We start from the raw sequence: 72,089 nt of genomic DNA on the forward strand, positions 1-72,089 counted from the left end.
GGGGGAACTTTTAGCTTTATAGCTAAATTTCTGATGACAGATTCACTTTAATTTTGGCGTTTGGATTTTTTTGCCGCTACGCCGTTTACCGATCAGATTACAATGGTACCTCCGTTACAATTTATTACAGTTTGTCTTCTAAAGTTGTATTCCAATAAATATATCTTATGTTCTATCCAAATATCTTGATTATTGTATCATAAAAATTATTAAATGTCTGATGTTCACATACACATGTTCATGTATTACAATAAATTTTTCACCTAACTATAAGCAATATATGTCGGAGTCGGTGCAAGAGAAATTGAGGAGTCGGAATCGAAGGTTTGGTTTACCGACTCCACAGCCCTGCTCCGGGCTGAGTTCTGGGGACTGCAGTGCTCGTGCAGGCAGCCACATTTTCCTAGCTGCTGGCCCTTTAATCCACACTGGCACACAGCGTTCACTGATAAGCGCTGCTTGCACCTGCATTGAAGTTCATCTGTGGTTGGAGCGCATGGTGTGCTCCAGTTCCACAGATGAAGAGGAGCCGCAGCGCCAGCCAGCGTAGCCCCAGCACAGCCAATCCCCTCTCACGCTAAATGGCCCCCATCCACCTGAACTGTATGTTCCACCACCCCCTCCTGATCTGTATGGGCCCCCCCGAGCTGTATGGGCCCTCATCCTGAGCTGTGAGTGCCCCCCCCCCCCCAGAGATGTATAGGCACCCCAGAGATGTATGGGCTGCCCCCCAGATTCATATGTGCAGCCCCTCAGATTCATATATGCGACCCCTCAGATTCATATGTGCAGCCTTTCAGAACTGTATGGGCCCCCCAGAGCTGTATTTCCGGGCTTCCCAGAGCTCTATGCCACCCACCCCAGTAATGTGTATGCCCCCCAGAGCTGTATCTGTGGCCCCCCAGATTCGTATGTGCGGACCCCAGAGCTGTATGTCCAGCACCCCAGAAACTGTATGGGCCCATCAGAGCTGTATGTGCGGCCCCCTAGAGCTGTAAGTGCATTCCCCCAGAACTCTATTGCACCCACCACAATAATGTGTATGCTATAATCAGATATAAACAATGTAAGATATTACACCATTAGTATTAATTCACAAGTTATCACCACTTATACTAATGCATAGGGTTAGGCTGGGGCCACACGGGGGACTACTGCGATCCTCGCATAACACTCGGCTCACTCTGGCAGCACAGCAGAGCCGAGTGTCATTGCGACTGAAGTGCGATCGGACCACAGCTGCGGAGGGCGGGCCAGCGCTGAGGAGGGGAGGGCCGGCGCTGAGGAGGGGAGGGCCGGCGCTGTGGAGGATAGGGAGGGATTTATCTCCCTCTCTCCTCCGTTGCCGGCTATTGCCATTCTCGCCCTGCACTCACATTACACCGGTATAACGCCAGTGCAGTGCGATATTTTTCTCGCCCCATAGACTTGAATGGGTGCGAGAGAAACAAGGATCGCATTGCACCCACAGCATGCTGCGATTGTTTTCTCGGTGCGAATAGGGCTGAGAAAATAATCGCTTATGGGTGCTGGGACATAGGCTAATATTGGTCCGAGTGGAATGAAATGTTTTATCGCGTTCCACTCGCTCCAATTTTCATGCCGTGTGTCTTAGGCCTTAAGGCTGCTTTACACGCAGCGACATCACTAGTGATGCCGCTAGCGATCGCACCCGCCCCCGTCGTTTGTGCGTCACGGGCAAATCGCTGCCCATGGCGAACAATATCGCCGGTACGCGTCACATACTAACCTTCCCAGCGACGTCGCTGTGGGCGTCGAACAACCTCTTTTTTAAGGGGTAGGTTTGTGCGCCGTCACAGCGACGTCTCACGGCAGGCGTCCAATAGTAGCGGAGGGGCGGAGACCAGCTGCATTAACGACACGCCCACCTCATTGCTGGAAGACGCAGGAATGCTGTTGTTCGTCGTTCCCGGGGTGTCACACGTAGCGATGTGTGCTGCCTCAGGAACGACGAACAACCTGCGTCCAAAATGAGCAACAATATTTGGGAAAGGAACGACGTGTCAACGATCGGCGATTAGGTGAGTATTTTTTAACGTTAGCGGTCGCTCGTAGATGTCACATGCAACAACGTCGCTAACGAGGCTGGATGTGCGTCACGAATTCCGTGACCCCAGCAATATCTCGTTAGCGATGTCGTTGCGTGTAAAGCGGCCTTTACACTAAGAAACAATGTTAATGAGAAAGTGGAATTCTTTACGCACACTAGGTTAGGTTTCTGATTCAAGTACTCACTAAATACACACTATGTCCCAAGGTTGTTGTAGGGAATGAAAAAATCCAGCATGGGAAGGGAGCATTTTAACATAGCATGTGGGTAAGCAATACGGAGGGAATTAGCTTGATAGTAGCCCAAAAGATTCTTAAGCAATCAGTAATGTATGGAAAAAACCCCACATGGAATGTTAATATTATTAAGATATTTCCTAATCCTGGCATCGCTGCATCAGTCGCAATGGTTACCGAGTCCACATACCTGCGGACTACAAGAACCAGGGAAAAGGTTGCCGAGTGAAAGGGGGATAGGTGTGCAAAATGTGTGTGTGTGTTTGTGTGTGTATGTGTGTGTGTGTGTGTGTGTTTGTGCGTGTTTGTGCGTGTGTCGAATGGCACAATAGGGGACCAGGATGGGACATTGCTACAAGTTGTGGAATGAATTGGCTGAGTTTCAATTATTTCCTATAGGAATTTTGATTTGCTAGATGAGTAACATGGTTTACAAGCACACTCACAGAACCGATTGTTGTCGTAAACCAAGGTTCCACTGTATTCTTTTTTTATTATTATTTTTAATAATTTTATTACAAGAAAAAAAATCTTTTACTCTCCCTTTAGAATACAGGACATAGAGATGCTGCTCTGTACAATGGATCTCTATGTCCTGTGTAATCTGCTATGAAGTCATTAATTTATATAAAATCCTCTCTCTGATGTCAGCAGAGCCTGACAGCTAGGGCTGTTATGATATGTTTGGAAGCTGCTAGTTTGATCCCAAGGGGGGAGTGAAAAAGCACATTGTAGTTTGTTTTTTTCATTTCTGTATAGTAGTTTTATAGGAATGAAATACTCTAACTTCTTCCTTTACCAACATAGAGATGCAGTATATAGCTATCTATATGTTTATGTAGCTGAGGCTATCTATATGTTTATGTAGCTGAGTAAGTGCTTCTTGTTTCTCTGCCTGCAATACAGGTCAAGATTACCAAATCCTCATCTGTCTCATGGTGTAGGCAGTCACAAATCACTCACCACAAGCTCATGCGTTCCAGTCTCTTCCCGGGAAACCAGAGCAGAAGAGGATTTCATTTATGCACTGCTTGTTTTGAGTTACTTTATTCACTGAACTGAGAGGAGGAGTTGGGACAAGAGCAGGGAACTGCAGGAGTGAGCTCTCAAATCGGGACAGTCACGCTGAATCCGGGACGGCTGGAAGGTATGAAATTGACCCTTTACCGAACCCTACCACCTAATTTAGAATGAGAAGCCAAATCATATAGCCCATTTGCAGACGTGTGTTTCTGGATGAGGTTTATTTTAAAGCCCTTTTAATTCTAGAGTGCTATACAAATAACAATGTATGCAATTTTCTAGACAATATTGTCTATCAGTTCCTCACTGTTTTAAAAATCTGTGCTTGAATCACTACATGGAAACATACATTGTATTCAAAGGTTGGGAAACTGTCATGATCATAAGCAGAAACTCAGCTGTGTTCTGTAGATCAGGGGCCTCAAACACAATGGTAAGCTTTTCTCCCCCCATTCACCTTTTGTGTCTCCCCCTTTTTCCTCATAGAATGTAAGCTTACGAGCAGGACCCTCACTCCTCCTGGTATCTTAATTTTGTTATTTTGTATTGTCTCATATTGTCTGTACATGTCCCCTCTTAATTGTAAATCGCTGCGGAATATGTTGGCGCTATAGAAATAAAACTTATTATTATTATTAATGCAGTCCCTGTGGCTGCTTCATGTAGCCCACAGGTTCCGTAGATCCCTTGGCAATCATTCTCTGGTCCAGAGGGTTTCTGACATCAGAGCTTTATTTCAGTTCAGTTGAAATGTATTGCTGACATCAGCTGCTGGCCTTTGACTGGCCGGCGGCTGCCATTGGTATAGTTGTGCAGAGAGCGTGTCTCTATGAGGCACCAGCAATACATTTCAATTGAATTTGCATCAACTGAAATAAAGCTTTGATGGTGGGGACCCCCCCTGGACCAGGCCGCAATCATCAAGGGATCTAGGGTTTCTACAGGCTGCATGTGCAGAAAAGAGGATGCCTAGGGAACCAAGGATAGGTGAGAATTCTGTTGTTTTTCATGTGTATGAGAAGAACAGTACAATCAGGAACATTACTACAGGATGGGCAAATTACTATAAGATGCGGACATTACTACAAAAGGGGACCAGGATGGGGCATTACTACAAGATAAGGACCAGGAAGGGACATTACTACCAGATGGGGACCAGGATGGGGATATTACTACAAGAAGAGAACCAGGATGTGTACAATACTATAACATGAGGACCAGGATGGGGACATTAATACAAGATGGGGACAAGGATGTGCACATTACTACATGAAGGGGACAATGATAAGTATATTACTACAAGAAAGGGACAAAGATGGGCACATTAATACAAGAAATATTTTGGAGAACAGGAGAAGTCTCATAAGATTGGAGAAGGACAAATGTTGATATCTTCAAAACAGGTAAGAAGTTGGAGCCAGAAAATTACAGGCCAGTGAGCCTTACTTCTATTCCAGGAAAGATCTTTGAGCAAATTATTAAACAGCATGTAGGTAAGTACTTGGATAAGAATATGGTAATTAACAAGAGCCAGCATGGGTTTGTAGCAAACAAGTCATGCCAGACTAATCTAATTTTCTTCTATGATGGAATCACTGAGTGCATAAATCGGGAAAATGGGGTAGATATAGTGTATCGTGACTTAAGCAGCCATGGAACATGACGCCCACTGTGAAGTTCAGGCAGAGACTGAGTGAGCCGCACAATCAGTGGTGGCGTCACTCAGGTGATTTACAATTCCAGCTGAGGTTCCCACGGTCCTCCACCTATGACTGCAAATAACCTGAATAATGTCACCACTGATTACGGAGCTTACTCAGTCTCTGAAAACTCAAGATGAAAATAATATGGACGTATACCCTGCTGTAACTAAATAAAAGCATAGTGCATATGAATTAACATAGGGTACTTAGTAAACACTATTTTTGGTCAAAAAAGTGTAAATCCAGCCCACTGTGACAAGGTGTACCCAAATTGGGACAGTACCTAACACTCAATAATATATACAGTTAGGTCCAGAAATATTTGGACAGTGACACAATTTTCGCGAGTTGGGCTCTGCATGCCACCACATTGGATTTGAAATGAAACCTCTACAACAGAATTCAAGTGCAGATTGTAACGTTTAATTTGAAGGTTTGAACAAAAATATCTGATAGAAATTGTAGGAATTGTACACATTTCTTTACAAACACTCCACATTTTAGGAGGTCAAAAGTAATTGGACAAATAAACCAAACCCAAAAAAAAATGTTTAGTTTCAATATTTTGTTGCGAATCCTTTGGAGGCAATCACTGCCTTAAGTCTGGAACCCATGGACATCACCAAACGCTGGGTTTCCTCCTTCTTAATGCTTTGCCAGGCCTTTACAGCTGCAGCCTTCAGGTCTTGCTTGTTTGTGGGTCTTTCCGTCTTAAGTCTGGATTTGAGCAAGTGAAATGCATGCTCAATTGGGTTAAGATCTGGTGATTGACTTGGCCATTGCAGAATGTTCCACTTTTTTGCACTCATGAACTCCTGGGTAGCTTTGGCTGTATGCTTGGGGTCATTGTCCATCTGTACTATGAAGCGCCGTCCGATCAACTTTGCGGCATTTGGCTGAATCTGGGCTGAAAGTATATCCCGGTACACTTCAGAATTCATCTGGCTACTCTTGTCTGCTGTTATGTCATCAATAAACACAAGTGACCCAGTGCCATTGAAAGCCATGCATGCCCATGCCATCACGTTGCCTCCACCATGTTTTACAGAGGATGTGGTGTGCCTTGGATCATGTGCCATTCCCTTTCTTCTCCAAACTTTTTTCTTCCCATCATTCTGGTACAGGTTGATCTTGGTCTCATCTGTCCATAGAATACTTTTCCAGAACTGAGCTGGCTTCATGAGGTGTTTTTCAGCAAATTTAACTCTGGCCTGTCTATTTTTGGAATTGATGAATGGTTTGCATCTAGATGTGAACCCTTTGTATTTACTTTCATGGAGTCTTCTTTTTACTGTTGACTTAGAGACAGATACACCTACTTCACTGAGAGTGTTCTGGACTTCAGTTGATGTTGTGAACGGGTTCTTCTTCACCAAAGAAAGTATGCGGCGATCATCCACCACTGTTGTCATCCTTGGACGCCCAGGCCTTTTTGAGTTCCCAAGCTCACCAGTCAATTCCTTTTTTCTTCAGCGCTCTATTGGGAGACCCAGACGATTGGGGTGTATAGCACTGCCTCCGGAGGCCACACAAAGCAATTACACTAAAAAGTGTAAGGCCCCTCCCCTTCTGGCTATACACCCCCAGTGGGATCACTGGCTCACCAGTTTTCTGCTTTGTGCGAAGGAGGTCAGACATCCACGCATAGCTCCACTGTTTGTAGTCAGCAGTAGCTGCTGGCTATATCGGATGGAAGAAAAGAGGGCCCATATGGGACCCCCAGCATGCTCCCTTCTCACCCGCGGTGGTGCTTGTAAGGTTGAGGTACCTATTGCTGGTACAGAGGCTGGAGCCCACATGCTGTTTTCCTTCCACATCCCCTGGAGGGCTCTGTGGAAGTGGGATCTTACCGGCCTCCAAGCCCTGAGGCCGGGCTCCATCCACAGACCCAGAGAACCTGCTGGATTTGGAGCGGGAGTGCCGTTCAGGGACAAGGCCCTGCAACTTTCAGGTACTCTGTGTCCCCGGCAGGCACGGACACTCTCAAGGCTTGCTGAGCGTTATAGTGCGCCGGGGACAGTAGCGCTGTGCGCTGGGGTTAGGTCACTGCAGCTTTGCTGAGTGACGTTACATGTTGGGAACTACTGCGCCGACCGCTACTGGAGCGGCGGCGCAGCTGCGACTTGTGGTGCGCCGGGGACTTTGCGCCGACCGCGCTTTTACGGCGGCGGCGCTTCTAACTTTAGCCCCCGGCTTCTGCGGCCTAGCGCCGCTTCGTTCCCGCCCCCACCCTGTCAATCAGGGTAGGGGAGAGACGCTGCTCAATTGGCAGCGCCGAGGGCTGGAGCTTATTTACATGCTCCAGCCCTCTCACTAGGCACAGTGGGAAGCAGGCTTCCCGCTCTTCGTCTGTATACGCCCAGGGCCCGCCCCCCCTCTCCACAAGGACGCCGGCAGCCATTACACATGCGGTCTGGCTGGGGAAAGGCAGCAGGCTCTGGGAGACCCAGACTAAAGGGATTTCGGCGACCACACACCCGCTCCTAAGCGGGCGGTAAGCTGCACTTTAGTGCTGGCCCCACTAGTGCCTCAGTGTTATATTAGTGTACTTTTTTCTTAGTACCATATATATATATAGTTGCACTGTAAGGTCGCTTCTTGGCTGGACACCCTGTACTGCTCTGAGGAGGCAGCAACATGTCATCCGCAAAACGCAAGGGTGCCAAGGCACAGGCTGTGTACACTGTTTGTACTGCATGTGGGGCTGATCTACCGGCAGGCTCCAAAGACTCACATTGTGTGCAATGTTCAGTCCCAGTGGCACTTCGTCAGCCAGAGCCTAATGTGGTGGTAGCCCAGGCAGAGACGCCTGTGAACCCTGCCCCGGTGACGGGGACAGACTTTGCAGTTTTTGCTGATAAAATGTCTGTGACTATGTCAAAAATCCTGGAGACCTTGCAGTCCAGGCCAGTTACTCAGACCATGGACACTGCTGTGTCTATGCTCCCCGGTCCCCCTCAGTTGGAACTAATCCGTACTTCAAGGGGGTCTCAAGCATCACAGGCTGAAGTCTCTGACTCAGATGACAGTCCCAGGCAGCCTAAGCGAGCTCGCTGGGAAAGACCCTCCACGTCATCACACTGCTCAGGGTCTCAGCGAGAAGAGTCTCTCTGTGATGAGACTGAGGACGGTGATCAGGATTCTAATCCTGAGGCTCCTTTCAATCTGGATGCCCCTGATGGTGACGCCATGGTTAATGACCTTATATCGGCAATTAATAGACTGTTGGATATTCCTCCCCCAGCCCCTTCTGCAGAGGAGGCAGCGGCACAGCAGGAGAAGTTCCATTTCCTGTATCCCAAGCGTAAATTAAGTGCTTTTTTGGACCACTCTGACTTCAGAGAATCGATCCAGAAACACGACGCTCATCCAGACAAGCGTTTCTCTAAACGTTCTAAGGATACCCGTTATCCTTTTCCCTCTGAGGTGGCCAAACGCTGGACCCAGTGTCCAAAGGTGGATCCCCCAATTTCCAAGCTTGCGGCTAGATCCATAGTCGCAGTAGAGGATGGCGCTTCACTTAAAGATGCCAACGACAGACAGATGGACCTTTGGTTGAAATCTGTCTATGAAGCTATCGGCGCGTCGTTTGCTCCAGCATTCGCGGCCGTGTGGGCACTCCAAGCTATTTCAGCTGGTTTAGCACAGGTGGATGCTATCATACATCCAGCAGTGCCGCAGGTGGCGTCCCTAACTTCGCAAATGTCTGCGTTTGCGACCTATGCTATCAATGCTGTCCTAGAATCTACGAGCCGTACCGCTATGGCGTCCGCCAATTCTGTGGTTTTGCGCAGAGCCTTGTGGTTAAAGGACTGGAAAGCAGATGCTGGTTCCAAAAAATGCTTAACCAGCTTGCCATTATCTAGAGACAGACTGTTTGGTGAGCCATTGGCTGAAATCATAAAACAGTCCAAGGGTAAGGACTCTTCCTTACCACAGCCCAGAGCAAGTAAACCTCAACAGAAAAAGTGGCAGTCGAGGTTTCGGTCCTTTCGAGGCTCGGGCAAGGCCCAATTCTCCTCGTCCAAAAGGACTCAGAAAGAACAAGGGAGCTCAGATTCCTGGCGGGCTCACTCACGCCCCAGGAAAGCAAATGGAGGAACCGCTTCCAAAGCGGCTACCTCATGACTTTCGGCCTCCTCCCTCCGCATCCTCGGTCGGTGGCAGGCTCTCCCGCTTTTGCGACATTTGGCTGTCACAGGTCAAGGACCGGTGGGTAACAGACATTTTGTCTCGCGGGTACAGAATCGAGTTCAGTTCTCGACCTCCACTTCGGTTCTTCAGAACCTCCCCACACCCCAACCGAGCAGATGCCCTGCTGCAGGCGGTGGACTCTCTAAGAGCAGAAGGAGTCGTGATCCCTGTCCCCCCTCAGGAACGGGGGCGAGGATTTTACTCCAATCTCTTTGTGGTTCCAAAAAAGGACGGCTCCTTCCGTCCTGTTCTGGACCTAAAACTGCTCAACAAGCATGTGAACGCCAGGCGGTTCCGGATGGAATCCCTCCGCTCAGTCATTGCCTCAATGTCTCAAGGAGATTTCATAGCATCAATAGACATCAAAGATGCTTATCTCCACGTGCCGATTGCTACAGAGCACCAACGCTTTCTACGCTTCGTGATAGGAGACGACCATCTTCAGTTCGTAGCTTTGCCATTTGGTCTGGCGACAGCCCCTCGGGTGTTCACCAAGATCATGGCGGCAGTGGTAGCAGTCTTGCACTCTCACGGACACTCTGTGATCCCTTACTTGGACGATCTACTGGTCAAGGCACCCTCTCAAGAGGCATGCCAACTCAGCCTGAATGTTGCACTGGAGACTCTCCAGGCGTTCGGGTGGATCATCAACTTCCCAAAGTCAAATCTGTCACCGACCCAATCACTAACGTATCTTGGCATGGAGTTTCATACTCTCTCAGCGATAGTGAAGCTTCCGCTGGACAAGCAGCGGTCTCTACAGACTGGGGTGCAGGCTCTCCTTCAAAGTCAGTCGCACTCCTTAAGACGCCTCATGCACTTCCTCGGGAAGATGGTGGCGGCAATAGAGGCGGTTCCGTTTGCGCAGTTTCATCTGCGTCCACTTCAATGGGACATTCTCCGCCAATGGGACGGGAAGTCAACATCCCTGGACAGGAAAGTCTCCCTTTCGCAGACGGCCAAAGACTCTCTGCAGTGGTGGCTTCTTCCCACCTCATTATCACAGGGAAGATCCTTCCTACCACCGTCTTGGGCGGTGGTCACGACAGACGCGAGTCTGTCAGGGTGGGGAGCAGTTTTTCTCCACCACAGGGCTCAGGGTACGTGGACTCGGCAGGAGTCCACCCTTCAGATCAATGTTCTGGAAATCAGAGCAGTGTATCTTGCCCTACTAGCCTTCCAGCAGTGGCTGGAAGGAAGGCAGATCCGAATTCAGTCGGACAACTCCACAGCGGTGGCATACATCAACCACCAAGGGGGGACACGCAGTCGGCAAGCCTTCCAGGAAGTCCGGCGGATTCTGATGTGGGTGGAAGCCACAGCCTCCACCATATCCGCAGTTCACATCCCCGGCGTAGAAAACTGGGAAGCAGACTTCCTCAGTCGCCAGGGCATGGACGCAGGGGAATGGTCCCTTCACCCAGACGTGTTTCAGGAAATCTGTCGCCGCTGGGGGGTGCCGGACGTCGACCTAATGGCGTCACGGCACAACAACAAGGTCCCAACCTTCATGGCACGGTCTCGCGATCAAAGAGCGCTGGCGGCAGACGCCCTAGTGCAAGATTGGTCGCAGTTCCGGCTCCCTTATGTGTTTCCACCTCTGGCACTCTTGCCCAGAGTGCTACGCAAGATCAGATCCGATTGCAGCCGCGTCATACTTGTCGCCCCAGACTGGCCGAGGAGGGCGTGGTATCCGGATCTGTGGCAGCTCACGGTCGGCCAACCGTGGGCACTCCCAGACCGACCAGACTTACTGTCCCAAGGGCCGTTTTTCCATCGGAATTCTGCGGCCCTGAACCTGACTGTGTGGCCATTGAGTCCTGGATCCTAGCGTCTTCAGGATTGTCCCAAGGGGTCGTTGCCACCATGAGACAGGCTAGGAAGCCCACGTCCGCTAAGATCTACCACAGAACGTGGAGGATATTCTTATCCTGGTCCTCTGCTCAGGGAGTGTCTCCCTGTCCATTTGCATTGCCTACCTTTCTTTCTTTCCTGCAATCTGGGTTAGAAAAAGGTTTGTCGCTCAGCTCCCTTAAAGGTCAGGTCTCGGCGCTATCCGTCTTTTTTCAGAGGCGTTTGGCACGCCTTCCTAAGGTGCGCACGTTCCTACAGGGGGTTTGCCATATCGTACCCCCGTACAAGCGGCCGTTAGATCCATGGGATCTGAACAGGGTACTAGTTGCCCTCCAGAAGCCGCCCTTCGAGCCTCTGAGGGAGGTTTCACTTTCTAGACTATCACAGAAAGTGGCTTTTCCAGTAGCGATCACATCTCTTCGGAGAGTGTCTGAGCTGGCAGCACTATCATCCAAGGCTCCCTTCCTGGTCTTCCACCAGGACAAGGTTGTGCTGCGCCCCATTCAGGAGTTTCTCCCGAAGGTGGTATCCTCTTTTCATCTTAATCAGGATATCTCTTTGCCTTCGTTTTGTCCTCATGCAGTTCATCGGTATGAGAAAGATTTACATTTGTTAGATCTGGTGAGAGCACTCAGAATCTACATTTCCCGCACGGCGCCCTTGCACCGTTCGGATGCACTCTTTGTCCTTGTCGCTGGTCAGCGCAAAGGGTCGCAGGCTTCTAAGGCCACCCTGGCTCGATGGATCAAAGAACCAATTCTTGAAGCCTACCGTTCTGCTGGGCTTCCGGTTCCATCAGGGCTGAAGGCCCATTCTACCAGAGCCGTGGGTGCATCCTGGGCATTACGACACCAGGCTACGGCTCAACAGGTGTGCCAGGCAGCTACCTGGTCGAGTCTGCACACTTTCACCAAACATTATCAGGTGCATACCTATGCTTCGGCGGACGCCAGCCTAGGTAGAAGAGTCCTGCAGGCGGCAATTGCCTCCCCGTAGGGGAGGGCTGTCTTGCAGCTCTAACATGAGGTATTTCTTTACCCACCCAGGGACAGCTTTTGGACGTCCCAATCGTCTGGGTCTCCCAATAGAGCGCTGAAGAAGAAGGGAATTTTGTTACTTACCGTAAATTCCTTTTCTTCTAGCTCTTATTGGGAGACCCAGCACCCGCCCTGTTGTCCTTCGGGATTTTTGGTTTGTTTGCGGGTACACATGTTGTTCATGTTGAACGGTTTTCAGTTCTCCGATGTTACTCGGAGAGAATTTGTTTAAACCAGTTATTGGCTTTCTTCTTCTTGCTTTTGCACTAAAACTGGTGAGCCAGTGATCCCACTGGGGGTGTATAGCCAGAAGGGGAGGGGCCTTACACTTTTTAGTGTAATTGCTTTGTGTGGCCTCCGGAGGCAGTGCTATACACCCCAATCGTCTGGGTCTCCCAATAAGAGCTAGAAGAAAAGGAATTTACGGTAAGTAACAAAATTCCCTTCTTCTCAGAATGTACCCGACTGTTGATTTTGCTACTCCAAGCATGTCTGCTATCTCTCTGATGGATTTTTTCTTTTTTTCAGCCTCAGGATGTTCTGCTTCACCTCAATTGAGAGTTCCTTAGACCGCATGTTGTCTGGTCACAGCAACAGCTTCCAAATGCAAAACCACACACCTGTTATCAACCCCAGACCTTTTAACTACTTCATTGATTACAGGTTAACGAGGGAGACGCCTTCAGAGTTAATTGCAGCCCTTAGAGTCCCTTGTCCAATTACTTTTGGTCCCTTGAAAAAGAGGAGGCTATGCATTACAGAGCTATGATTCCTAAACCCTTTCTCCGATTTGGATGTGAAAACTCTCATATTGCAGCTGGGAGTGTGCACTTTCAGCCCATATTATATATATAATTGTATTTCTGAACATGTTTTTGTAAACAGCTAAAATAACAAAACTTGTGTCACTGTCCAAATATTTCTGGACCTAACTGTATATCTATAGCTGTAGTATCCGGGCGTTGCCCGGGATAGTAACAGTCTCTCTGTCTCTCTCCCAGTCTCTGTCTGTGTGTCGCTGTCTGTCAGTTTCGCTGTCTGTCTTTTTCCTTGTCTGTCTGTTTCTATCTCTGTCTGTATGTGCATCAGTCTATCTGTCTCAATCTCTGTATCTGTCTGTCTCTCTCTGTCTCTTTGCCCGGCTGTCTCTTTGCCCGGCTGTCTCTTTGCCCGGCTGTCTCTTTGCCCGGCTGTCTCTTTGCCCGGCTGTCTCTTTGCCCGGCTGTCTTTTTGCCCGGCTGTCTTTTTGCCCGGCTGTCTTTTTGCCCGGCTGTCTCTTTCCCGGTTTGTCTCTTTGCCCGCTCTGTCTCTTTGCCCGTCTGTCTTTTTGCCCGTCTGTCTCTATCTTTCTCTATACGTCTCACCACCGACATCTTTTTACCTCACATATAAGCTTCGTATACTAACCGTTTATTTTGTTCCAATAGCAACCACTGACAGTTGCTATTTATAGCCTGGAGCTCCCAGCTCCATTCAGTTTAATAGCTGCAGGATTTTTGTAGAGTAACTGGAAAGGACGGGGTTAAATTTTTTCTTTCGTCACGACAGCACCCACGAGAGAGGGATCCGCCCCCTTCAGGACAGGAAACCTACAGATAAAAAGGGGCGGTCCCCCTCCCTCATCAGTTGGTTTCCTGTCCTGCAGGGATCAGAACCTACAGTCCTGGGTCCAGTTGAGTCCGTGCGGTCTCCAAGGGAACGGCGGAGCTCAGGATCCGGAAGCACGGTCGGTGGAGCTCCCCTCGTGGACTCCGTCCTCCGGTGCAACTCGTCCTCTTTCTCCTGGTCCGGCTTTGCCTCCAGGGATATGACGCCTGCAGCAGAGCGTGCTTCTACTGGAACGTGTGCACGGCGGGGGGGGGCCCTGCCGCGTCGGCGCACGCTCCCTGCTGCAGTGACCCGGAAGTATACAGGAGCGCTTCCAGGGGAGCGGCCGGGAAGGTTCCGGGTGAAGCCCGTGGTCCCCTCCATCCTGGCCGGACGCTGCGGTGATGGTGAGTTGATATGGCGGTCGGGCCGGAGCCTCTCCCTGACGCGTGCCTGCGTCTTCACAGCTGCACGGCGTGTGCACGCGGGAGGGGGTGTCTTGGACCTGCCGCGTCCGCGTTCTGTCTCTACGGCGGTGGCCTGGCAGTGCTCCTGCTTCTGCGGATCGGGGGGGCTCGGCTGTGGATCTCTGCCAGCCCTTCCCCCTGCCCTCCTGTCCGGGGTCGGTCCCCTTCTGGGACGGTCCCTCTGCCGTCAGCGTCCCACATGCTGTGGCTTCCTGGCCGCCTCTTTTCTCTGTGGACGGCTTCCTGGTGATGTCTGCACTGGGGGGTGCGCTGGGGTGCCCTCTTGGTCTGTGCTCAGTGGCCTCTGTGCCCTCCTGGCCTCTGTGAGCTCCTGGGCCCCTGTGGACTCCTGGCCCCTGTGGACTCCTGGCCCCTGTGGACTCCTGGCCCCTGTGACCTCCTGGCCTCGGTGGACTCCTGGCCTCGGTGGACTCCTGGCCCCTGTGGCCTCCTGGCCTCTGTGGCCTCCTGGCCCCTGTGGCCTCCTGGCCTCTGTGGACTCCTATGGCCTCTGGGCCTCTGTGGCCTCCGGGCCCCTGTGGACTCCGGCCCCCTGTAGACTCCTGGCACCTGTGGACTCCTGGCACCTGTGGACTCCTGGCCCTTGTGGACTCCTGGCCCTTGTGGACTCCTGGCCTCTGTGGCCTCCTGGCCCCTGTGGCATCCTGCCCTCTGTGGTCTCCTGGCCTCTGTGTCCTCCTGCCCTCCGTATCCTCCTGGCTTCCGGGCCGCCTGCCTTCTGTGGTCTCCGGGCCTCTTGGCTTCTGTGGCCTCCGGGCCTCTTGGCTTCTGTGGCCTCCGGGACTCTTGGCTTCTGTGGCCTCTGGACCTCTGGGCTTCTGTGGCCTCTGGGCCTCCTGGCTTCTGGGGCCTCTTGGCTTCTGTGGCCTCCGGGCCTCTTGGCTTCTGTGGCCTCCGGGCCTCTTTGCTTCTGTGGCCTCTGGACCTCTGGGCTTCTGTGGCATCTGGGCCTCCTGGCTTCTGTGGCCTCCGGACCCCCTGGCTTCTGTGGCCTCCTGGCTTCTGTGGTCTCTGGGCTTCTGTGGCCTCTGGCCTCCTGGCTTCTGTGGCCTCCTGGCTTCTGTGGCCTCTGGGCCTCTGGGCTTCTGTGGCCTCTGGCCTCCTGGCTTCTGTGGCCTCCTGGCCTCCTGGCTTCTGTGGCCTCTGGGCCTCCTGGCATTTGTGGCCTCTGGGCCTCCTGGCTTCTGTGGCCTCTGGGCCTTCTGGCTTCTGTGGCCTCCTGGCTTCTGTGGTCTCTGGGCTTCTGTGGCCTCTGGGCTTCTGTGGCCTCCTGGCCTCCTGGCTTCTGTGGTCTCTGGGCCTCTGGGCTTCTGTGGCCTCTGGCCTCCTGGCTTCTGTGGCCTCCTGGCCTCCTGGCTTCTGTGGCCTCTGGGCCTCCTGGAATTTGTGGCCTCTGGGCCTCCTGGCTTCTGTGGCCTCTGGGCCTCCTGGCTTCTGTGGCCTCTGTGCCTGTTAGCCTCTGTGTCTGTTGACCTCGGTGCCTGTTGGCCTCTGTGCCTGTCGGCCTCTGTGCCTGTCGGCCTCTGTGCCTCTTGGCCTCTGTGCTTCGGGGCCTCGGTCCTCTGTGCCTCTTGGCCTCGTGCTTCTTGGCCTCGTGCTTCTTGGCCTCGCGCTTCCTGGTCTCGTGCTCCGGGCCTCGTGATTCCTGGCCTTGTACTTCCTGGCCTCGTGCCTCTGTCCCTCTGTGCCTCCTGGCCTGGGGCCTCTGTGCCTCCTGGCCTGGGGCCTCTGTGCCTCCTGGCCTTGGGCCTCTGTGCCTCCTGGCCTTGGGCCTCTGTGCCTCCTGGCCTTGGGCCTCTGTGCCTCGGGACTCTGTGCCTCCTGGCCTCGAGCCTCTGTGCCTCCTGGCCTCGGGCCTCTGTGCCCTCTGGCCTTGGGCCTCTGTGCCTCCTGGCCTCGGGCCTCTGTGCCTCCTGGCCTCGGGCCTCTGTGCCTCCTGGCCTCGGGCCTCTGTGCCTCCTGGCCTCGGGCCTCTCTGCCTCCTGGCCTCGGGCCTCTCTGCTAGGTGCCTCCTGGCCTCGGGCCTCTGTGCTTTGTGCTTCCTGGCCGCATGCCTCTGTTGCCTCCTGGTCTCGTATCTCCGACCTCTGTGATTCCAGGTCTTGTGCTTCCTTGCCTCCTGGCCTCCGGCCTTCCTGGTCTCTGGGCCTCCTGGCCTTTGTGGCCTCTGTGGCTTCTTGACCTCTGTGGCTTCCTGGCCTCTGGCCCTCCCGGCCTTGGGCCTCCGGGCCCTGTGCCTCCTGGCCTCCTGCTTCTGTATCTCCTGGCCTCGGGCTTCTGTGCCTCCTGCCCTCTGTGTTTCCTGGCCTCCTGCCCTCTGTGCCGTCTGCCCTCTGTGCCTCTTGGCCTCTGTGTCTCCTGGCCTCTGTGCTTCTGGGCCTCTGTGTCTCCTGCCTCTGGGCCTCTTGGCCTCTTGTCCTCTGGCCGTCTGGGCCTCTGGGTTTCTGTGCCTCTGGGCTTCTGTGCCTCTGGGCTTCTGTGCTTCTGTGCCTCTGGGCTTCTGTGCCTCTGGCCCTCTGTGCCTCTGGCCCTCTGTGCGTCTGGCCCTCTGTGCGTCTGGCCCTCTGTGCGTCTGGCGCTCTGTGCGTCTGGCGCTCTGTGCGTCTGTGCCTCTTGGCCCCTGGGCCTCTTGGCCTCTGGGCCTCTTGGCCTCTGTGCCTCTTGGCCTTTGAACCGCGGGGGCCTGTGTTCTGGTCTTCCGCCTCTGCCGCCTTGCGCCTCCCTGGCCTTGCGCCGGGCCTGGCGCCTCGGGCTTCATGCTTCGCTTCTGGTGTTCCTTGCTGCTCCCTTCTGGCCCTGCCGTCCCTGGTTCTCTCTACTGGGTGCCGTGCTTGTTTGGGCGCCCCTAGGTTCTTCCGTCCCGGCCGGCCCTCCTGTCACGGAGTCCCTTCCTTCCCCCCGCGTCACGGACCTCCCCTTGTCGGTGTGTTTTTTGTCGGGGCGTTGCTGCCTTCCCGTCCTTGCTGTGCTGTAGGCCACTAGTCCGCACCCAACCTTGTGGTCGGCTGTGGATGCTCTTCCTGCCCTCCCTTCCTACCTCCTCATCTGCTGTATTCCGTTGTCCTCTGTTCTGCCGTTCTCCTGTCGGGAAAGGTTGTGGGTCTCTTGGTCGGTCCCCTCCGGGTGCCTGTTTCTGCCCTGGGCGCCCTGTTTAAATCCCGTCTTGCGGGTTCTGAGGGGTTGTGCGCTTCCTTCCGGCTGGGGGCCGCTGCCAGCCGGTCCGTATACCGGCTCTCCTCCCTGGGGTCTTGCTCTAGGGTTGGGCGCCCTACCCTTTGCGCCCTTCGAGCCCCTCTCTGTCGTGTGCTCTTTCTCCCTTCCTTCCTTTCGCGTCCTTGATTGGGGGGGGGGGGGCGCTGTCCCCCCCCCCCTGGGTCGCTCGGCGGCCCCTTGGCGGCTGGATGGGTCTTTTGTTTTTTGTCTTTCAGGGTTCCGGCTGTGCTCCGCTGGTGTCATGCCGTCCCTTGCCCCGATGGCTGTGGGCTGCTGTTTCCCTCGTGTCTGTGGTGCAGCCTGTTCTCCTGTCCTCCTCGGTGACGGATCGTTCTCCTGGGAAGTGGCCTCCTACTTGGTGGCTGTGACGGATGTCTCCTCGACGGTTTTGTGAGGCTGTGCCTGGTCTAGTCCTTCCACTTTTCCGGGCTCTGCCGGCTGGCCTTTGGTTCTTCCACTGACCTTCCATTTGTCAGCTTGGCTCTTCACGTGGTTATCCCGCCCTTGGTGTGTCTTCTCTCTAAGTCTCTCGTGGGTGCTGTCGTGACGAAAGGAAAAGACTATATTACGTACCGGTAATGGGATTTTCCTGAGTCTACGACAGCACCCTTTACACCCCTGCCCTTTCTTTGTTTGTTTGTTTTTTCTCACACTTCGGTGTCCTGGGCTTGGTCTGTGTTCTTTACTAATTCTTTGGCGGTTCCTCTCCCGGTCTCTGCAACCAACTAATGAGGGAGGGGGACCGCCCCTTTTTATCTGTAGGTTTCCTGTCCTGAAGGGGGCGGATCCCTCTCTCGTGGGTGCTGTCGTGGACTCAGGAAAATCCCATTACCGGTACGTAATATAGTCTTTCCCACCCAAACATAGTCTTTGACGTTCTCTGAGTCACATGGAGTGTCTGTGCTAAATTTCGTGATTGTACATGCGACGGTGCGGATTCCTTTAGCGGACATACACACATACACTGAGCTTTATATTTTATATATATATATATATATATATATACATACACACATATACATACTGTGTCTTGCGAAAGTATTCGGCCCCCTTGAATTTTTCAACCTTTTCCCACATTTTAGGCTTCAGACATAAAGTTAAAAATGTTAATGTTATGGTAAAGAATCAACAACAACTGGGACACAATTGTGAAGTTGAATGAAATTTATTGCTTTTTTTAAACTTTTATAAAAAAAAAATACACTGAAAATTGGGGCGTGCAATATTATTCAGCCCCCTTACGTTCAGTGCAGCAAACTCACTCTAGAAGTTCATTGAGGATCTGTGAATGATCCAATGTTGTCCTAAATGACTGATGATGATAAATATAATTCACCTATGTGTAATCAAGTCTCCTTATAAATGCACCTGCTCTGTGAAAGTCTGTGTTCTGTGTAAAGCTGAGGTGGGAGAGTCTGTCCATAGGACAACAATCAGTCGTACACTGCACAAATATGGTTTTTATGGAAGAGTGGCAAAAAGAAAGCCATTTCTCAAAGATATCCATAAAAAAGTGTAGTTTAAAGTTTGTCACAAGCCACCTGGGAGACACACCAAACATGTGGAAGAAGGTGCTCTGGTCAGATGAAACCAAAATCAAACGTTTTGGGCACAATGCCAAACAATATTTTTGGCGTAAAAGCAACACAGCTCATCACCCTGAACACACCATCCCCACTGTCAAACATGGTGGTGGCAGCCTCATGGTTTGGGCCTGTTTTTCTTCAGCAGGGACAGGGAGGATGTTTCAAATTGATGGGAAGATGGATGGAGCCAAATACGGGACCATTCGTGAAGAAAACCTGTTGGAGTCTGCAAAAGACCTGAGACTGGGATGGAGATTTATCTTTCAACAAGACAATGATCCAAAACATAAAGCAGAATCTACAATGGAATAGTTCACAAATAAACGTATCCAGGTGTTAGAATGGCCAAGTCAAAGTCCAGACCTGAATGCAATCGAGAATCTGTGGAAAGAGCTGAAGACTGCTGTTCACAAACGCTCTCCATCCAACCTCACTCAGCTTGAGCTGTTTGCAAAGGAAGAATGGGCAAGAATTTCAGTCTCTCGATGTGCAAAACTGATAGAGACATACCCCAAGAGACTTACAGCTGTAATCGCAGCAAAAGGTGGCGCTACAAAGTATTAACTTAAAGGGGCCAAATAATATTGCACGCCCCAATTTTCAGTTTATTATTTTTTATAAAAGTTTAAAATAAGCAATAAATTTTGTTTGACTTCACAATTGTGTCCCACTTATTGTTGATTCTTCACCATAACATTAACATTTTTATCTTTGTTTGAAGCCTGAAATGTGGGAAAAGGTTGAAAAATTCAAAGGGGCCGAATACTTTCGCAAGGCACTGTTTATGTATGTACAGTACAGACTAAAAGTTTGGACACACCTTCTCATCTCTAGAACCACTATTAAGAGGAGACTTTGTGCAGCAGGCCTTCATGGTAAAATAGCTGCTAGGAAACCACTGCTAAGGACAGGCAACAAGCAGAAGAGACTTGTTTGTGCTAAACAACACAAGGAATGGACATTAGACCAGTGGAAATCTGTGCTTTGGTCTGATGAGTCCAAATTTGAGATCTTTGGATCCAACCACCGTGTCTTTGTAGAAAAGGTGAACGGATGGACTCTACATGCCTGGTTCCCACCATGAAGCATGGAGGAGGAGGTGTGATGGTGTGGGGGTGCTTTGCTGGTGACACTGTTGGGGATTTATTCAAAATTGAAGGCATACTAAAACAGCATGGCTACCACAGCATCTTGCAGCGACATGCTATTCCATCCGGTTTGCGTTTAGTTGGACCATCATTTATTTTTCAATAGGACAATGACCCCAAACACACATCCAGGCTGTGTAAGGGCTATTTGACTAAGAAAGAGAGTGATGGGGTGCTACGCCAGATGACCTGGTCTCCACAGTCACCAGACCTGAACCCAATCGAGATGGTTTGGGTGTGAACTGGACCGCAGAGTGAAGGCATAAGGGCCAACAAGTGCTAAGCATCTCTGGGAACTCCTTCAAGACTGTTGGAAGACCATTTCCGGTGACTATCTCTTGAAGGTCATCAAGAGAATGCCAAGAGTGTGCAAAGCAGTAATCAAAGCAAAAGGTGGCTACTTTGAAGAACCTAGAATATAAGACATATTCTCAGTTGTTTCACACTTTTTTTAAGTATTTCATTCCACATGTTTTAATTAATAGTTTTGAGGTTTTCAATGTGAATCTACAATTTTTAGAGTCATGAAAATAAAGAAAAATCTTTGAATGAGGTGTGTCCAAACTTTTGGTCTGTAATATATATATATATATATATATATATATATATATATATATATATATATATATATATATATATATATAATATTTTGTCAATCAGTCAGTAAATGTAATCAGCGGTTACAAATACTCCTTGAAAAGAAAAGTCCCCCTACAGTTACATTTAAACTAAAATGAACAAGGTAAGTGTTTTGTAAAAGCAGGGAGAAATGTCTGTAGCACTGAGGGATTAACAAATGGATTTACAGCAGTAAAAGTGAGACTATTCTGTACATTTGGGCACATTTGTTAGTTACCACCTGCAAACACGGTACAGAGGGGGGTTTATCAGGTATATGTTATCCTATCCTGATAATTATGTGCCCTTTTATTTGGCAGGTCTCTAAAATCAGCACAAACCCAATGAACTCAATGCATCAAAGAAAAGACCATGAGTGGGAAGGAAGTCGTCTTGCAGTGTATGGAGAAGTAATGTCACCTGGCATCTGAGCCTTCACCTAAAGTGGATGGTATATGGACAGATTAGGTCACCGTCAACCACTTTATATTCTATTCTATATGGAGATAAGGTATGCACACCAGTGACTATGTAAGGGGAATACATGTAATAGCAGAAACTGCTGTGTGAATACTGACATGAAAAATCCAATAGCTATATGTAAGAATGAAAATGTGAAAATGGAATCTGCATTACTGCCATGAACATATGAATCAAGAGAAATTTAGCTACTGAATTGATCAATGCAACAGAGCCCCAACACTACGCCAAAGTATTTCTCTACGTTTATATTCTATTGATCGGGCCTGATAGTACGTTCCAACCTCATGCAATCTCTATGGCTGCATTTATAATTCTGCTCTTTTTTAATTACATCTTTAGCAGCTCTGAATGTAAATATAGAGTGGAGAACTTGGAAGGTCCTAGGCTTCAAATAATGGGATCATGAAATATTGCTATAAAATGTGGACACCCCCACCCTTCACTGCCCTAGGCAGCCAGGGAAAGTGATGTACCTATTTGTAACATTTAACTATCAGGCCTGATGACATTATCCATCAGTATACAACACCACCGGGGATAATGACATTAAAATGAGAATGAAAATTAGAATTAAAATTAGAATGGATGATAACTTGCTGATTGGTTAGGTCACCCACCTATCCAGAGTATAGGGCTCTGAAATGTCCTCTGGGCGACCACCACTCCATTCTCTATGGGACTACCAGTGATAGGAGTGCAGATCTTTTGATATCTCCATCTCCATCCCATCCCATAGAAAATAGAGGAGTTGTTGCACATGTGTACCCACCAATCCCTTCCTAATCCCCTAGTCATAATTGATGGGGGTCCCAACTTTAAGACCCCACTGATCTGCAAGCTATCAGCACCAGGGAAGCATGCAGTAACATTGACATTACCAGGGGTTCTGATGTTTACTCTCAAAATAAACCAGGTCAACAAAAGAGTAACAATAATGAAGAGGGGAGCTCTATCCTGGCTGAGGGTCACTGGCTTTTCTGCTTCATTCCATGTGTGTGCTTATTTTGTGCTCCCGATGCAGTGTGTGACGCTTACAATGATGTCCAATGTTATATCCATCTACGCTGCTGATCCTTGTCATAGATGACGAGGATCATTGACACACACAAGTCATTGACACACACAAGTCTCTTTATGAAACAACTCAGGAACAGGTTAATTGTAGTTCATCAGTTCTTTACTTCAGACAGAGAGCCCCTCTCATGCTGACGCCGCTCTCTCGGGCATTTCTAACTTGCTTGCACTCGCTCTGGGCTTCTGCCTTCCAGCAGCCTAGTCCAATACCTGCTTCTTCCTCGTAATCTTTCCTATCAGCTTCCGTGTCTCACTCAGGCCCTCAGATGACTTACTAGTTCCTGACCAGTTCAGGGTTCTGCTGACGGTCTCCATACCCCAACGTCCCACCGATTTTAAGGATGCTCTACAGCCCGTCTGCAGGGTGAGGTCTCGACACATGGGACAATTCCTTCCGTCCCAGATAGGCTCTCCCTTCTGGCCCTGTCCGCTCACTTGGACCTCTGCAGCTTCACTCACTGACTCACTTTCCTGCCTTCCTCATATTCCTATACTCACTCCTGCCTCTCTGTCTCCCTGGTTACAACTATTTGCACCTGTTCCTGTTCTATCCTAACAAGCTCAATAAGCGCGCGTTCTAAGAAGTGACCTGTCACTTCTTTCCTGCGCTTTGCCTGCATGCGTCGCTCTGTCTATGGGAGGGGCTGCAGTCAGAGCGCATGGAATCGGCTTTTTTTTTTTCATTACGGACTGTTTCTGCAGCGATTTGAAGCGCACGTATGCTGTTCAAATCGCTGCAGAAATTTCTGCAGGGACAGTACGCAACGTGCGCACATAGCCTAACTACCACCTACACCCTAGTCCTGCACAGGGGCGGATTAAGGGAAACCAGGGCCCCGGGCTGTTCAGGACCTGTGGGCCCCTCCATCCCTACACACGGGTCATGTGACGGGTCAATCATCATACACCTGAAACATCATTTCTGAAAAATAGTTGGCGAAACTATAACCTAAAAAGCATCCACTTATCTAATAAATATCCCCTTCAGCTAAAAAAAAAAAAACACTAAGGCATAGTATTGAACAGTCCAACTTTAATCTGTAAATAAGACTATTGCCAAAAAAAAATGAAAAAAAACTGAGCAAAAACACCCTGTGTGAACATAGTTTAACAAATACTGAAGTAAAAAAACTCATCAAATTCTCAGCGTGTACACGAGGCCTTACAAATACTGAGGTAAAATCTGAGCAAAAGCTGCAGCTTGTTATTAGCATGTATTAACATTAAACCAAATAAAAAAAACCACAAAGAAAAAAAACTGCAAAAACGCCCTATGTGAACATACCTTAAATACTAAGGTAACAAAAACTCTAATACTGAACGTGTGCACAAGGCCTTGGACCATGTGCACACACTGAGTATTTGGTGAGTTTTTTACCTCATTATTTGTAATGCATTGTCTGCACGTTCAGCATTTGATGAGTTTTTTTACCTCCGTATCTGTAAAAAAATACTGAGGTAAAAAAACCTCACCAAATACTCAATGTGTGCACATGGCCTTATTGTAGTAGTTAAAATATATGGGTTTGGGATTGGTGTGGGCAAATGTCCCTGCCCTTTAGGGCTGCTTCTCACTTGCGAGTTTCTCGCAGTAGAGCAATGCGGGAAAATCTCGCATTGGAATCGGACACATGTTAGTGAATGATTTAGCTCTCATCTGCGATTTTTTTTCTCAGTCCAAATCGGACTGAGAAAAAAATCGCAGCATGCTGCTTTTTTGCGAGTCTCTACTGCGAGTCTCTCCAATGCAAGTCTATGGGAGCGTGTAAAAAATCGGATGTCACGGGATGGCACTCACACCATCCTAGTGACATCCGATTTTCTAAATACATTTCTCGCATGTTTCCTAAAACACTGGAAAGGAGTGATGTCTCCCAATGTCTGTCAATCACTATTCTCTGTCAGTCGGTCTCTCCCTCTCGGTCTCTATTCTCTCTCTGTCGGTCCGTCACTATCTCTGTCCCTCTCTCACAGTCTGTCGGTCAGTTTCCCCCCCTCTCTCATACTCACCGATCCGCGGCGCGGCACTGCACGGCATTCACACTGCTGCGGCGGCTTTTACTATTTTGAAAAAGCCAGCCGCTCATTAAACAATCTCGTATTCCCTGCTTTCCCCGCCCACAGGCGCCTATTATTGGTTGCAGTGAGACACGCCCCCACGCTGAGTGACAGGTGTCTCACTGCAACCAATCACAACAGCCGGTGGGCGGGTCTATACTGTGCAGTGAAATAAATAAATTAATTTAAAAAAATGGCGTGCGGTCCCCCCCAATTTTAATACCAGCCAGATAAAGCCATACGGCTGAAGGCTGGTATTCTCAGGATGGGGAGCCCCACGTTATGGGGAGCCCCCCAGCCTAACAATATCAGCCAGCAGCCGCCCAGAATTGCCGCATACATTAGATGCGACAGTTTTGGGACTGTACCCGGCTCTTCCCGATTTACCCTGGTGCGTTGGCAAATCGGAGTAATAAGGAGGTAATGGCAGCCCATAGCTGCCACTAAATCCTTGATTAATCATGTCAGGCGTCTATGAGACACCCCTAATGATTAATCTGTAAATTACAGTAAATAAACACACACACACATGAAAAAATCATTTATTAGAAATAAAAAACACAAATTCCCTCATTACCAATTTATTAACCCCGACAAACCCTCCATGTCCGGCGTAATCCACGGACCTCCAGCGTCGCTTCCAGCATGAAGGTGACAGGAGCTGCAGCAGACACCGCCGCTCCGGTCACCTCCATGCAGCAACTGAGGTGAGTAGCGCGATCTGCTGAGCTGTCACTGAGGTTAATCGCGGCCACCGCTGGATCCAGTGACAGCGGGTAACCTCAGTGACAGCTCAGCTGATCGCGATACTCATCTCAGTTGCTGCGTGGAGGTGACCGGAGCGGCGGTGTCTTCTGCAGCTCCTGTCACCTTCATGCTGGAAGCGACGCTGGAGGTCCGTGGATTACGCCGGACATGGAGGGTTTGTCGGGGTTAATAAATTGGTAATGAGGGAATTTGTTTGTGATTTTTATTTCCAATAAATGATTTTTTCATGTGTGTGTGTGTTTATTTACTGTAACTCACAGATTAATCATGGAGGGTGTCTCATAGACGCCTGACATGATTATTCTAGGATTTAGTGGCAGCTATGGGCTGCCATTAACTCCTTATTACCCCGATTTGCCAACGCACCAGGGTAAATCGGGAAGAGCCGGGTACAGCCCCAGAACTGTCGCATCTAATGTATGCAGCAATTCTGGGCGGCTGCTGACTGATATTGTTAGGCTGGGGGGCTCCCCATAACGTGGGGCTCCCCATCCTGAGAATACCAGCCTTCAGCCGTATGGCTTTATCTGGCTGGTATAAAAATTTGGGGGGGACCGCACGCCATTTTTTTAAATTAATTTATTTATTTCACTGCACAGTATAGACACGCCCACCGGCTGCTGTGATTGGGTGCAGTGAGACACCTGTCACTCAGCGTGGGGGCGTGTCTCACTGCAACCAATCATAGGCGCCTGTGGGCGGGGAAAGCAGGGAATACGAGATTGTTTAATGAGCGGCCGGCTTTTTCAAAATAGTAAAAGCCGCCACAGCAGTGTGAATGCCGTGCAGCGCCGCGCCGGGGATCGGTGAGTATATGACATGAGAGAGGGCTGCTAACTTCAGTCACTCAGGGGATTAGCGGTCACCGGTGAGTCCTTCACTGGTGACCGCTAATCAGGACGCGGCACAGACAGAGCCGCAGCATGACAATGAAGTCGGGTGAAGTTCACCCGAGTTCATTCTGATTGTGCGGCTCTGTCTGTGTCTGCTGTCATCTGCCATTAAGCTCTGCTGCATGGCTGTCTGTGTCTGCTGTCAGCGGCCATGTAGCAGCGCTGAATGGCAGATGACATAGTAAAAAATACGCATTACACACGCTAGTAAAATCATTAATTTATTCAGAAAAAGCATCTCACTTGCATTGCACTCGCACCTAACGTGAACTAAAATCAGCCGAGTATTTTTCAGCCCAGTCGGACCGATTTTACTCGCATAGATGTGTTTCCAGCCTTACACTGTGTGCGCCCCTCCATTATATCCACTACATACATCATGATACATGCAGAATATCCTGATGGAGGGGCAGGGCCGCCATCAGTGCATTACTACTGTGCCTGGTGTAGGGGGCCTGGTGAAGAAAAGGGGCCCGGACAGGCCCAGGGTAATTACTTAGCTTTATTAAGCCCTCGGCAGGACAGGCCCCTCCTCTTCACCAGGCCCCAGTCACAGCCGCAGCAGAGGGGACCCGCAGTGTCGCTTCACTTCCTTACATGACTAATTTGCATGCGACGGGGCGGAGCATGCAAATTAGCCATGTGGTGGAGTGGAGGCAGGGTCATTGGAGCAGGGCGCCGGCGCGTCATCGCTGTGCCTTGCAGCAGTGTGGCAGTGTGGTGATATGATCACCCTGCGACCTCATTACACTCCTGCAAATAACAGTGGCAGAAGTGGCGAGGACGAGGCAGCCAGCGGGACAGGTAAGCGCTGTGAGCTGAACACAATTGCCGGGAGAAGGGGGGGTTCGCTCAGGGGGGGACCACTGATCTCAGACCGAGGGGGGGGCGCTGATCTCAGACCGGGGGGGGGGGGGGCGCTGATCTCAGACCGGAAAGGGGGCGCTAATCTCAGCCCGGGGGGTTAGGGGGCCCACTGATCTCAGATGGGGGGGGGGCGCTGATCTCAGACCGGAGTGGCGGGGGGCGCTGATCTCAGACTGGGGGGGCCTGCCGACCCCAGCCCCGGTCTTGCCTCAGCTAGATGCGCGGTAGGGCGCTGAAATGCATCACGGGCAGGTGAGTATAATGTGTTATGTGCTGTCTGTAGGTGTTGTGTGCTGTCTGGATGTGTTATGTATAAGATGTGTGTGGCCTGTATAGTGTGCAATATGTAGCTGTCTGTCTGTCTATGTATACTATCTGTGTATTCTATTAATCAAAAAATACCTCAAAAAGGAATAGGTGCCTCTTTTTCACATTAAAAAATAATTTTTTATTCAGAAATTTTGGTTAAAATTACATCAAATGCATATTTATAAATACTAATAAAAGGACTGGATCAAATGCCCATAATACAGCAGCAGCGGTTAAACCAAAAATTACAACCTTTTAATTATTAGACCAACCAATATGTAATATAATTCTGATGTTTTTCAAGAAATAAAGCTTAAAGTGCAAAGTGCTTTTTCATTATAAAAAACACCAAACAATTGTATAAAGGAAGGCATTTAAGTAAAAAACCATTATAATGCAAGTGCCAATAGACCGCAATGAATATTGCTAAGTACAAAATACCTTAGGGATGGTCAGGGTTGTTAGGTATGCCGCAATATATCCCGACGCGCGTTTCAGCGTACTTTCTTGATCCCCTGAAGAAAGTACGCTGAAACGCGCGTCGGGATATATTGCGGCATACCTAACAACCCTGACCATCCCTAAGGTATTTTGTACTTAGCAATATTCATTGCGGTCTATTGGCACTTGCATTATAATGGTTTTTTACTTAAATGCCTTCCTTTATACAATTGTTTGGTGTTTTTTATAATGAAAAAGCACTTTGCACTTTAAGCTTTATTTCTTGAAAAACATCAGAATTATATTACATATTGGTTGGTCTAATAATTAAAAGGTTGTAATTTTTGGTTTAACCGCTGCTGCTGTATTATGGGCATTTGATCCAGTCCTTTTATTAGTATTTATAAATATGCATTTGATGTAATTTTAACCAAAATTTCTGAATAAAAAATTATTTTTTAATGTGAAAAAGAGGCACCTATTCCTTTTTGAGGTATTTTTTGATTAATATTATAATTTAAGGTGTTGTATACGAAATTTTTGATTATTTTTTTTTTTTTTTTATCTGTGTATTCTGTCTGTCTGTGTATTCTGTCTGTATATACTGTTTGTCTGTGTATACTGTCTTTCTGTGTATACTATCTGTATGTATATACTATCTGTCTAACTGTGTATACAGTCTGTATACTATCTGTCTGTGTATACTGGCTGTGTATACGATCTGTCTGTGTGTATACTGTCTGTGCGTATACTGTCTGTGTATACTATCTGTCTGTGTTTTTGCCAAAAATCTCAAAAAAAATTTTATAATAAGTACAGTTTGGAATGTTTAGTGCTGAAGTGCACATTTGGTGCTGGCTTTTTGTTTTTTCTTCACTGAATTGGTCGGTGGTTGACCTCCACCTTGCTATGCACCCCAATTTGGGATGTATTCCATCTGTCTAGATTTTGGCGGTTGGTGACTGTTCACATTAAGTCATCAGGCTTTGTCCACAGGCTATTGACTTCATGCAGCATTTGCTTGGACCTGTCCCGCCCACAGCCATGACTCAGTCATGGGTACGGGATTGAAATAGACCAGGTGAGTGCTGCTAGGAGCAGTTCTACTATTCATATGTGAGGCCGTATGGCACATTTTATAAAAATATTTTAGTGTAGGACTGCCTCTAATGAGATTTGCCGTGACGTGGCGAGGCAGCTCAAGAAATTGCAATTTTTTGCCAAAAATCTCAAAATTTTTTTTATAATAAGTACAGTTTGGAATGTTTAGTGCTGAAGTGCACATTTGGTGCTGGCTTTTTGTTTTTTCTGTCTGTGTATACAGTCTGTCTGTGTAAACAGTCTGTGTGTATACTGTCTGTGTGTATACTGTCTGTGTATACAGTCTGTCTGTGTATACAGTCAGTCTGTGTATACAGTCTGTCTGTACTGTCTATACTGTTTGTCTGTATACTGTCCGTCTATCTGTGTATACTGGCTGTGTATACTATCTGTCTGTGTATACTATCTGTCTGTGTATACAGTCTGTGTGTATACTGTTTGTGTATACTGTTTGTATACTGTCCGTCTATCTGTGTATACTGTCTGTGTATACTATATGTCTGTGTAAACAGTCTGTCTGTATACAGTCTGTGTGTATACTGTCTGTGTGTATACTGTTTGTCTGTATACTGTCCGTCTATCTGTGTATACTGGCTGTGTATACTATCTGTCTGTGTATACTATCTGTCTGTGTATACAGTCTGTGTGTATACTGTTTGTGTATACTGTTTGTATACTGTCCGTCTATCTGTGTATACTGTCTGTGTATACTATATGTCTGTGTAAACAGTCTGTGTGTATACAGTCTGTGTGTATACTGTTTGTCTGTATACTGTCCGTCTATCTGTGTATACTGGCTGTGTATACTATCTGTGTATACTATCTGTCTGTGTATACTGTCTGTGTGTATATTGTCTGTGTGTATACTGTTTGTGTATACTGTTTGTATACTGTCCGTCTATCTGTGTATACTGGCTGAGTATACTATCTGTGTATACTGTCTTTCTGTGTATGCTATCTGTATGTATATACAGTCTGTATACAGTCTGTGTAAACTATCCTTCTATCTGAGTATACTGTCTGTTTATACTGTCTGTGTGTATACTGTCTGTGTGTGTACTGTCTGTGTGTGTATACTGTCTGTCTGTGTGTATACTGTCTGTCTGTGTATACTATCTGTGTATAAAATCTGTCTGTCTGTGTATACTGTCTATGTATACTGTCTGTGTATACTGTCTCTGTGTATACTGTCTCTGTGTATACTGTCTCTGTGTATACTGTCTGTGTGTGTGTATACTGTCTGTGTGTATACTGTCTGTGTGTATACTGTCTGTGTGTATACTGTCTGTGTGTATACTGTCTTTCTGTGTATATTGTCTGACTGTATATATAGTCTGTCTGTGTATACAGTGTGTCTGTGTATACAGTCTGTCTGTGTGTATACACTTCTGTGTGTATAGTCTGGGTGTATACTGTCTGTCTGTGTATACTACTATCTGTGTATACTGCCTGTGTGTACTGTTTGTGTATACTGTCTGTCTGTGTATACTGTCCGTCTATCTGTGTATACTGTCTGTGTATACTATCTGTCTGTCTATAGAAAACATAGGGCAGTATATATGGACTTCATCAAAGATAAAAGGCAACAACTTCAAAAAGCATATATATGAAAACGGAGACAGAAGTCTTTAAATTTGCCTGATGAACACTATACCCCATAATCACATAGTCACCAATCAACAGCGCTAGTGCACATTAAAAAAAAAAAAGTTTTTTTATTTTTAATTGGTCAGACACAAAGTATAACAGGGGTATAGACAATAACAGTGTTTTAGAGCAGGTTAAGACAGAGAGAGGCGATTAAATCCCCATGTGAAGCCGCATGTTGCAAAGGTACATGTCGCAGTTCCAAGGGGCTGGGATGTGCACCATACTGATGCTGCACATCCCAGCCCCTTGGAACTGTGACAGGTGCCGCAAATCCTATGGTATTAAGGCAGGTATATAAAGCCCACTTTCCCCTGGTTGTCCACGGTCCCCCGAGGAAGTCATTTGCACGAAACACATGTTGGGACTGCTCCCCATGTGTCCCCGCATGTGCCCTTACTTACTCTGGTAAGCCCCACTCTGGTTTTTGCGCTGTGGTGATGTTACATGTAATTGCTGGCTTAATATGTATTGACATTTACTTTTGTGATCCTGTCCTGTATATTATCCTTCTGGAAGTCAGCTGGCTATTCTGAATGTTTTCACTTGATGACCCAGCGCTCACCACTGTGGGGAATTAAGTGTACCACCTATATCATTGTACAGTGGTACCTTGCTTAACGAGAACAATCCGTTCTGGGACTGTGCTTGTTAATCAAGGTACTCGTTCAGCAGAGCAAGATTTCCAATAGGAAATCATTGCAATGCTGACGATCCGTTCCACAACTTCTAAAATGTCCCATCCTGGTCCCCTATTCTATTATTCCACACATGCACAAACACACACACACACACACACAAACTCACACAAACACACATGCACGCACGCACATATTATATGCTCACCTTACCTTCCGTTCCATCGCCGGTCTGCTGGGACTTGCTGTTCTCTGGTACGGGGCCGGGCTGTGTAACGCGTTACCATAACGACGAGGCAGGAAGTTCCCGGCCAGAGCGCTGACGTCAAAGGCAGAGCCACTTGCCTCTGATTGGCCAGCGCTCTGCCTTTCATTAGCAATGACAGGAAGTTCCTCCCTCGTCGCTATGGATGCCGATGTGCAGCCTGGAGTGGAGCGGAGCGGCGCACTACAGCACCCAGGAGGCCGGTGATGAAACGAAAGGTAAACATATTATGTTATATTATATGCTCACCTTACCTTCCGTTCCATTGCAAGCCTCCTGGGTCTTGTAGTTCACCGCGAGGACGTCGCAATGTACCCGGGAACTACAAGAACCATGAGGCTGGCGGTGGAACGGAAGGTAAGGTGAGCATAATACTGTATGTATGTGCGTGCGTGTGTGTTTATGTGTACATGTGTGTGTTTGTGTGGACTGCAAGTGCGGGTTAGAGCGCGGTGGATGGACGAAACCGGAAGTGTGAGCGGTGAGGATTTTGTTCGCACAGCAAAGCTTTCTCGTAAACCGGGTTACAAATTTACAGAAAGCTTTGCTTGTTAAGCGTAATTCTCGTTAAGAGGGTTACTCGTTATGCGAGGTTCCACTGTATGTACCTTTGCAACATGGGGCTTCACATGGGGATTTAATCGCCTCTCTCTGTCTTAACCTGCTCTTAAAACACTGTTATTGTCTATACCCTTGTTATACTTAGTGTCTGACCAATTAAAAATAAAAAACTTTTTTTTAATGTGCACTAGCGCTGTTGATTGGTGACTATGTGATTATGGGGTATAGTGTTCATCAGGCAAATTTAAAGACTTCTGTCTCCGTTTTCATTTCTGTCTGTCTATGTATACTGTCTATGTGTAAAAAGAGAGGGAGCCAGCACTGCTTGAGAATGGCATGCAAACAATTAAAAGTGAAAATTCACATATTCCAACTGTACTATAATGCAAAATGAGATTTTTAGCAAATAATTGATCGATTTTTTGAGCTTCCCTGCCACGTTACGGCAAATCTCAATAGAGGGGTCCTACTCTATATTTTGTCTGTCTATCTGTGTATACTGTCTGTTTGTACATCCTATCTGTCTGTCTGTACATCTATCTGCACATCCATCTTATCTATCTATACAAAATTGCATGTGCTTCATTATGAAAGTACAATAGTACAGAGTACAATCGTTTATATTTTTTTTACTGTGTGGCGTGGTGGGGGGGCTATATACCAGGATGGGGGCTTTATACCACAATGGAGGGCTATATACTAGGATGAGGGGCTATATAACAAAATGGAGTGCTATATACCAGGATGGGGGAGATATATACCATGATGGGGAGATATACCATGATGGGGTTATGTTGGGGATATATGATAGAGGACATATATACTAGGATGGGACCATATATACCAGGATATAGCCATGATGGGGTTATGCATCAGGATGTGGCCATGATGTGGACATATTTACCAGGATGGGGGACATATTTACCAGGAAGCGGCCCAGGATGGGGGACATTAGTACAGGATGTGGGACATTTTATGTGTTTATAACATTTAGAATGCTACATTGGCCCATACATCTAACGGGGGGGGGGGGCAGGCTCAAACTCTGCATCGGGGCCCATCAGTCTGTAGTTACGCCACTGATCACGGCTCTCTGCTTAAGGGAGCTTTACACGCAGTGACATCACTAGCGATGTCGCTCGTGAAAGCACCCGCCCCCGTCGTTTGTGCGTCACAGGCAAATCGCTGCCCATGGTGCACAATATCGTTAGTCCCCATCACACGGACTTACCTGCCTAGTGACGTCGCTGTGGCCGGAGAACCGCCTCCTTTCTAAGGGAACGGTTCGTGCGGCGTCACAGCGACGTCACACGGCAGCCGTCCAATAGAAGTGGAGGGGCGGAGAGCAGCCAAAAGAAAGTGACGCCCACCTCGTTGCCGGAGGACGCAGGTAAGGTGTTGTTCGTCGTTCCCGGGGTGTCACACGTAGCAATGTGTGCTGCCTCAGGAATGACGAACAACCTACGTGTACAACGGCCAACGAGATATTGAAAATGAACGACGTGTCAACGATAAGGTGAGTATTTTTGATGGTTAACAGACGCTCGGAGCTGTTACACGCAACAACGTCGCTAACGACGCCGTATGTGCGTCACGAATTCCATGACCCCAATGACCTATCCTTAGATATGTAGTTGCATGTAACGGGGCCTTTAGAGAAGACGCCGTGCGACATGTGGGAGCCGGGAAGGGTGTTTTGGGTTTTTTTTCTGCAGCAGACAAATATGTCAGGAGGCTCCCAGGATGGGACATATATACCGGGAGGAGGACATATTCACCAAGAAGGGTCAGAAACCAGGCCGGGGTCCTATATACCTGCCTGTGCCCAGGAGGGGATATAATATATATATATATATAGATATATAATATATACAATCATATGAAAAAGTTTGGGCACCCCTATTAATGTTAACCTTTTTTTTATAACAAATTGGGTTTTTGCAACAGCTATTTCAGTTTCATATATCTAATAACTGATGGACTGAGTAATATTTCTGGATTGAAATGAGGTTTATTGTACTAACAGAAAATGTGCAATCCGCATTTAAACAAAATTTGACCGGTGCAAAAGTATGGGCACCCTTATCAATTTCTTGATTTGAACACACCTAACTACTTTTTACTGACTTACTAAAGCACTAAATTGGTTTTGTAACCTCATTGAGCTTTGAACTTCATAGGCAGGTGTATCCAATCATGAGAAAAGGTATTTAAGGTGGCCACTTGCAAGTTGTTCTCCTATTTGAATCTCCTATGAAGAGTGGCATCATGGGCTCCTCAAAACAACTCTCAAATGATCTGAAAACAAAGATTATTCAACATAGTTGTTCAGGGGAAGTATGCAAAAAGTTATCTCAGAGATTTAAACTGTCAGTTTCCACAGTGAGGAACATAGTGAGGAAATGGAAGAACACAGGTACAGTTCTTGTTAAGCCTAGAAGTGGCAGGCCAAGAAAAATATCAGAAAGGCAGAGAAGAAGAATGGTGAGAACCAGGGCTGTGGAGTCGGAGTCGGAGTCGTGGAGTCGGAGTCGGAGTCGGAGCTCATTTTGGTGGAGTCGGAGTCGGAGTCGGAGTCGGTATAAAATGCACCGACTCCGACTCCTAAAATATATAATAAATTGGGGACAGGAGTGCAATGCAGAATGTGCTGAATATTTTACTAAATAACAACATTTAGTATAATGCTTATATTTAAGTGAAAAATTTATTGTAGTACAATGTGAACATCAGACATTTAATTGTTTTTATGATACAATAATCAAGATATTTGGATAGAACATAAAATATTTATTGGAATACAACTTTAGAACACAAAAAAACTAATAAATTGTAAATATGTAATATATATAATATATATATATACAGTGTATATACACACACACAAGATATATATGTAATCTACTGTATATTACATAGTGTATTACATATTTACAATTTATTACAGTTTTTTGTGTTCTAAAGTTGTATTCCAATAAATATATTTTATGTTCTATCCAAATATCTTGATTATTGTATCATAAAAATTATTAAATGTCTGATGTTCACATACACATATTCATGTACTACAATAAATTTTTCACCTAACTATAAGCAATATATGTAGGAGTCGGAGTCGGAGCCGGAGTCGGAGTCGGAGCCGGAGTCGGAGTCGGTGCAAGAGAATTTGAGGAGTCGGAGTCGGAGTCGGAGTCGAAGGTTTGGCTTACCGACTCCACAGCCCTGGTGAGAACAGTCAAGGACAATCCACAGACCACCTCCAAAGACCTGCAGCTTCATCTTGCTGCAGATGGTGTCAATGTGCATCGGTCAACAATACAGCGCACGTTGCACAATGAGAAGCTGTATGGGAGAGTGATGCGAAATAAGCCGTTTCTGCAAGCACGCCACAAACAGAGTCACCTGAGGTATGCAAAAGCACATTTGGACAAGCCAGTTACATTTTGGAAGAAGGTCCTGTGGACTGATGAAACAAAGATTGAGTTGTTTGGTCATACAAAGAGGCGTTATGCATGGAGGCAAAAAAACACGGCATTTCAAGAAAAGCACTTGCTACCCACAGTAAAATTTGGTGGAGGTTCCATCATGCTTTGTGGCTTTGTGGCTAATGCCGGCAGCGGGAATCTTGTTAAAGTTGAGGGTCGCATGGATTCAACTCAGTATCCGCACATTCTTGACAATAATGTGCAAGAATCAGTGACGAAGTTGAAGTTACGCAGGGGATGGATATTTCAGCAAGACAATGATCCAAAACACCGCTCCAAATCTACTCAGGCATTCATGCAGAGGAACAATTACAATGTTCTGGAATGGCCATCCCAGTCCCCAGACCTGAATATCATTGAAAATCTGTGGGATGATTTGAAGCGGGCTGTCCATGCTCCGCGACCATCAAACTTAACTGAACTGGAATTGTTTTGTAAACAGGAATGGTCAAATCTACCTTCATCCAGGATCCAGGAACTCATTAAAAGCTACAGGAAGCGACTAGAGGCTGTTATTTTTTGCAAAAGGAGGATCTACAAAATATTAATGTCACTTTTATGTTGAGGTGCCCATACTTTTGCACCGGTCAAATTTTGTTCAAATGCGGATTGCACATTTTCTGTTAGTACAATAAACCTCATTTCAATCCAGAAATATTACTCAGTCCATCAGTTATTAGATATATGAAACTGAAATAGCTGTTGCAAAAACCCAATTTGTTATAAAGAAAAAAGGTTAACATTAATAGGGGTGCCCAAACTGTAAGGCTGACAAAAACAACCCTCCATTGACTACTTCCACATTACCTGTAACATGAGGCTGTACAATCAGGTATTGTTTATATACTTATTGTGCATTCTATTATCAGTGCCCTGATCCTTCATTGGGGATATGTACAGGATTATTATGTCCATCCCCTTATTTCTTCCATTCTTTTTCTCTTGATACTTGTGTTTTTAACCTTTGTTTTTGTCAACCTTATATGTTTTGTATCAATAAAAGCCATGTTTATATATAAATAGCTGGGTGTGCACATGTTTACTTGGCAGCTTTTTTCTTCTCATGTTATAATTTCATTTATTTTTTTTTGCATAGTTTTTAGCACCCCCCCCCCTTTATTTATATTTATTACATTGTGGTGCCGACTACCTCTTTTTTAACAAAGTGTTGCAAGTAGCAGTGTGTGTGAGGGGGAGGGGGTATTATACAAAGGGGGCAGTGTGTGTGGGGATATTATACATAGAGGCAGTGTGGGAGAGATATTATGGAGAGGAGTGGTGTAAGCGGTGTACTATTAATTTTCTGTGGGAAACAACTGCAAGGGTGCTAACACTTTTGGCCATGACTGTATATACAGTATGTTTGTGTGTGTGTATGTTTGGTGTGTATATATATGTGCGCGGCTCTCTGCACTGTGACATGTAGCTGCAGTACACATCGGGTTAATTAACCCGATGTGTACTGTACCTAGGAGAGCAAGGAGCCAGCGCTAAGCGCGGCTCCCTGCTCTCTGCACATGTAGCACAGCGACGTTATGATCGCTGCTGCGTCGCTGTGTTTGACAGCTAAGCAGCGATCATAACAGCGACTTACAAGGTCGCTGTTACGTCACAGAAAATGGTGACGTAACAGCGACGTCGCTGTCGCTTAGTGTGAACCCAGCTTTACCTCCAACCTTCCACAGTCCACCATCACGCTTGGAAAATCTTCAATTCTGCAAACACCAATCAATATTAACCGCTAGTCGTCATTTTGACAGCCCGAAAAAAGCTGCATGCACCGTTTTTCAGGTCATCAAAATGATGAGCCCCAGTCAGAATCGTCACCCATATATCTAATATATAAAGCTGAGTGTGTATATATGTGTCTGTATATGTATTGTGTGTGTATATGTATGTCCACTAAAGGAATCCGCACCGTCACATTTACAATTACGATATTTTACACAGACACCCCATTTAACTCAGGGAACATCATAGACTATGTTTTGAGGGGAAAATTTAACCCCATGCTATAGTTATTCGCTAAAAAACCTCCTTCCATTAAAGTCAATGGAGCTTGAAGCTACAGGTCATTAATAGGAGCTGTGATTGGTTGCTATAGGCAACTAAGGACATTGTTAGTATAAGAAGCTTATGTGTAAGGTAATATGATATCAGTGGAGAGACGGACAGAAAAGGAAAGAGACAGAGACAGCCAGGGAAAGAGACAGACAGACTGCCAGGCAGGGAAAGAGACAGAGTAAAGGGATAAACCTGGCTCAACTACCTTAATACAGGTGCTCTGGAGAAGGAGAATCAATATACAAAAAAATATACTCCGGCACACTTATAGGAATGATGAAAGATGCAAATTGGTGCTCAAAACCATGTATTTAATTTTGATGTTTTCATGGAAGACATTGACATTGTCCTGTCCGACGTTTCAACCCTGTGGGTTTTTGTCAAGGACTTTTGTCTATAGATATAGGGAATGTTTCACAAGGGGCACCGAAAGGTGATAGTTCTCAGAGAGACCATGGAGTTTCTGTGAGTGCCTTTTGCTGTATGTGTGAGACAATAGCAAGTGTTGCATAAAAGGGCCAGGTGTGTGGACACCTTATATGTTGAGTAAATACTCACAAATATCATATATAATGTATGATATTGGAGGTACGTGGTACCTGTATTAGAACAGTCAGAGGTGTGGCTCAGACAGTGTCGTTTCGCTGTCTTCTTCGGGGGGCCGTGGTGTGATATGACACACCCCCCCCCCCCCGAAGAAGACAGCGAAACGTGCGCGTCGGGGTACGTTTTCCTCGGGTTCCACGCAACTAATGTGGGTGAGTGTAGGACGGAGTTTGCATAATAATGTTATGACACTGTCTATATCTACCTGTCCGTTCTGAAGTAGTATTTGGTCCCGTGACCTGTCTCCATGATATATTTTGTCCTCTATATATAACTGCAGCCTTGCACTATATGTTAACGTCCGTATAATTGGATATATTATGTATTATGTGCTGCGTTGTTGGGACAATTCTTGATTGTATTTACTGGAGTTTTTTCAGGTCATGGCACTATTTATTTTTGACACTACTCCCCATATGGGAGGTGGACCCATGTGTGTAACATCAGTGAAACCCCTATGAGCCTGATCATTGTTTGATGTAATTCTTTTTGGTACTGTATTTTATGTCACTTTTTTACTATTGATTCTATCTACTAAAACACTTGTTATATTTTTGCAAAAAAAAGTTGTGTTGATGCATTTCTTGATTTACTGGTCTTTTTAGTGACCATGACTACTTTTCCCTTGGTTCTCCCAGTATGCATAAATATTTCTAAGGTGTAGTCTTTTTATAATGTTGTATTTGGTGTCACATCTTGCCCTCACCCTCATAATTTATACCATTATAAATCCTGTTTTTTTCATCACACAGACAGACGTCAGCTGAGTCACAGCTCCTGGCAGAAAACTTGGGCCAGTCCTGGAGAGTCTCGGTTATCTGTCATCTGAAGGATTATTTCTCCAGCATGTACAAAAGACCCAAGATAGGACTGGCGATAGAAACATTTGGTTTTATGTTTTGTTTTGTAAATAGTTTATGTAGTTTATAAACTTATTTGGTTTTATGTTTTGTTTGTTTTTGTAAATATAGAAGTTTATGTAGTTTATAAACTTATTTGGTTTTGTTTTTGTAAATATAGAAGTTTATGTAGTTTTATAAACTTATTTGGTTTTGTTTTTGTAAATATAGAAGTTTATGTAGTTTATAAACTTATTTGGTTTTATGTTTTGTTTGTTTTTGTAAATAAAGAAGTTTATGTAGTTTATAAACTTGTGACTAGTGAGGGGCGGACTCGCAGATAACCGTGACCGGCGGGTCCGTGTTATCTGGTTTTTAAAATCGGTTCCGGTTCGAATTCTGGTCCCCATATAAATCTATGGGGATCAGAATCTGGCAATGAAAAATGTATTAATCCAAATCTTTAAAAAAAAAAAAAAAAAATATTTAATTCATATAAATTTTAAAAAACAAGCAAGCAGTGCACAGTATGGGCGAAATCACAGTGAAGTCAGATTCAAACAGAATGGTTATATATGGTAGTTATGCTGCCTCAATATAGGTAATGAAATACGGGAAAGATTTTTAACTATAGTGCATCCAGTAATTAAATAGTTAAACTTCCAATGAATTGGTTTGCACAAAGTCCTTAATAAGGTATAACGTGTATTTCTCCCTTTAATGGTATTACATCGGTATAAACAGCGTCTGGACGCTCAGGCGTAACACAGATCAAGCAGTTAACGGGTCAGTACTTTAATGCAACCTTAATGGTAATCACTAATAGATGTTGTTTATACCGATGTAATACCATTAACGGGAGAAATACAGGTTATACCTTATTAAGGACTTAGTGCAAACTAATTCATTGGAAGTTTAACTATTTAATTAGTGGATGCACTATAGTTAAAAATCTTTTCTGTATTTCATTACCTATATTGAGGCAGCATAACTACCATATATAACCATTCTGTTTGAATCTGACTTGACTGTGATTTCGCCCATACTGTGCACTGCTGGCTTGTTTTTTATTGTGTTTTAAAATTTATATGAATTAAATATAAAAAAATATTTTTAAAAAGATTTGGATTAATACCACTTATTTCGTTGAGGTTCTATGTAAATTGGGTGGTTCCGTGATTATTTTCACCTAGGTCGTGTTTAGTTACTTATAGATAAATGAAAAATGTATATAGAAGGCATCGGGGGCTAGGAGCGCGTGCGTTTTACTTACTGAGCATCCGTCATGGTGGTACACTGCTTCCAGGCCGATGATTCACTTCCGGGGCTGATAACTAACCCTCATTGAATATTCACTGCTTTCCCTGCCCACCGGCACTTGTGATTGACTGCAGTCAGAAGCGCCCCCACACTGAGTGTCAGCTGACTTTTTCCAATCACATGCGCTATGTGCGTCAATTTCAGTGGCGGACATATAGCTTTTGCAGCCGCACCAGAGGGCAGGGGTGGCCCATTACAAACAGGGTCTGACTGGCCTGGCTAGACAACGTGGGCTCCAGGTCCTCTGTGGGCACCGTGTGCTTGCTATAGAGGTTGCCCACTGCCGGCAAGCGTGGTTGTTAGAATGGGCAATCAAACGTCACTGCTATGCTCCGAGCACTGACGTCACCATGCAGCACATAGCAGTGACGTTTAATGGCTACCGGCCTATCGAAGGTCACACATGTTAGCGAGCGGCCTCTGATAGGCTGGCAGCCATTAAACGTTACTGCTATGTGCCTGGAACTGCCATCCGTGCGTGGTGCATAGCAGTGTCATTTAATGGCCACCACTGATTACCACATCACACTGTGCCGCAGAGGCTGCAGTGACACGGTATCAGACTGCAGAGACTGTGAGTACACACTGAGGGACAGTGTGAGAGAGAGCAGTGTGGGGTGGGTGGACCACATGGAAAATGGAGCGTACAGTATTTAGAAGTGAAGGAACAGTATGAAGATGGGGGGAACTGTATAGGGAGGTAAGAACTTGGGGACACAGTATTTATACGTGGGACCATGGGGGACAGTATAGATAAGTGACAGCATAGGGGAGCAGTATAGATAACTGGGAGCATAAGGGGAACAGTATGGATAAGTGGCAGCATAGGGGGAACAGTATGGATAAGTGGGAGCATAAGGGGACAGTATGGATAAGTGGCAGCATAGGGGGATTGTATGGATAAGTAGGGGCATAGGGGTACAATATGGATAAGTGGGAGCATGGGGGGATTGTATTGAGAAGTGGGAGCATAGGGGTACATTGTATGGATAAATGGGAGCATAGGGGTACATGGTATGGATAAGTGGGAGCATATTGGGGGACAGTATGGATAAATGAAAGCATAGTGGGGGACAGTATGCATGGAGAAGTAGGAGAACTATATGTTGAAGTGGGCGCATGGTTGGACAGTGTGGAGAGGTAAATCTGCTAACAACCTTACCATTGTTAAAGAAAGCTCCCATTAAATCATGTATTCACTAAATGTTTGTATGTACATATGTACATGTAATGTGTGATAATATACTCACTGCTGCTCTGTCTGGTGTCCAGTGCCGACCTTCCCTTCTCAGTGACGTCGCTGCACTATAGACTCTTTGGGACAGGCTGTTCTGCCTGTCCCAGAGGTGACTTTGCCTCGGGAGAGGGGGGATGCACATGTACAGTTCTTGCACAGGGGCCCTATGCTCTCAGTGTCCGCCCCTGGTCTATATCGTACAGTAAAAATAAATTTTAAAAAATTGGCGTAGGGTCCCCCCAAAGTATGATACCCAGCACAGATAAAGCATACGGCTACAGGCTGCAACCCCCAGACGTGCGCTCATCTTGTCTGTGTATCAAAATAAGAGGAACCACATGCAGCTTTTTTTTTTTTTTTTTTTTTTAAATTTAAATAAATAATTTTAAAAAACGATGTGCGGTCCCTTCCGGTTTTGATACCCAGGCAAGATAACGCTCAACAGCCGAAGGTTTGTAATCAGACTGGGGAGGCCTATGATTATTAGATGCGACAAGCCCGGCGCTTTACCTGGATGTTCCTGATTGCTCTGGTGCGGTAGCTGTCGGAGTAATAACAGGGATTAATAACAGCCTACAGCTGTCACTATCCCTAGATTAGTAATGGGGAGGGTCTATGAGAAACAAAAACACTGAAAAAATACTTTCCTTGGAATAAAATACAAAAACACCCTCTTTCACTACTTTATTAACCCCCAAAGCACCACTGCAGGTCCGGCGTAATTCACACGAGGGCCCACGACGCTTCAGCTCTGTTTCTGATTCACCACACGCAATCTTGGAACATGACTGTCCGCTGTGAGCTCCCAGCAGAGAATGAGCCGTGATCAGCAGTGACATAACTCATGTTCCCACTAGCCTTCTTCTGCCTTGGCCGCAACTAAACTAAGTGACATCATCACTGATCGCGGCTCATTCTCTGTCTGCAGTAACAGCGTGCGGACATGTTCCGTGATCACGTGCTGTTACTCAGATGTAGCAGAGGTAAATCGTTGTGGGACCTCGTGTGGATTACATCGGACCTGCAGGGGTGTTTTGGGGTTAATAAAGTGGTGAAAGAGGGTGTTTTTTGTATTTTATTTAAAATAAAGGGTTTCTTCTGTCATTTTGTTTTTTTACCTTTTACTTACAGATTCGTAATGGGGGTGTCTCATAGACACTTCCCATTACTGATCTAGCGCTTAGTGGCAGCTGTCGCTGCAATTACCCCGATTGCCACCGCACCAGGGCAATCGGGAACAGCGGGGTAAAGGGCCGGGCTTGTCACCTCTAATGGATGCGACAATGCCGGGCGGCAGACTGCTTTTCTTAGGGTATGTGCGCACGTTGCTTTTTACCTGCTTTTTTGCTGCTTTTTCTTCTGCGCTGTTTAATGCCAAAATGGATGTGTTCTTCTATTCAAGCAAAGTCTATGGGAATTTGGGTTTCTTGTTCACACTATGTTGTTCAAAATGCTGCCTTTTTGTGGCAGAACTTTGGTCAAAAACTCAGCTTTGCAGTGCAAAACCCAAATGGCAAAAACAATTGACATGTTGCTTCTTTGAAAAGCTGAGTTTTTGACCAAAGTTCTGCTACAAAAAGGCAGCATTTTGAACAACATAGTGTGAACAAGAAACCCAAATTCCCATAGACTTTGCTTGAATAGAAGAACACATCCATTTTGGCATTAAACAGCGCAGAAGAAAAAGCAGCAAAAAAGCAGGTAAAAAGCAGGTAAAAAGCAACGTGCGCACATACCCTTAGGCTTAGGGGCGGTCCAATAAGCATGGACTTCCCCAGTCAGATAATACCAGCCCCCAGCTGTCAGGCTTTATCTTGGCTGGGTATCAAAATTTGGGGGGGACCGGATGTCAGTTTTTAAATGATTTAAATAATAAAAAAAAAAAAAAACGCATGCGGTTCCTCTTATTTTGATAGACACCCAAGATGAGCGCACAGCTTGGGGCCGCAGCCTGTAGCTGTGAGCTTTATCTCTGCTGGGTATCTTAATATGAAGGGGCTCTCCTCCAATTGTTTTATTTTTTTTTTTTTACCACTATACTGACCAGGGTCGCCATCAGAAATTCAGGACCCCACACTGGCAAAGTTTTTGGGCCCCCTTGAGACTTTGCCAAGGGCTCGCCTCCACAGAGCTCCGCCTCCGCATTTTGCTGATCAGTGCGGGTCCCAACAGTCGGACACCACCAATCAATAACTTAACACTTATCCTTAGGGCACGATCACACCTTCATTATTTTACATCACTTATTTGTAACAGTACGTACATGGGAAGATTCACAAGTCTGCTGACTCATAGAGTGACACATAGACCGGACAACCGCTTTAAGGCTCATTCAGCTGTCAGTGAAAATTGGTCTGTACTTCTGCCAAGGGCCATTTGGAAATTTTTACCAAGCTTCGGGGGCCGCACAAAATTATGAACTTGAAAATTACCCTGCTATATTTGGTCAAACAATTCACAAGTCACCCCCACTGTGGTGGCTGCAGCTGCTTCTCTTTGCTGCATCTGTGATTTTAGGTGATATTGATCATGTTGCTTCTCAATTGCTTGTCAACTGTTTATGATAAGACTTTTGTAAATCATATACATCACATAGGAGATGCTAGGGCCACACAGCAGGCAGGAGACGCTAGTGGCACACACCACACTGGAGATGCTGGGGCTACACACCGCACTGAGGGAGAAACACACACACCGCACTGGAGACGCTGAGGGCACACACCGCACTGGAGACGCTAGGGGCTCACAGCGCAGAGGAGACGTGGAGGGCTCACATCGCACAGGAGACGCTGAGGGCTCACATCGCACAGGGGACGCTGAGGGCTCACACCACAAAGGAGACGCTGGGGCTCACACCGCACAGGAGACGCTGAGGGCTCACACCGCACAGGAGACGCTGAGGGCTCACACCGCACAGGAGATGCTGAGGGCTCACACCGCACAGGAGACACTGAGGTCTCCCACACACCGCACAAGAGGCGATGGGGCCACACACACCGCACAGGAGTCAAAGGGGACACACACACCACACAGGAGACGATGGGGCCCACACACCGCACAGGAGACGATGCGGCCCACACATGCCGCACAGGAGATGATGGGGCCCACACACATACCGCACAGGAGACGATGGGGCCCACACACACCGCACAGGAGACAATGGGGCCCCCACACACCGCACAGGAGACGATGGGGCCACACACACCGCACAGGAGACGATGGGGCCACACACACCGCACAGGAGACGATGGGGCCACACACACCGCACAGGAGACGACGGGGCCACACACACCGCACAGGAGACGACGGGGCCACACACACCGCACAGGAGACGACGGGGCCACACACACACCGCACAGGAGATGACGGGGCCACACACACCGCACAGGAGACGACTGGGCCACACACATCGCACAGGAGACGATGGGGCCACACACACCGCACAGGAGACGATGGGGCCACACAACACTGAGGGAATGGAGTCCCGCACACCACATTGAGGGAACGTTGGAACGCACGCACTGGGGGAAAGGGCACACACACACACTTCACTGGGGGAAGGGGGGTGAACACACCACAGGAGACGCTGAGTGGTCACACACTGCACAGAAGACGATGGGGTCACACAGCACTGAGGGCAGGGAGGCCCACACACCACACTGAGGGAAGGGGGGGCACGCGCACACTGCACTGGGGGGAAGGGGCACACACACATACTTCACTGGGGGAAGGTGGGTGAACACACCACAGGAGATACTTAGTGCTCACACACTGCACAGGAGACGATGGGGCCACACACAAACCGCACAAGAGACTATGGGGTCACACACCGCACAGGAGACGATGGGGTCACACACCGCATAAAAGACGATGGGGCCACACACTGCACTGGAGACGATGGGGCCACACAGCACTAGAAGGGGACACACACCGCACTGACGGAAGGGGGGCACGCAAACACCGCACTGACGGAAGGGGGGCACGCAAACACTGCACTGGGGGAAAGGTGGCACGCACACACTGCACTGGGGGAAGGGGGTGAACACACACTACACTGTAGAAAGGGAGGGTGAGCACACAGACCGCACTGGAAGAAGTGGGCACGCACACACACGCACACTGCACTGAGGGAAGGGAGGCAGACACACCGCACTGGGGCAAGGGGGCACACATCACACGAGATGCTGGGGCACCACACCACGCTGGGGGAGAAACACACTGAACAGGATAGACTGGGGGCACACACCACACTGGGGATGAAAGACCCACTGAACAGGAGACACTGGAGGCACACACCACACAGGAGACATTGGGGGGCACACACCACACTAAAGATGCTGGGGGCTCACACCGCACTAAAGATGCTGGGGGCACACACCACACTGAGGGAGAAACACACACCGCACAAAAGATGCTGGGGGCACACACCGCACTGGAGACACACACCATACCAGGAGAAGGGGGCACACACACCGCATCGGGGGAGGGGGACACATACATACACACACACACACACACTGCACTGGAGGAAGGGTGGCACGCACACACTGCACTGGGAGAAGGGGGGAACACACACTACACTGTAGAAAGGGAGGGTGAGCACACAGACCGCACTGGGGGAAGGAGGGCACACACAGACCGCACTGGGGGAAGTGGGCACACACGCACACTGCACTGGGGAAGGGGGGCAGACACACCGCACTGGGGCAAGGAGGCACACACACCTCACTGGGGCAAGGGGGCACACATCACACAAGAGATGCTGGGGCAGCACACCACACTGGGGGAGAAACAAACTGAACAGGATACACTGGGGGCACACACCACACTGGGGATGAAAGACACACTGAACAAGAGACACTGGAGGCACACACCACACAGGAGAAGTTGGGGGCACACACCGCACTAAAGATGCTGGGGGCACACATTGAGCTAAAGATGCCGGGGGCACACATCGTACTGAAGATGCTGGGGGCACACACCGCACTGAAGATGCAGGGGCCCACACCGCACTGAAGATGCTGGGGGCACACACCGCACTGAAGATGCTGGGGGCACATGTACAGCCCCCATGCGCGCGAGCAGCCAGGTTGCTGCCGCCGCTCGGATCGGATCCGCGGTGGCTCGAGGGGTCTCCGGACCCGGGGGGGTCACGCGGCCACTCGATTTAAAAAGGAGGGGTGGGAGATATGTACAGAGGGATTTTTGAGAAAGTTTGTGACGCCACCCATGGTGCGTGGCAATATGAGGGACCACCGCTGCCGTTGGGAAGCCTGGTGACGTTGGTGTGGCAGCCTGATGTTTAACCCCCTCCGTGGGTAGGGGGTTGGTGTCCCGGGACCCGTTGGGGTTTGATGTTGGTGTTGAGGTGCCACTGGGGGATAGGTGCAGAGAAGGATTCCAAGGTATTCACTCAGTCTCAGAATAACCACACTGACAGCTGGTAAACCAAAGTTCCAAGCAACACTGTAGTCCATGGGGAGCACGCCTGGATCCGTGCCCTCGCTGTTGTTGTTGGTCTGTGGCCCTATCCCGGCACATTAGTCTCACTTGGACCCGTTGGTATGAAACTCTCTGGGTCCCACTCACCTGTATGGCTAACGGAGTGAGCTTGCTCTCGGGGTTCACGTGTAGGATTTCTTTGGACTGTAGTGGGAAAGTCCTATCTCATCGGTGCGCTAGTACCCAGATTTTGGAGCGGGTTGTGGATGACACTTGAAGTCTTCAGCCCCGTCGAGTAAATTACCGGAACGCGTGAAGCTACTTTCCGGCCTGGGGTCCATGTACCCGGTCGTACTCTGGCCCCTGCCCGAAGATAGCTTAAGGCCGCTGGCTGCCCTCCTCGGCAGTCCGTGCCCCTTGACACTGTCCCCTGCAACCGGGTTCCAGCTCCTACCAGGCCCAGACCAACGTCTGCCACCTAGTACACTGGAGCTTTCCTCCTCTCTCCTTCACTCTCCACTCTCAACTGTCACTGTCCTCACTGTCTCATCACCAATCCCCCATGTGGGCGGCCCTATTCCCTTCAGGCCCCCAATGGTGTGTCTGGTAGGTTCAAGTGGGAAGTGTTCCTAGGATTTTCATTGGACTAGCTGTTAACAACACCAGAGGACTGGGATCCGTTAACCAGGGAGGGTGGAAACTGTGTAGAAGGGCAGGTTGCACAATACCCTGTCACGACCTGATATGCTAGGGCGTCACATTCCCCCTTGGTTAAATGTACTTCGTTCGCGACGTACAGGATGAGAGAGATTTATTTTGTTTTGCTGGAACTGAAAAGAAATGGGTTAACCTTTATTTTAACGGGTCCATCCCACACAGGGGAGGTAATGCACTTAACGTTACTAAAATACCATGCTAGAAATTGTCGCCCACGGTGGGACGCTACCGTTTTTTGTGGAATCGGAGGCTCAACCTACTCCGTTGCAGCCCCTACCTGTGACAGTCCAGTCCCAATGTCCCGGATCCCAGTAACCCACCACCCAAACAACCTGTTCCCCCTGGAAACCTAAAGTGTCCGTGACCGGGTTAAGGTCCAGAGTGTTGTGATTTTGACGACTCTGGCTGGCACAGGAGGTGCAACTATTATACAAGACAAGTTTGTGGTGGTCACGCCAGTCCTATGACCGTGCTCCATTTTTACTTAAAATATATAAAACTGGACGGAGTCCATGTACCGGTGTACACACTTTGACAAATTTTTAGAAAATCAGGTAACTTTCACTCTTTTCATTAAAAAACTGGTTGATTCCTAACATTTTCTATATGGAAAACAACAAACTGTGGAAAATAATAAACGAAACACCGATACCTAACATTCTATGGCATCACAACTGTTAACACTGTAGCATTTAACTTATTCACGCTCACTGGGAGGCAGGTAATCAACAGCGGTGGCTGGTACTACTTGCTCATTAACTATAGCGAGCAGTTTCACATCCAAGGCGTACCAGCCCTGTTCACCCCAATGGCGGGTGTAGCTGACTACTTCTCCGGCCTCCAGGTTACGACTCGGGTGACCACTGGGGAGATGCTGTTCGATATCTCGGCGAGTAACGAACACTTCTTCTGAGAGACTCGCCTCCCACAGAAAACCCCATCCCTTCTCGGGGTAAAACCGCCTGACAAACCCTCTGCGCTGCGGCCCTCAGACACGGAAGGTGGCCTTTCTCAGGTACTCTTTTTTTTTTTTTTTCCCCTCCAGGCTCGGGCAAGCATTTCCTGCCGTTGTCGCTCTTGCGTGGTCATCACTGGCATCATCTGTTGCTGGTGCGATTGTCGTTCCGAGTAGGGGGCATCAGCATCCAGCCTCAGCTCCCTAACAGGCTCTGGTTTTACTTGAGCTCTGGTGGCCCCATTAGCCGCCGGGATGCGGCGCGGTAGCAGAACAGGCATACATCTTGGTTCCGCTGCCGCTGGTGTAGGCAGATGAACCGACTGCTCCGCAGCCGGGGTTGCAGGGCCTGGGTGCTCCGCCTCTGAGGACGGGCCCGGTGATGCGGCCGGGTCAGGTCTGGCCGGTATCTGGGGGACCGCTGCCGTGGCTGGAATGAGGGCCTTGCTCTGGATCTCTGCAGCTGGAGGCTCTGGTAGACATACTGAAGGTTCCGCTGCCGGGGTTGGTGGGGGCAGCTCGGCGTCCGCCGAGGACGGGGTAGTCGGCTGTGGAGCGCTCACCGCGAGCGGGGACGGTCTGGATCCCTCATCCACTGTGGCCGGATTTGTGCAAACAGCAGGCACTGGGTAACTGCTTACCCTCTCTTAATGTGGGATTTCGATCTCACGGGCTTACACCGTCAGGCTCCTCATCTCTTCCCTCCAGTGGTTCAGAATGAAGAGGAATTGCGTCCGCATCCTCTGGCACAGCTGCTCTGTTTCTTCCTCTATCCATGCCGCGGTCCTGGGACAGCACGCTACGGGGACCAGTCTCGCTCCGCCATCTTGCCACTGCGTCTTCCAAGAACTTTGTGATAGAGTCCTCGCGTCCCTGCTCCACTTCCGTTAGTAACACATCCTGGCCCACCCCCTCGGTTTTTCGCAGCACTCTCACTGACAGTGGCCCTCTGGGAACTTCCGGTTCTGGCCTCTCCAGGAAGACGAGGGGCGGGGCTTAATCTTCGCGCACTTTCTTGGAGAAGACGGGGTTTTGGCGCGAAAAGATGGCGGAAAATGGCGGGAAACAGTATCTTGACCCGCGGTCTTCAACTCTCAAGGCGCACGTCACCCAGGTAAGTAGGTCCTGCTCATATCCTGTTCGTGACACCAGGTTTCTGGAGGTGTACCGCCCCTGTGCGCGCGAGCAGCCGGGTTGCGGCCGCCACTCGGATCCGGATCCGCGGTGGCTCGAGGAATCTCCGGACCTGGGGGGGTCGCGCGGCCACTCATTTAAAAAAAGGAGGGGTGGGAGATATATACAGTGGGATTTTTGAGAAAGTTCGTGACGCCACCCACGGTGCGTGGTAATATGAGGGACCACCACTGCCGTTGGGGAGCCCAGTTATGATGGTGTGGCAGCCTGATGTTTAACCCCCTCCGTGGGTAGGGGGTTGGTGTCCCGGGGCCCGTTGGGGTTTGATGTTGGTGTTGATGTGCCGCTGGGGGATAGGTGCAGAGAGGGATTCAAAAGGTACTCACTCAGTCTCAGAATAACCACACCGATAGCTGGTAAACCAAAGTTCCGAGCACCACTGTAGTCCATGGGGAGCACGCTTGGATCCGTGCCCTCGGTGTTGTTGTTGGTCTGTGGCCCTATCCCTGGCACTTTAGTCTCACTTAGACCCGTTGGTATGAAACTCTCTGGGTCCCGCTCACCCGTACGGCTAACGGAGTGAGCTTGCTCTCAGGGTTCACGCGTAGGATTTCTTTGGACTGTAGTGGGAAAGTCCTATCCCATCGGTGCGCTAGTACCCCGATTTTGAAGCGGGTTGGGTATGACACTTGAAGTCTTCACACCCGTCGGGTAAATTACCGGAACGTGTGAAGCTACTTTCCGGCCTGGGGTCCACGTACCCCGTCGTACCCTGGTCCCTGCCCGGTGATACCTCAAGGCCGTCGGCTGCCCTCCTCGGCAGTCCGTGCACCTTGACACTGTCCCCAGCGACCGGGTTCCAGCTCCTACCAGGCCCAGACCAACGTCTGCCACCTAGTATACAGGAGCTCTCCTCTCTAATTCATCCTCCACTCTCAACTGTCACTGTCCTCACTTTCTCCTCACCAACCCCCCCATGTGGACGGCCCTATTCCCTTCAGGCCCCCCCAATGGTGTGTCTGGTAGGTTCAAGTGGGAAGTGTTCCTAGGATTTTCATTGGGCTAGCTGTTAACACCAGAGGACTGGGATCCGTTAACCAAGGAGGGTGGATACTGTGCAGAAGGGCAGGTTGCACAATACCCTGTGACGACCTGATAGGCCAGGGCGTCACAAACACACCACACTGAAGGAGAAACACACATCGCACAGAAGATGCGGGGGCACATGCCGCACTGGGCGAAAGGGGGGCACACATCACACAAGAGATGCTGGGTGTAATACTATTGTATGTACTGAGGATTTCAATTGCGTTAGGGCAATGACAACCAGAGACGAGTTCTTGGTGCAAAGATGTTTATAATATGTAACCAACAAGATGTACATAAACGGAACAAAACACAGTGGAACATAAAACACAGGAAATACCTTCCAGGATCGGAGCGAAGGGGAATTCCCGGGGCCACGCACCGGACTCCCCCAGGGAGACCACCAAGAGCGAACCCCTATACAGGGACTGTCTGGCAATCACCCCAGAAGGCCTAAATGCGCAGCAGCCGGGACACAAAGGGTAATAGGTATAGTCCAAAAATGTCCGTACGAGATGAGAGTCCAGAGTGGTTACGAACCGGAAGGAACCGGGCAGAAATGCTGAACAAAGACGGCAGACGGAGTCCGGGCACAGCTTGATGCGACCAGGTGAAGTCCAGAGTCGGTGTCGGTTGTCTTTCAGGAGGACCCAAATGTCAATCAGGAACCAAGAGCAGCAAAGCAGGAGTGAGTACACAGAAAGCAGTATACTCAGGCACTGGACTAAGCTTAGGGGCGGCCTTTTAAACAGATGGACAGGAAGTAGGGCAACAGAAACGGCCTCAGGACGGATCAGGGCCTGGCTTGTCCGGGTACCGCCGATGAAACTGAGCAACCTTCCGGGGCACACGAATGTTACCCACGGGTTCCCAGGAATCGTCCTCGGGGGAGTACCCCTGCCAACGTACCAGATACTGAAGCCGATGTCGATGGAGCCGGGAGTCAATAATGTCCTCAACCACGAACTGCTCCTGGCCGTCAACCATCACAGGCAGAGGAGGAGGCACGATACGACCATGAAACGTATTAGGGGAGACAGGTTTGAGTAGAGAAACATGAAAGACCGGGTGTACCTTCAAATGGTGCGGCAACCTCAGCCCACAGGCAACAGGGCTCACGATCCCGGTGATCCTAAACGGACCGATGAATTTCTGCCCCAGCTTTTGCGAAGGAACACCCAATTTCAGATTTTTGGTGGATAACCACACCGAGTCCCCTACCTTATACATGGGTGCCTGTTTCCGGTGAGTGTCTGCCGACTTCTTGTAACGTTCCTGAGCCAAAGCCAAAGAGTCCTTTAAAACCTCCAGATTCTGTCGTAGCTCCGTCACTCTGTCCTCCACCGCTGGCACCGAAACCGCCACCGGTGACCTAGGCAAAACATTCGGATGGTAACCCAAGTTAGCGAAAAAGGGCGTTACCTTAGTGGAGCTGCTCTGAGTGTTGTTATACGAAAACTCCGCCAAAGGAAGCAGCTTCAACCAATCATCCTACAGATGGCTGACATAACAACGTAGGTACTGCTCCAGGGTTTGATTAGTCCGTTCGGTTTGCCCATTTGTCTGAGGATGGTATGCAGAAGACAAACAGACATCAATACGGAGTGCCGAACAAAACCCCTTCCAGAATTTAGACGTGAACTGCACGCCCCGATCAGAGATGATCTCATTTGGTACCCCATGCAGTCGAAATACATTCTGGATAACCAAATCCACTGTCTCTGCGGCTGAGGGAAGACCGGTACATGGAATAAAGTGAGCAGCTTTGGTCAACCGATCCACCACCACTAAAATGGTATTGTTACCGCCTGAGACTGGCAACTCCACAATAAAATCCATTGAGATGGATCCCCAAGGGCGAGATGGAACGGGTAACGGTTGAAGGAGTCCCGTAGGAGCCACACGAGGGACCTTGCACTGGGCACAAACCACACATGAGTGGACATAGTCTTTCACATCCTTTAAACAGGTTGGCCACCAGAAAAAAACGACTCAGAAATTCCTGCGTCTTCTGTACCCCCCTATGACCTGCCAACACGGAGTCATGGACCAATTTGAGAACTCGAAGTCTTACAGCCTCCGGGACATAAATACGTCGCTCTCTCAACCACACACCATTCCGAAGGACAAGAGTCACATCATTCGGGGGGGCAGCAAGAAATACGTCACCATCATAGGCCAGCTTGATGTCCTTCCACAAGTCCTGGTCCTGGATTACTCCAACGAAATTGGCATCTGATAACACGGTCTGAGACATGGTTCCAGGCACGGAGTCCATGGCGTGGATTCGGGACAAGGCATCGGCTTTCCCATTACGTGAACCTGGACGGTATGTAACGATAAAATTGAACTGGTTAAGGAACAAGCTCCAACGGGCTTGCCGTGGAGACAGGCACCTGGCAGATTTAAGGAATTCCAGGTTACGATGGTCTGTGAGAACTATCACTTGCTGCGCTGCTCCCTGTAAGTGGTGTCTCCATTCCTTAAAAGCTGCAATAATCGCCAACAATTCCTTGTCCGCAATGTCATAGTTCCTTTCTGCAGGGGACAACCGGCGAGAAAAGAAAGCACACGGATGCAAGAGACTCTTGTCCCCAGTTCTTTGGGAAAGGATAGCCCCTAATGCATAATCGGAAGCGTCGACTTCCACAATAAAGGGGAGTGCGGGATTCGGGTGTATCAGTATTGGTGCTGAGGTAAAACAAACCTTGAGACGATTGAAAGCTTCCTGGGCCTGGGCGGACCACACAAACTTCTGTCCTTTCTTGGTTAACAGAGTAATAGGACGGACGATCTCTGAAAAGTTACGAATAAAGCGTCTGTAAAAGTTGGCAAAACCGACAAAGCGTTGTACCTCCTTGATGTTTCCCGGTTCCGGCCAGTCTAGAATTGCTTGTATCTTGCCAGACTCCATGTTCAGTCCCTGAGGAGAGATTACATATCCTAAAAATTGTATTTTTTTAGCAATGGAATTCGCACTTCTCCAGTTTAATATACAGGTGGTTATCCCTCAGTCGGGTAAGTACTGTCTTGACGTGCTCCTGGTGTTCCTGTAGGGAATCAGAAAAGATCAAGATATCATCCAGGTAAATCACCATGAATTGGTCCATTATATCCCTAAAAATATCGTTGACTAGGTGTTGGAAAGCCGCAGGAGCGTTACAAAGTCCAAAAGGCATCACTAGATACTCATAATGTCCATACCGACATCTGAACGCTGTCTTCCACTCGTCTCCGGGACGTATGCGGAATAGATTATATGCCCCACGGAGATCCAATTTAGTGAATATCTTTGCCTGTTGGACTCTCTCCAATAGCTCAGGAATCAACGGTAACGGATACCGGTTCTGGATGGTTATCTTATTTAGTTCCCGGTAGTCGATACAAGGTCTCAGAGTCCCCTCTTTCTTTTTCACAAAAAAGATGGGTGCCCCTGCTGGTGAGGTAGAAGGGCGAATAAATCCCTTGGCTAGACTTTCATCGATGTAATCCTTTAGTGCTTCTAACTCAGGTGCCGCCAACGGGTAGACATGACCAAACGGGATCTCTGCCCCTGGGAGTAAGTCTATGGGACAATCATACGGTCTATGCGGGGGAAGCCGATCTGCTTTTCTTTTGTCGCATATATCAGCGAAGTCATGATAAACCGGGGGTAGAACAGGTACCTTTACAGTGCCCTCCGCATTCGGTGTTACTGGAACCGGTACAGTTGGACTAATGGTCGGACCACTCTGCGGTGGGAAGGATATTTCTTTAGTCTCCCAATCGATGACTGGATTTGTAGACCGCAGCCACGGAATTCCTAAAATTATCGGAAAATGGGGACAAGAAATTAACATGAAAACAAGGGTCTCCTGCTGACCTGGCTTCATCACACATTCTAGGGGTACTGTTTCCCGATCAACTGGTCCAGAAACTAATGGAGATCCGTCTACCGTCTCCATGGTAACCGGTGAGGATCTTTGTTGAGTCTGGATACCGTGTTTCCTGGCAAAAGAAGAGTCCATGAAATTTCCCCCTGCCCCAGAGTCTATCATAGCAGATGTAGGAATTAACTGTCCCTCCCACCGTATCTGAATGGGAAGCGAGCAATGGGTATATTTCCCTTCTGAGTCCTTAGGTGAAGTTGACATTACAGTCAAGGGAAATACCGCATCCAGGTGTCCACTTGCCTCAGAGATATCGGACTCTGCGTCCGTGTTGTCACACTCTGCCATGGCTGCCAATACCTTATTTGGGCGATTTGGACGTTTTGGGCAGTCAATCAGGAAATGGTCCGATTGACCGCAATAGAAACACAAACGCTCACGGAGCCGGTGTTCACGACGTTCGTTGGTCTCTCGCTTTTGTAGAGAGTCCACTTGCATAGGAACATCCTCGGCCTCCCGTGGCGTCCTGAGAGCGGGTTCTCTGGAAGGAAACGCAAAGTTGGTTACCCGGTTTACAGCTGCCCATTTTTCCTGTCTACGTTCCGTCAAGCGGGTATCGATACGCACACAGTGTTGGAGAAACAGTTCAAAATCCCCTGGAGATTCGGAACGAGCTAACTCGTCCTTGATGGTACCGGACAAACCTTTTCTGAAAACTGACAATAACGCATTGTTTCCCCAGTCGGTGTCTACCACTAACCTCTTGAACTCAGTGGCGTATTCAACGACAGACCGCTTTCCCTGACGTAAGGAAAGGAGAGCCGATTCAGCGGTAGCACGGCGATTCGGATCATCAAACATTTGCGCCATTGCTGTTAGAAAGTCATCCAGGTGATTTAAACGGATATCACAATTCTCTATCATAGGATTAGCCCAAGCCAGTGCTCGGGAGGTTAACAACATGATTATACATAACACTTTTGACCGGTCAGAACGGTAATAATCAGCATGTACATCAAAAAACAGTATACACTGGTTAACAAATCCACGAAACTGACTACGATCACCACTGAAACGAAATGGGGGTAACCTAGGCATACCGACAGCTGATACGGACGTAGGGGGGCCGGCTTCCTGAGCCTCCACTCTGGTTTGCAAATCCTGAATAGCCGGACCCAGTACCTGGTGATCATGGCCCAGCTGTACCTCCACATCTCTAAGCTTAGTTTGCACCGCCTCCATCTCCTGCTGCAAGGAGTTAATCATGGAAAAAAGCTGATCTACTCGTGTCTCAGTCATTGCCCCAGCGAAATCCTTTTATGGCCTGAGTATAATGTAATACTATTGTATGTACTGAGGATTTCGATTGCGTTAGGGCAATGACAGCCAGAGACGAGTTCTTGGTGCAAAGATGTTTATAATATGTAACCAACAAGATGTACATAAACGGAACAAAACACAGTGGAACATAAAACACAGGAAATACCTTCCAGGATCGGAGCGAAGGGGAATTCCCGGGGCCACGCACCGGACTCCCCCAGGGAGACCACCAAGAGCGAACCCCTATACAGGGACTGTCTGGCAATCACCCCAGAAGGCCTAAATGCGCAGCAGCCGGGACACAAAGGGTAATAGGTATAGTCCAAAAATGTCCGTACGAGATGAGAGTCCAGAGTGGTTACGAACCGGAAGGAACTGGGCAGAAATGCTGAACAAAGACGGCAGACGGAGTCCAGGCACAGCTTGATGCGACCAGGTGAAGTCCAGAGTCGGTGTCGGTTGTCTTTCAGGAGGATCCAAATGTCAATCAGGAACCAAGAGCAGCAAAGCAGGAGTACACAGCAAGCAGTATACTCAGGCACTGGACTAAGCTTAGGGGCGGCCTTTTAAACAGATGGACAGGAAGTAGGGCAACAGAACAGCAAACTCCATGTTAACAAAGGGCAAGCTCTTTCAAAAGAGAACTGGAAATCCCGGAACTCTGACACTGGGGCCACACACCACACTGGGGGAGAAACACACTGAACAGGATACACTGAGGGCACACACCACACTGGGGGAGAAACACACTGAACAGGATACACTGGGGGCACACACCACACTGGGGATAAAAGACACACTGAACAGGAGACACTTGAGGCACACACCTCAATGGGGGAGAAACACACCACACAGAAGATGCTGGGGGCACACACTGCACAGGAGATGTTGGAGGCACACACCGCACAGGAAATGTTGGGGACACACACACCTCACAGAAGATGCTGGAACACACACTACACTGGGGGAGAAACACACACCGCACAGGAGATGCTGGGGGCACACACCGCACTGAGGGAGACACACACTGCTCTGAGGAAGACACACACCGCACTGGGGGAGGGGACGCACACCGCACTGGGAGGAGCGGGGTACACACACCATACCAGTAGAGGGGGGCACACACACACTGCATTTGGGGAGGGGGGCACATTGCACTCGGGTAAGGGGGGAACACTGCACGGGGAAGGGGGCACACAACTTACTTTGTACGTTTGTAGCCAGGAGGAAACTGAGCGCTACTGCTGCAGAACCATAACAGCAGTGCGGTGTAGCTAACTGCTGTATAGAAATGTTGGATTCCCAGATAAGCGCAATGTTGCGTGTCGCAGAATATGGCCACCCACCATCTCACTCTAATAGCGCCCTACTCCCGACTGTCTCCACGTGTAGGGGTAGACTCTGAGGCTTGCATGCTGCATCAACATGCCTCACTCTCAGCCTAGGATGCTTTAGGAAAAGGCGTCACTACCCATAGCCCGGTGCCTGGTGCCTCTGCAAAATTAGGTAAAATATATTTTCTGACTAATTACATTTCAAGCGCCAGCACCTGGATGGCGTTGGTACTGACTACTGGTGCGTGATTAGGTTTTTTTGCATGCATTTATACATGACTGGACATCTTTGTACCTTTGGTCATTTAACCCCTTGTTGCACATGACACTTTATATACATATATAATAAAACCTCCTTTCTCTATGGCTACATTATTATTCTCCTTTGATTATATATACCATTTATTGCGTAATATATATCTCTTACATTGATAAGCACTTTATTTTTTATTTTCTATTTATATATATAACCTCCGGATAACCATATATGTGCCATAAGTATCCCTTCATGCAGCACAGTTTTGTGAGAATTATACTCATAATTCTATATACTTCTCCACTGCACTGATTTATTCTATGGTGTAACGCCCTATTTTATTCCAGTAAATGGCTGGTATCTTATCAGATTTTATTGTATTTTTTATACTCAATAAAAGTTGTTATCATCATTGACTCCGCTTTCTGCTTATAGCAATGAAATGGTATATATGATCATCTCATCTCCTCTCATCTGCTAAATGCTAACTCCGCTTTCTGCTTATAGCAATGAAATGGTATATACCATTAGTTCTCACTGAGCTTGTTCTTAGATGTAGAAAATTTATCTCACTTGCTGGTGAGTTTTATGATCTTGTCAGTATGCAAGCCTGTTTGTTGTTATTACAAGTCATTGCCTCTTTGTGTCTCAGGTTAGCTGATTGATTGATTAACGAGCTAAATTGACCCACATCTAAGCACAAACTTTCCTATATAAGTAAACCTAGCTAAAGGGTGCTTCACACATAGCGAGATCGCTACCGAAATCACTGCTACGTCACGGTTTTGGTAACGCAACAGTGACCTCATTAGTGATCTCACTGTGTGTGACACTGAGCAGCGATCTGGCCCCTGCTGTGAGATCGCTGCTCGTTACACACAGCCCTGGTTCGTTTTTTTATTGTCGCTCTCCCGCTGTGACGCACACATCGCTGTGTGTGACAGCGAGAGAGCGACGAAATGAAGAGAGCAGGAGCCGGCATCTGGCTGCTGCAGTAAGCTGTAACCAGGGTAAACAACGGGTAACCAAGGTGGTTACCCGATATTTACCTTCGTTACCAGCCTCCGCCGCTCTCACGCTGCCAGTGCCGGCTCCCTGCTCTCTGCACATGTAGCTGCAGTACACATCGGGTTAATTAACCCGATGTGTACTGTAGCCAGGAGTGCAGGGAGCCAGCGCTAAGCAGTGTGCGCTGCTCCCTGCACATGTAGCTGCAGTACACATCGTGTAATTAACCCAATGTGTACTGTAGCTAGGAGAGCAGGGAGCCAGCGCTAAGCAGTGTGCGCGGCTCCCTGCTCTCTGCACATGTAGCGACGTGATGATCGCTGCTGCGTCGCTGTGTTTGACAGCTAAGCAGCGATCATAACAGCGACTTACTAGGTCGCTGTTACGTCACAGAAAATGGTGACGTAACAGCGACGTCGTTATCGCTGTCGCTATGTGTGAACCCAGCCTAAGGGGAAGCATTTATGCAGGGGGCATTTGTGCAGATTTTATAAGTGCTGATTTTTGATAAGTGCACTGCAGTTATACAGGGCAGGAGACAGGTAAGGCATGTAAGACTAACAAACAAACTTGCTCCAAATTTTTGTGTATTGCAACATGTTTCCACCCTATGTATTTGTACAATTTATATGCTAGCAGCTTCAATCCCTCATTTCTACCGCTCTTTCACCCACCCAGTACACTCCATCTATATCAGCCCTTCTCTCCTCTCCTCTTCTATGTACTGCTCTCATGCTCTTTTCAAAATTATAAACCATCCATATCCATCCACTCCCACCATGCAACGTAACAGACACTCTCATAAATCTCTTAACCACATGCTCACTCTCTCTCTTCTCCTTCTCCTTTTATCAGGAGATATTGCACCTAATCCAGGACCTTCTTATAATAGTAAGCTCAATTCCTTCCCTGGCATTCTCAGAAACCCCCTAAATCTCATTAATATTCCTTGCATACCTTCTGTCTCTTTTAACTGTGCCCTTTGGAACTCACGCTCAGCATGTAACAAACTCTCCTTCATCCATGACTTCTTCCTTTCCAATTCCCTCAACCTCCTGGCTCTTACTGAGACCTGGATTCAGCAGTCAGGCACCACCGCAGCTGCTGCTCTCTCATATGGTGGCCTCCAATTTTCACACACCCCTAGACTTGACAACAGATCAGGTGGAGGTGTTGGTCTGTTGCTTTCCCTAAACTGCACTTTTCAGGTCATCCCTCCTGTTCCCTCACTTATCTTCCCTTCTTTTGAGGTCCACACTGTCAGGCTTTACAGACCCTTCTCCCTGCAATTAGCAGTTGTGTATCGCCCTCCAGGCCCAACCAGTCAGTTCTTGGATCATTTCGCCACCTGGCTTCCATATTTCCTAGCCTGTGACCTCCCCACTCTTGTCATGGGGGACTTTAACATCCCTATTGATGATCCCCTCTCCCCAGCTGACACTCATGTTTTATCTCTAACCTCCTCTCTTGGCCTATCACAACTAACTAACTCTCCTACACATGAAGGTGGGAATATGCTGGACCTGGTCTTCTCCCGTCTCTGCTCAGTGCATGATTTCACTAACTCCCCTCTCCCACTCTCTGACCACAACCTTCTTTCATTCTTGGTCAAGAGCTGTCAACCCACTCAGGACACCCCCATTTACCTCCCATATAGGAATATACATGCCATTAACAACCAGGAATTTCGGAAGAAGTTGCAGTCATCACTGGCCCCAATATCCTCCCTCTCATGTCCTGACTCTGCTGTAAAACATTATAATGACACCCTACAGAGCGTCCTAGATGAAGCTGCACCTGCTACACACAGAGCAACTCGGCGCAGACGGCAGCAGCCCTGGCACACGTTGCAAACACGCTTTCTCCAGCGGTGTTCCAGGTGCGCTGAACGTCTGTGGAGAAAATCCAATCTAGCCGAAGATTTCATCCATTATAAGTTTATGCTCAAAACATACAATGCTGCCCTTCACCTCTCCAAACAAGCATACTTTAACACCCTCATCACCTCTCTAGCCAACAATCCTAAACGACTCTTTGATACTTTCCACTCCCTCCTAGGACCAAGAGTTCTGGCCCCAACCACCAACCTCAGTGCAGATGACCTGGCCAATTACTTTAAAGAAAAAATTGACCATATACGCCAGGAAATTTTCTTCCCAGCCTCATAACACCTCACATTGTCTGCCCTCCTACACTTCATGTAGCTCACGTTCACTCTTTGATCCAGTCACAGAAGAAGTCACCAGGCTCCTCGCATCTTCTCGCCCTACTACCTGCACCAGTGACCCTATTCCCTCACATCTCCTTAAATCTGTCACCCCAGCTGTCACCACTCACCTAACTAAAATATTCAATCTCTCTCTCTCCTCTGGTGTCTTTCCCTCCTCCTTCAAACATGCCAGCATACACCCATTACTTAAAAAACCATCCCTGGACCAAAATTGTGCCGCTAACTACAGACCTGTCTCTAATCTCCCCTTCATCTCCAAACCCTGGAACGTCTGGTCCACTCCCGTTTAATCCGCTATCTGTCAAATAATTCTCTCCTTGACCCTCTACAATCCAGTTTCCGCTCCTTACATTCTACTGACACTGCTCTTACTAAAGTCTCTAATGATTTACTAACAGCTAAATCTAATGGTCACTACTCCCTGCTAATCTTCCTGGATCTCTCTGCTGCATTCGATACTGTGGATCACCAGCTCCTACTCACTATGCTCCGCTCTATCGGGCTCAAGGACACCGTTCTTTCCTGGTTCTCCTCTTACCTCTCTGACCGCTCATTCAGTGTATCCTTTGCCGACTTCTCTTCCTCTCCTCTTCCCCTTACGGTCGAGGTTCCTCAGGGTTCAGTCCTAGGCCCCATCCTGTTCTCTCTATACACAGCCCCTATTGGACAAACCATCAGCAGATTTGGTTTCCAGTACCATCTCTATGCTGATGACACCCAACTGTACACATCTTCTCCTGACATCACCCCTGCACTATTACAAAATACTACCGATTGTCTGTCCGCTGTCTCCAACATCATGTCCTCCCTCTGTCTAAAACTGAACCTGTCAAAAACTGAACTTCTCCTGTTTCCTCCCTCTCCTAACCTTCCGAAACCGAATATTACCATTTCTGTGTGTGGCTCTACCATTACGCCCCAGCAGCACGCCCGCTGTCTTGGGGTTATATTTGACTCCGATCTTTCCTTCACTCCCCACATTCGTTCACTTGCTCGTTCTTGTCACTTCCACCTCAAAAACATCTCAAGAATTCGACCTTTTCTTAACGTTGACTCTGCAAAAACTCTTACTGTCGCTTTCATTCATTCTCGCCTGGATTATTGTAACTCTTTACTAATTGGTCTCCCTGTTACTAAACTCTCCCCTCTCCAATCCATTCTGAATTCCGCAGCCAGGATCATTTTCCTCTGCAACCGCTTCACTGATGCCTCTGCTCTTTGCCAGTCATTGCACTGGTTGCCTATCCGTTACAGAATCCAATATAAACTTATCACTCTCACTTACAAAGCTCTCCACAGTTCTGCACCCTACATCTCCTCCCTCATCTCTGTCTATCACCCCACCCGTGACCTCCGCTCTGCTAATGACTTAAGACTGACATCCTCAACAATTCGAACCTCCCACTCCCGTCTTCAAGATTTCTCACGAGCTGCGCCTATGCTCTGGAACACACTACCAAGAGAAATCCGATTAATTCCCAACATCCACACCTTTAAGCAGGCCCTAAAAACGCATTTCTTTAGACTAGCCTATCACCTCACTTCCCTGATCTAATCTAGTCCCTTTCTGCCCTTCAAAAAATTTACTTCCAGTTCTCGTCCCCTGTACCTGTATAAATTCTCACCGACGGGTTCATGCAGCTGCTTTTGAATACCCTATTAAATCGATGGCTGGACCATATATGACAAGCTTTTCTCGCCCCCATTCACCTTTTGTGTCTCCCCTATTTCCTCATAGACTGTAAGCTTACGAGCAGGGCCCTCACTCCTCCTGGTATCTTAATTTTGTTATTTTGTATTGTCTCATATTGTCTGTACTTGTCCCCTCTTAATTGTAAAGCGCTGCAGAATATGTTGGCGCTATAGAAATAAAACTTATTATTATTATTGATCTTTTTTTGGTTTTTCTTTCCCTCCCCCTTTTCCCTCCTTTGGTGTCTCATTATTCTGAATGGTCTGGTTAGTTCTCACACATCGGTTATGATCATAAGTACATAATATACTAGTATTATATATCTATTCACCCCAATGTGTGGCATGAACTCTTCTTAATCAGCATTTGTAATATGCCTCAGTCTCAACCTAGGATGCTGATTGGCCGCCCACCTGCTACGCAGTGATTAAAATTGTGCTGGGATGGCTGACAGCAGCTGTTGCTTAGTGACCCTGCCCCTGGGGCCCGGTGAGCAGAAGACTGCAAGAGGAAGGGCCCGAGATGCCAGCGTGTCCAGGGCCCCCCTCCTGGCTTTTGTTCACCGGGTCCCATACAGGAGTAATGGCTGTAATGCCCTGATGGTGGTCTTGCTCGCGTCTGACAGACACAAGTACAATTGATCTCAGGGAGCCGCGTGCTGCAACTTCTTTGCAGTCAAATGGCGCTCCTTCCCTTCCGAGCCCTGCTGTGCACCCAAACAGTTGATTTTCATCACACATAAGGTATCAGCATACTCAGGAGAAATTGCACAATAAATTTTATGCTGAATTTTTTCCTTTTACTCTTGTAAAAAAAAAAAGCTACCTGGTTGAAATAACAATTTTGTAGTAAAAATGTATTTTTTTATTTTCACAGCTCAACATTATAAACTTCTGTGAAGTACCTGGGGGTTCAGGGTACTCACCAAACATCTAGATAAATTCCTTGTGGGGTCTATATTCCAAAATGTGGCCACATGTTGAGGAGCTTCACTGTATAGGCACCTCAGGGGCTCTCCAAATGCAACATGGCTTCCGCTATTGATTACAATTTTGCAGTCAAATGGCACTCCTTCCCTTCCGAGCCCCGCCGTGTACCCAAACAGTTGATTTCCACCACATATAAGGTATCGCCAAACTCAGGAGAAATTGCACAATAAATTTCATGGTGATTTTTTTCCTGTTACCCTTGTGAAAAAAAGCTACCTGGTTGAAATAACAATTTTGTGGTAAAATTTTATTTTTTTTGTTTTCATGGCTCAACGTTATAAAATTCTGTGAAGCACCTGGGGGTTCAGGGTACTCACCAAACATCTAGATAAATTCCTTGAGGGGCCTAGTTTCCAAAATGGGGTCACTTGTGCGGGGTTTCTGCTGTTTAGGTACCTTAGGGGACCTCCAAATGCGACATGGTGCCCGCAATCTTTTTCAGCTAAATTTCCTTTCCAAAATTCAAATATTGTTCCTTCCGTTCCAAGCCCTCCCATTTGTCCAAACAAAGGTTTCATACCACATGTGAGGAATCACCGCGCTCATAAAAAAAGTGTGTAACAAACCTGGAGGTCAAATTTTTGGAATTACCTCTTGAAAAAGTGAGAAAATTGATGCTAAAGCAACATTTTTGAGAAAATTATTAAAATTTTCAATATGACAACGTAACGTTAACAAAATCTGTGAAGTACCTGTGGATCCAAAATGCTCACTATACCCCTAGATAGAAGCCTTGAGGGGTCTAGTTTCCAAAATGGCATCACTTGTGAGGGGTTTCTTCTGTTTAGGTACCTTAGCGGACCTGTAAATGCAACATGGCGCCCGCAATCTATTTCAGCCAAATTTGCTTTCCAAAATTCAAATATTGCTCCTTCTGTTCCGAGCCCTCCCATTTGTCCAAACAGAGGTTTCTGACCACATGTGGGGTATCGGTGCGTTCATAAGAAAGTGGGGAACAAGTTTTGGGGTCCATTTTGTTGTGTTATTTCTTCTAAAAGTGAATAAATTTGGGTTAGAGCAACATTTTTAGGTAAAATTTAATTTTTGCTTTTTTCATTCCACATTGCTTTTGTTCATGTGAAGCACCTGAAGGGTTAATAAACTTCTTGAATGTGGTTTTGAGTACTTTGGGGGGGTGCAGTTTTTAGAATGGTGTCACTTTTGGGTATTTTCTGTCATCTAGGCCTCTCAAAGTCACTTCAATGTGGTCCCTAAAAAAATGGTTTTGTAAATTTTGATGTAAAAATGAGAAATCGCTGATAAACTTTGAACTCTTCTAACTTCCTAACAAAAAAAAAATTTTGTTTCCAAAATTGTGCTGATGTAAAGTAGACATGTGGGAAATGTTATTTATTAACTATTTTGTGTCACAGAAATCTCTGGTTTAACGGTATAAAAATTCAAAAGTTGAATTGCTAAATTTTCCATACCTTTGCCAAAATTCAATTTTTTTCATAAATAAACGCAAAAAATATTGTCCTAAATTTGGTACTAACATGAAGTCCAATATGTGACGAAAAAACAATCTCAGAATCACCGGGATCCGTTGAAGCGTTCCAGAGTTATAACCTCATGAAGTGACACTGGTCAGAATTGCAAAATTTGGTCTGGTCATTAAGGTGAAAATTAGCTCCGTCACTAAGGGGTTAATACTTGGTGGCAAAACCCGTGTTGGCAAGCACAGCAGTCAGATGTTTTTGTAATAAAACCTATAAAGATGTGAGTGAACAAGCCAAATAAAAATATATAATCTTTATTGAAAATTATTAAAAACAGACATATAAAACAAACAATGATGAGGACACGTTCAATTATCCTCAGGTAGACAAAATATGCAAGCAATAAATAGCATAGGTGCGTGATGGCCGTGTGTCAGAAAAACATGAAATGGTACACCAAAGACAGATATTATCAAGGTCTCTTAAAGGAACAAAAAGTCTTTAGGTAGATGAAATGGGTCCCAAAGGACACCTGTGGAATTATGATCAATTCAAGCTAAACAAAGTTTTTTCCTTCACTAAAGACTAAATATATAAGAGCCACATTCCTATTACCACAACATGTGGCGTATATCAAGGGAAAACAAGAGAACATATATCTCTAATAACAACAGGATTGTAATCCTATAAGATGTGATCATAATGGTTATAAAAACCAATCATGAATAAATCAAGTGGTATAACCACAGAATGTTTCCCAAATGCTACAATCCCAAAGAGGGAGGAACGAGATCTCAGCCATACATATGAAAGTAGAGACAAAAACCGACAAAGAGGCAAGTGCCAAAAATTGACACTTTAACAACGGGGCTAGACTAAAAAAGCCTTATTCCCAGTGCTATAATATATGAAAGAAGGTTTATGGTAAGCCGAAAGGCGGCATGGCTGTAATGTCAGCAATATTAAGCCTTAACAAGGAAGCAAAGTCCGCCATAGGAACCAACCTTAACACTGAGTAGTAAGCCCACAAAGACACACACCGAACAGATGTTAACCTGAGGGTAAAAGTACCCCGACACGTGTTTCGCAGAAAAGCTTCTTCCAAGGGGTGCTGATGCCAGTCAATACCCAGGTATATATACCCCCACTCACCAGCGTGATGTGTGACAGCGGCGCTCAATCATAGCTCCACAATCGCGCACATGGGGTCCGGCGTCTGACGTCATCATGGTCCGCCCATGTCAGACGCGTCATGACATGGGAGGAGCATGGCGAGGCAAAAAGACACGTCACCCCACAGCACGGTAAGTGGGCGAAAGACTGAGCGCTCCACACACGCTGGGAAATACAGAGATGTTGCCATTGAAACAAGGCAAAACAATAGATTGTCAGTGGCACGCAACTTAGAAACCATTCATACAAACAGAGAATACACGAAAGTGCACATAGGGTTCAAGACTGAAGAGTGTGAGAAAAGAATTGCACCAATTATTTATAAAATAAAATAAAAAAGAGACTAATAGTTTTATAATGTTACAGAGAAAGATAGAAAGGTATATAGAAAAATAAAAATAAAAAGAAGACCAAGTGTATAGATATCTCAATACATAAACACATATATATCTTAATACAAACATGCATGCAAAGGCATGCACACGCATGTCCTTGCAAGGATTCTTCACATAAATATGATATACAATAACCATGTGAAAATTACATATATTATAAAATATGAATCTAGCAGTGCAAGATATAAAAATTGCTGTTATTACAAAATAGCAATCAAAAGTGCATAGTGCATACAAAAGCTGATACAAAGACGCAAAAATTAGAAATGTAAAGTGCAAAGATGACCCAACATATATTAGGATGAATATGGAAAGCCAATATATAGTGGCGCACAACGGAAATCAGCAATACCAGTGCTTGGTGCATATTGTGCAAAGAGGAGTGTTCGAAACCAATATAAGGACAATACAAGAAGGATAGAAAAAAATATATATATACATAAAAAAGGCATATAAAAACATGATATCTTTATTATTTCATAAAAGAAAAAGAAAAGACAAAAGGAAAAATAAAGGAAAGTAAATGCAAATAAGAATAGAAATACACATACAAGGATACATGTATATACATATATATACATATATATACATATATATACACACACACACATACGTGCACATATACATGCATATACACATGGGAAGAATAAAAATGTGCCAAAGACATTACAATAAAAATTACAATACAAAAAGTACAAAAATACATATTGTGGTTTGTAGAGATCCGCTTGTGAAGATGTCAACAAGGATAAAACTAAAAACAAACAGAGACAGGGGGAATTAAAAACAAATTTATTATAAAAACATACAAATTAAAATATACCAATAGGCATAGACTAAAAAACGCGTATATTAAAATTATAAGAATGGAACAAAACTCATAACGTCATTGAGGCCATATGGACGAACAGAACCAATCTTAGAAATCCAACGGGTTTCCAGTTGGGCTAGCCGCTTCTTAAAGTCACCTCCTCTGTTATCCAGGATCACCTTGTCAATTCCAAAAGCGCGCAACCCACTGCTATTACAACCATGCTTAGACTTAAAATGTCGTGGGATAGGTTTTAGAGTGGAGGTATCATGGATAGTAGCTGCCTTTTCAATATCACGCACATGTTCTCTAATACGTGTTTTCAGTGGTCTGGATGTAAGACCAACATATATAAGATTGCATGGGCAAGTGGCATAATATACCACATGCGTCGTATTGCAGGTCATATGTTGGGTAATCCGGAATTCCTGATTTCCATCACTAGACTTAAAATTCAAGGTTCTGACCATATTCGGACATGCAATGCAGCTGCGGCATGGATAGAAACCCCATTTGGGTCCCGCTGTTCCAAAAGAATTAATCTTAGGGCCTTCATAACAACTATGTATAAGGAGATCTTTCAAGTTAGGAGATCTCCTATACGTAACGGCAGGGATCGGTGGAAGATATTTAGACAGGGTTGGATCAGACCGAAGGATAGGCCAAAATTTCTCCAAAATTGTTTTAACTTCTTGCCATCTATTGTTATAGGTAGAAATAAATCTTACCTGCTGATCATTCTGCTTCTGCCTATGTGAATGTAACAAAACTTCTCTCTTCGTGTTCTTGGCTCTCAAAAACCCTTTCTTGATGCTCCTGTTAGAGTATCCACGATTTCTAAAGCGATTGCTCAAGTCTTCAGCTTGTTTGCAAAAGTTATCTTCAGACGAACAAATTCGTCGAGTCCTCAAGTACTGGCCTGTTGGAATACCAGAAATTAGGGAATAAGGATGCGATGAAGATGCATGTAACAATGCGTTGACAGATGAGGGTTTCCGAAAAACCTCAGACTGCAGAAAACCATTCACATCCTTAGAAACCAGAACATCAAGAAATTCAATGCTAGATTGACTGTACTTATGTGTTACCTTGATGTTCATGGAATTCAAGTTAAGCTTCTGCAGAAACATCACCAGATCTCCCTCTGAACCCTGCCAAATCATAAAGACATCGTCAATATAACGAGTCCAAACAAGAACTTGTTCAATGTACTCAGAGAAATCAGGTGAGAAGAAGATGCCCCTCTCCCACAGCCCCAAGAACAAATTTGCATATGAAGGCGCAAAAGCCGCCCCCATTGCAGTACCTTGGAGCTGCAGGTAGAGGGCGCCCTTGAACAAAAAATAATTGTGGGTAAGGGCAAAATCAACAAGGGAAAGGAGAAAATGAATGTCATCCTGATCCATCGTGGTCATATTTAGAAAGGTCTCTACAGCTCTCATCCCATCATGATGGCGTATAGACGTGTACAATGACTCAATATCACACGTCACCAGCCACATATCATCATCCATTTGAATATTCTCGATTTTACGAAGAAAGTCATTGGTATCTTTCAGGAAAGAGGGTAGATTTTCCACTATGGGTTTCAAATAAAAATCTATGTACCTACCCACGATTTCACAAAGGCTTCCATTTCCAGATACAATAGGACGCCCAGATGGTGACACTGTGTTCTTGTGGACTTTCGGTAATAAATATAGGCAGGCCGTCCTAGGAGACTTGGGAATGAGACCTTCTTTCATCTCTTTATTGATTATACCATTTTCGCAGGCCTCTTCCAAAATGGCAGATAACTGTGTGTGAAAAGAAGAAGTCGGATTGAACGTAAGTTTCTTGTGACAGGTACCATCATTCAGCTGCCTGAATGCTTCCTTTTCATACATCACGGTGGGCCATATGACAACATTACCCCCCTTGTCAGCGGGTTTGATAATTACATCCCTTAGTTTCTTTAAATCCTGTAAAGCCCTTCTCTGAGATTTTGAGAGATTGTCATTTTGGACCTTAGTGGAAATTCTGCTAAACTCTTCAGAAACCAACCGCACAAATACATCTATATCGGGATACATGGTAAGAGGAGGAAATTTCTTGGTTTTCGGAATCATGAACTTACCACATTCAGTAGAGTCATCCTGTTCACCACCCAACTCTTTGAGAATTTCAATAGCCTGTAGTTCTTCACTAGACCAACCATCTGATTTTTCGTGAATTTTCTTTAGGACCAGTTTGCGAGCAAAAAGGTGTAAATCCTTTATTGCTGTAAAGGAGTCAAATGAACAAGTAGGGGAGAAACTCAAACCCAAACTCAAGACATCAATTTGGTCATTTGTAAGAGAGATATCAGATAAGTTAATTACCTTCAATTTAGTATCCGGGAGATGAGGAGTCTTTTTCTGTGCAAAACCCTTGCCAACGTATTTGCGCTTCCCAAACCGATCATTCATATTACTCCTCAAATTATATGTTTCTGATTCGTCTTCAGTAGAGGAAATAGACGTTGATGCTATAGATCGTCTATGATGTCCCTTATTTTGTATTGTCCCCTGCCATCTATAGACTCTCTTAAGTTGATAATCCTGGAGATCTCTCTGGAATTTTTTAACTTTCTGTTCTTGAACTTCCTTCTCCCAGATAAGAAATTGCTTATCAACTTCTACTTTAAAGGATTCCATGCTCAAAGTGGACAAGATCTCATTCAATTTCGTCTGGTTATTTTCAATCTCCTTTTCCACAGAAACCAAACTGCTTTGATTAATTTCAATTAGCAGTCGGATCAAGTCCTTAGAGCAGGTATCACAAACCTGTTCCCACTTGGCTCTAAAATCAAGGTCTTCTACAGGAAAAGAGGGTAGAATTCTTACCCGAAGGCCCCGAGGTATCAAATTTTTACTCAAATATTTTTCAAGGGTAGCTTTACCCCACCAGATCCTAAGTCGTTTCTTCAACAAATATTTCAAATTGTTTTTAATTTCAGAGGAGTGTCCCATTCCTACTGTGTCACTGATCGTGACCTCATCATTAAACAATGTATCAATACTGGACAACCAATTTTTGTCACGGGATTTAATATCCATAGTTGGGTCAACCTGTGAACCACAGAAAAGATATAAGAACCAATTAAGTGACCAAAAAATATAGATAGCTACTCATACAATAATAAAACCTATAAAGATGTGAGTGAACAAGCCAAATAAAAATATATAATCTTTATTGAAAATTATTAAAAACAGACATATAAAACAAACAATGATGAGGACACGTTCAATTATCCTCAGGTAGACAAAATATGCAAGCAATAAATAGCATAGGTGCGTGATGGCCGTGTGTCAGAAAAACATATGAAATGGTACACCAAAGACAGATATTATCAAGGTCTCTTAAAGGAACAAAAAGTCTTTAGGTAGATGAAATGGGTCCCAAAGGACACCTGTGGAATTATGATCAATTCAAGCTAAACAAAGTTTTTTCCTTCACTAAAGACTAAATATATAAGAGCCACATTCCTATTACCACAACATGTGGCGTATATCAAGGGAAAACAAGAGAACATATATCTCTAATAACAACAGGATTGTAATCCTATAAGATGTGATCAAGTGGTATAACCACAGAATGTTTCCCAAATGCTACAATCCCAAAGAGGGAGGAACGAGATCTCAGCCATACATATGAAAGTAGAGACAAAAACCGACAAAGAGGCAAGTGCCAAAAATTGACACTTTAACAACGGGGCTAGACTAAAAAAGCCTTATTCCCAGTGCTATAATATATGAAAGAAGGTTTATGGTAAGCCGAAAGGCGGCATGGCTGTAATGTCAGCAATATTAAGCCTTAACAAGGAAGCAAAGTCCGCCATAGGAACCAACCTTAACACTGAGTAGTAAGCCCACAAAGACACACACCGAACAGATGTTAACCTGAGGGTAAAAGTACCCCGACACGTGTTTCGCAGAAAAGCTTCTTCCAAGGGGTGCTGATGCCAGTCAATACCCAGGTATATATACCCCCACTCACCAGCGTGATGTGTGACAGCGGCGCTCAATCATAGCTCCACAATCGCGCACATGGGGTCCGGCGTCTGACGTCATCATGGTCCGCCCATGTCAGACGCGTCATGACATGGGAGGAGCATGGCGAGGCAAAAAGACACGTCACCCCACAGCACGGTAAGTGGGCGAAAGACTGAGCGCTCCACACACGCTGGGAAATACAGAGATGTTGCCATTGAAACAAGGCAAAACAATAGATTGTCAGTGGCACGCAACTTAGAAACCATTCATACAAACAGAGAATACACGAAAGTGCACATAGGGTTCAAGACTGAAGAGTGTGAGAAAAGAATTGCACCAATTATTTATAAAATAAAATAAAAAAGAGACTAATAGTTTTATAATGTTACAGAGAAAGATAGAAAGGTATATAGAAAAATAAAAATAAAAAGAAGACCAAGTGTATAGATATCTCAATACATAAACACATATATATCTTAATACAAACATGCATGCAAAGGCATGCACACGCATGTCCTTGCAAGGATTCTTCACATAAATATGATATACAATAACCATGTGAAAATTACATATATTATAAAATATGAATCTAGCAGTGCAAGATATAAAAATTGCTGTTATTACAAAATAGCAATCAAAAGTGCATAGTGCATACAAAAGCTGATACAAAGACGCAAAAATTAGAAATGTAAAGTGCAAAGATGACCCAACATATATTAGGATGAATATGGAAAGCCAATATATAGTGGCGCACAACGGAAATCAGCAATACCAGTGCTTGGTGCATATTGTGCAAAGAGGAGTGTTCGAA

At 46.9% G+C, this 72,089-nt stretch overlaps 1 long non-coding RNA gene across 1 annotated transcript; it reads left to right on the plus strand.

Moving 5' to 3' along the window:
- The first annotated feature begins 3,221 nt into the window (after positions 1-3,221).
- LOC142293879 (uncharacterized) lies at positions 3,222-38,912 on the plus strand. Its single transcript, XR_012751297.1, has 3 exons — positions 3,222-3,454; positions 21,079-21,269; positions 38,771-38,912. It is a non-coding gene; the product is annotated as an uncharacterized LOC142293879 (long non-coding RNA).
- Positions 38,913-72,089: the final 33,177 nt, after the last annotated feature.

Source organism: Anomaloglossus baeobatrachus, chromosome 1, assembly GCF_048569485.1.
Source record: "Anomaloglossus baeobatrachus isolate aAnoBae1 chromosome 1, aAnoBae1.hap1, whole genome shotgun sequence".
NCBI lineage: Eukaryota > Metazoa > Chordata > Amphibia > Anura > Aromobatidae > Anomaloglossus > Anomaloglossus baeobatrachus.